This window comes from Phocoena sinus, chromosome 8 (genome assembly GCF_008692025.1).
Source record: "Phocoena sinus isolate mPhoSin1 chromosome 8, mPhoSin1.pri, whole genome shotgun sequence".
NCBI classification, from domain to species: Eukaryota; Metazoa; Chordata; class Mammalia; order Artiodactyla; family Phocoenidae; genus Phocoena; species Phocoena sinus.
The window spans coordinates 88621285-88693373 of record NC_045770.1 but is presented as its reverse complement, the minus strand read 5'-3'; the positions used below and the strand labels follow the sequence as shown (position 1 = coordinate 88693373).

Genomic DNA, 72089 nt, shown 5'->3' with positions numbered 1-72089 from the left:
TAATACCTTTCCTGCTGCTCCATTTGTTTTATCTACTGTACCAACCTATTGGTCAAAATCCCATGTTTATTCTCCATAACCAAAAGGGTACTCTCAAAAGAATAGGCATATAGATCAATGGAATAGAATTGAGATTCCAGAAGTAACCCCATACATTTATAGTTAAATTATTTTTCACAAGGGCACCATGACAAATTAATGGGGAAAGAATAGTCTTTTCAACAAATGATGCTAGGACAACTGGATATCCATTTGCAAATGACTAAGTTGGACATCTTCCTCCCAACATAGTCAAAATGAATTTGAATTTAATCAAAAAGCTAAATGTAAGAGATAAAACTTTAAAACTCTTGAAAGAAAACAGACATAAATGTTCGCGACCAGGAATTAGGCAATGGTTTCTTAGAAATGGCACCTAAAGCACAAGCAACCAAGGAAAACTGTACATAAATTGGATTGCATCCAATTTAAAAACTTTTTTGTTTCAAAGGCCACTATCAACTATCAAAAGTGGAAGTACAGGGCTTTCCTGGTGGCGCAGTGGTTGAGAGTCCGCCTGCCGATGCAGGGGACACGGGTTCGTGCCCCGGTCCAGGAGGATCCCACATGCCGCGGAGTGGCTAGGCCTGTGAGCCATGGCCGCTGAGCCTGCGCGTCCGGAGCCTGTGCTCCGCAACGGGAGAGGCCACAACAGTGAGAGGCCCGCGTACCACAAAAAAAAAAAAAAAAAAAAAAAGTGGAAGTACAAAAGAATGGGAGAAAATACTTTCAAATCATATATCTGATTTGTATACAAAATATATAAAGAACTCCAAAATAAAAACTAATAATAACTCAATTAAAAATGGACAAAGGATTTGAATATACATTTTTGCAAAGAATACATAAATGGCCAATAAGCGCATGGAAAAATGCTTAACATCATTGGTCATTAGGGAAATGCAAGTAAAATCAACAAGATACCACTTCACATCCACTAAGATGGCTATAATCAAAAAGACAGACAATAACAAGTTTTGGCAAGGATGTGGAGAAATTGAAACTCTTATGCATCACTGATGGGAATGTGAAATGCTGCAGCCACCTGGAAAATAGCTTGGCAGCTCCTCAAAGGTTAAACACAGAGTTACCTTATGACCCAGCAATTCCACTCCTAGGTATACACCCAGGAAAACTGAAAACGTATTTTCACACAAAATGTTCATAGCAGCACTATTCATAAGAGCCCCAAAGTGAAAACAACCCTAGTGCCCATCAAGTGAAGAGTGGATAAACAAAATGTAATATATCCATACAGTGGGATTCAGCCATGAAAAAGAAAAACACTGATACATGCTACAAGGATGAAGCTTGAAAACATTATGCTAAGTGAAGGAAGCCACAGAGGACCCCATATTACATGATCCATTTACGTGAAATGTCCAGAATAAGCAAATTGATAGAAACAGAAAGCATATTGGTGGTTCCCGGGATTTGGGGGAAGAGGAAATGGGACTGACTGCTAACGGGTATGGGATTTCTTTTGGGGGAGATGAAATTGTTCTGGAATTAGACAGTTTCGTTGATCTTTTGAATATACTAAAAATCACTGAATTATATACTTTAAAGGGGTGAATTTTATAGTATGTGAATTATATTTCAGTAATAAAAAATGAACAATCTATTGATACATTAAACAATATTGAGGTATCTCAAAATAATTATGTTGAGTGAAAGAAGCTACACCAAAAAAAGAGTAATACTCTAAGAGTCTATTAATATATTCTAGGAAATGCAAACTAATCTGTACTGACAGAAAACAGATCAGTAGTTGCCCGATGGGAGATATGAGAGGAGGAAGAGGTTACAAAGGGGCAGCAGTAAACTTGAGGGATGATGAATATATTATCTTGACTGTGGTGATGGTTCTACAGTTGTATACATATGATAAAACTTATCAAATTGTACATTTTCTATATGTGCAATTTATTATATGTCAATTATTTCTTAAAAATTATTAAGGAAAAATACATACTGAACCTATTGGTGGTGAGTAAACCATCAACTGGGAGGAGACACTCAGACCTAGAAAACTGAGATTATGTGGACATATTAGCATGTCCCTGGCAGTGGGCAATTACAAGAATGTGTGGCCCAAAAAAGCAGTGACAGCAGAAAACAAGGTCACAGGCATTTGTAAAGCCACCTAAAAATTATGCCCTAGACAGAGCTCCATGAGAACTACGTCTTTTCTGTGTTCAACCTCAGTATGTAGAGTAGTACCTAACACAAAGCAGCCTTCAATAAATGACTGAATAAAGTATTCTGAGCTTCCAATGACAAAATGATCTGTTTTCGTTGAAGTCCATCATTATTTAAAACACACACAGGATGTGTGTGTTTTGTGTGTGTATATTACAAGTTGACAGAAGAGTCATACATTTAATTAGAGTCTCAGATGGATTTATGGCCTAAATATGGTGACAAATCAGTTCTTTTGACCTAGGAATTAGGATTTTAAAGCTTCTATTTGAAACTGAGGAAAGAGAGTACTTTTTGGCTCACAACTGATCCCAGTTTGGAGGAGTGATGTAAGAGTTGAGAGTTGACACTACCTGACATTGCTCCCCAGATTCAAAATTCTTTCTCTGCTTAAGAGTTTTTTACCTGGAACTCTCTTTCTCTGACCCCTTGCGTGGCAGGGTCTATCTTCCAACAGACAGGAATTCCTAATCTTGCTATATTAGTGCCTCTCATGACACAAATTACATTGTATTTGTCTCCATGCATTTTCCTCATAACACTAATGCATGCCACTAACATTTTTTTTATTTGCTTTTTTAATCTGACTCCTCCAACTAGAATTCTAAGCTCCATGAAGGAAGGAATCTTATTTATCTTTCTTCTGCTAAATATCCAGTACTCAAACACAAAGACTGGCACATTTTAAACATTTAATAAACATCTGTGAATGAATAAATGAATGAATGAATGTACGGGTGTAAGTATAATAACTTTAAAGTGAAAGCTAGTTGTATTCTTTGGATACTATAAAAGTCGGGTTGGTCTCGCCTGCAAAAATAAGTAAGGCTCACATCCAGTTTCCAGTTCAGGAATAGCAAAGATCCTTTCCTTCCATTCCATTCCATTCTAACAGTTCAATATTTTTTGAACATCCACTATGATCCAAATTTTTTATTAGGCCCTGAAGATATAAAGACGAAATAAGGCTTTCTGTTGTTTCCCCTGTTTGGAGGACAAGGAACATGGAAAGAGATAAAACCTGAATCAAAAGATATCATCTCCAGGTAGCACTTCTAGTGTGCTTCGTGCAAGGGGAGCAGGATGTAAGTGATTAAACTTAAGTTTGAAGACAGTCTGTGAATTTTAATTGTCTCTACTATCCCTGACTCCCATTGCCATGGATAATTGAAAGTTGGCCATATTGCTAGGTAACGCTTCATTCCCTGTATAACTTGGCACTTAGATAACGTTCTGCAAGAGAAGCAATTATAGCAATTGTCTCATCGGGGGCGGGTAGAGGATGGATATAAACTGACTCTTGATGACTTTTTGCTTTCAACATATTTATTAGATTTATCAACTTAGTTTTGAAAACCTCAAATACATATGCTCAGTTGTTGTACCTACCAACCTGGGGGGTGGGGATTGCAAGAAATGGGTATCATTCCAGGTGTAGTTACTTATGTAAGAGCACTGAGCAGTGACCACTATGGTCCCTCATTTCCCCCAACATATGTCTATCCAGGAAGTTATGTGAAAGCTATGATTAAAGATTGAAAACAAAAACAAACAAAGTAAAATGTAGCTTTGGGAACATGTTTGTGAAGGTGCTGGAGTAATTCTGTTTGCCCTGTAGATTTATTGGTGCTTTGGTGGAAAGGACTTCGAGGTTTTTCAAATTGTTGAAGCAGCTCTTTTGTTCATTTCACTACCTTTCCCCAACTGCTTCACTTCCTAAGTCAATGCTTTGTGACTTTGCAACAGTCAGTTTAGACTTTCTAAAGCATGGTGCTTGAAACAATCATCCCAAAGCTTGAATGCTGTGTTTGCTGTGTCCACCTTACAGCCATTCCCAGACAGTCTTCAAGGAAGGTAGCTGCACCACCTCTCAAATACTATTCTGACCCTCTGTAGAATATGCAGAGTGAAGATATTTTTTCCAGCAAGAAGAACCAGCAGGCATTTTAGCACTGGGCTGGGCAGGATCCATTTACTGTTATCGATACAACTGTCAGTATATCTCCTAATATGTCAGTTGTTGGGAAGCTGTCTGTAATATTTAAGGCATGGTTATGAAAATATATCAAACGTAGGTGTCTGAGTCAGAACAATTAAACTCACTGATAACTGAAAAGCCATCAGGATATGTATTTGAAAATGCCAATATCTTTAGCTGTGTGTGGTGGTGTTTGGTTGGTTTGGGATTTTTTTTTTTGATAATCCTTTTCCTTTGAGTAATGAACTCCACTTTTCAGGGTATATCTCAGTTTTCTTTCAACTTCCTTTACCTCTTGTTAAAATTTTTTTAAAAAAGGAGAAAAACACTTTTAAGCTTAAAGTTATCATAAGTTACAATATGGGTAAGATTCCTTGACCTCTCATTACCTAATGAGCTACTCTCAGGCAAGTGATTCCTACAGACTTACATGACATCTCCCCAATTTTTAAAAATAATAACAGAAAACCAATTTCTAATTATTTTTCCTCACCATCATCAGAATCTCACAGAGGTCTCCTACAACTCTAGATAATCTGTGGAAATGCTGGTGTGGATGGATGATTCACAGCATACTAGAAACATCGCTGACCCCCCGATAGTCTGGACCTTCTGCCATGTGCTCCCACATTGTCCAGTACATCTCCTTTACAGAACTCAGGACAGTGGCAACTGATTATTTGTGTGGCTTTTGCTGACTAAGCTCTACATGTGTGTCATTATGCCAAGTGCTTTGCAAATGTTTGTTTTCTTGTTTTTTTTTTTTGCGATACGCGGGCCTCTCACTGTTGTGGCCTCTCCGGTTGCGGAGCACAGGCTCCGGACGCGCAGGCTCAGCAGCCATGGCTCACGGGCCCAGCCACTCCGCGGCATGTGGGATCTTCCCAGACCGGGGCACTAACCCGTGTCCCCTGCATTGGCAGGCGGACTCTCAACCACTGTGCCACCAGGGAAGCCCTTTGCAAATGTTTTACAATGTAATCTTTACAATAACTCTCTGAGCTTCGTATGTTCATTAAGTCAGTATTTTAGAAATGAAAACTGTGTCTTGAGAGATGTTAGGTAGCTTGCTCAAGGTCACGTACTTTGTAATTGGCAGTGCCCTAATGGTTACGTGACCTCAATGGACACCATCTTAACCACTATGCAAAACTGACTTTCTAGTTGATAAGCCAATGCTAGATTTTTTTACAAAGGCATTTTCAATTGCTCTTTAGGGGTAGTTTATTAAAGAACACAGTGTAAGATAGCTGTCCACATCTTGGGATGAACTATACAAGACTGATGAAGGAATAACTGCAAAATGCAGCTACAACCAGCAGAGTTCAAGAGTATAGTCACACAAGATAGAAGCAGATTGCAACAAGTGTAGTGGGGTATGTGGGTGACGGATAGGATTTAGTTAGATATGTGTACATACAGAAGTTTATTTAATTTTAGTGTCATTTCTAGATTTATAAATAGATATGCTCTTAGTTTTAAAAAAATAATAAAGGGATAAAGAAGAAGGTATAAAATCACCCCAAATCCTGCCACTGAGAAATAACAATTATCAACATTCAGGGCACTTCATTCAGGATACTGAGACATTATACATATCTTGTGATCTTGTCAGTCGTTCTATCAGTATAGATAGATAGGATGAATCACAAGATTGTTATTTATAAAGACATTATTAAACATGGATTCATATTCCTTATATTTTAAAAATAAAATATTGAGATTATTCAATGAAAATTAATATATTTAACAAAAATGTTGGCTTATAGCTAAACTAAAATAGTTACTAAATTTAAAGAATTATTTCTTAACAGTAAAGGTATTGCTAAAATAATTCAATACAAAATTTAATTAAAAACCATGAGAAATACTGAGGTTGAAATAATTCATTTTTAACTACACTTTACAAGTTTAATTAAGCTGAAACTGTATCAAGTGACTATGCTATGAAAGATGAGAAAGAACGTCATTCCCCTTCCAATCAGCCTTGCTTCTAAGCAATTGTTTAGGCACTTTTTTAAAAAGCTGAAGTAATTTCAATATCTCTAATATTTCTGATGTCTTAAAATGGCATCCCGCTTTTAACTTTTTTCTAGATTTTCTCTACAAGATCCAAAGTGATCTGATCAAATCAATGGCACCATCAACTAAAAGATGCACCACCATCTTAAGTACAACTAAGAATGAAAATATGCTGTCACTTATGTTATTTATTGTTCTATGCGTTCCAATTTAAAAGAGGATAAAACTGGAAACAGAAAAATAGGTCTTAGAATTGATGAAATATGAAACTATTCTCATTTTCAGGTAAAGGAACCCAACCGGGTATAGTAAAAAGATTCGACTCAGCTACTTCACTGAACTTGACTAAGCTAGTCAACAGTCAATAAAAAAACCTCTGCTTCCGTATCTTCTAACTCCTATCATTTTCCATCCACCAAAACAGCTCCCTCCATTCTAAAGTATGAGGAGGTAGAGGACAGAGTTAGAAACCTAAACTCACAATAACAAAAATAATAAAATGGCTAAATTACTTCCAAATAAAAATGTCTGCTTTCATATGGATCCCTGATATTAGATCATTTTAAATGGGCCACATGCAACCTAAAGTCAACATCTTCTCTGCTTCCGAGGTTGACCGGAAGATTATGATCTCTTAACTTTCTTCCTTACTTTTGTGGATAAAACTGAACTAACAGTCTGTTGATTCTACTGCATGCAGAGCATTAGAATGACTTATTATACTGCAGCTACATCTTGTGTCTGGTATTTTATCTTACGATTGATGGAAATTCTATTACCATTTGAATAGTGAGCCCTCTTGGACCGTTTTCAGTTCATTATTATTACATTATCTGAACATGATTAGGTTTAAAATGAATATGAATAAACTCTCTCCACTGAGAATAGTTTTTATTTTGTTCCTAAAGATCAAAAAAGAAAAAATATGAATGTGAATAATATAACTGTTGTCTGTTAAGAATGAAATCCATAGTAGAAGGAAACTGTGGCTAATTTTGAGTTAACATATACCCAAAGTTTAGATTATTTTAGCATCGGAAGTTTTTATTAGAGTTGAATATATGGTTTCATGTCCCAGTTCCACAAGAAACTACTTTGTGACATTTGGCGTGTCAATTAACCTCTCTGAGGCTGAGTTTCATGACCACTCCTATATGCAACGTAGATAGGAAAATGTAGCCTATAATTGAGCAGGTATAAACCCAGGTAAAATGGAGGTAATACTATTATTAAAAGGAGGGTGATAAAAATTGATATTGGGGTATAAGTATCAGTTTCTGTCATAGAAAGCTACAAAAATTGACTTCTATTTAAATAAAAATGAAATATATAAATGCAAATACTTTAAGGGTATAGTTACTTACTGTAAATATTTTTTCTTTAGTTCTCTTATAAATTTTCAGACAGAAATAACTTGTTTTTTGTTACTGCTTCATAATCATAATACTCTAGTTGAAAGAGGAAGCCTTGCCAAGTTTAGTGAAATACTTGAGTCAACCAGAATTGTAGTAATTGTTTCTTTTAAGCAACTTATGGTGCAATTAGTGACATGGGTGAGGGCATTTAAAATGCATGTTCGTTTTATCCTGCCCCATTAAAATAAAGAGGCATTTTGTTGAAGCAAGATGATTATCTCTAAGATATTGTTCCTTCATCAAATTTCCCAATTTAGCACACTTCTGAGTTCTCACAGGGTTTGAGTAAAATAAAGAGCATGATAACTGAATTGCTTTAGCAAATGATATCCCCTGATGGGGCAGCAAGAAAGCACCGGAAAGTTTTAAACAGCTGAAAGTACGATGTGCCCTGGCATGAACCTCCTTTCTTGCAAGAGATGGAAAGGAAAACAAAACAAAACAGAAAACAGTAAATAACTTTTTGAACTAATATACTTCAAAGATAAATTTTAAAATCTCCTAAATGGCAAATTTTCTCACAATCTATTCCTCCACAGTCTGTGGCGCAAGCTTTGACTTTTTTGATATTTTTAAAAAGCTTTGCATCGTATTTGAACAAAGAATTGAGGGAGAAATCAGCTTTTCATCTCAAAGTATCCTAATTAATAGCCCCTCCACATCAGAAAGCAGTGTGTCATGCAGTTTGGTGGGAAATTGTTTCGATCTACAGGCCCAAACTCTAACCCAATTCATTCATCAGTCAAAACAAAGCTGTTGTTTAAGAGTGGCAGGAATTATGGCTATGGCTGATTGAAAAGAATGGCAAATCCTCTCCTCAAAAGCAACTGAAAAGCCAAACAAATAGACCAAAAACACAACAAAACAAAACCCAAGAAAACAATTTCACTTCTCAAAAATCACCCAAAGGCAGAATCAATCTGAAAAGTATTTATGGTTTCAAAACTGCTGGACGTTGAGTAAGAAAAGTGGAGATCTATGCATTCTGGCCTGGCCGCCCATCTTTTCCCCACCCCCACCCCAGCTCACCATGGCAGTTCTGCCAGGATGGGTCAAGTCACAAGGACTATAAGATTCTCTGCAGTGGGCAAAATGGGCTAACTTTATTTGGAGTGACAGGTATCACCCATGCCCAGCAACACAGCAGAGATGTGACTTCTCAGAGGCAGGTGAATGGGGGAGGTCAACATATGTCTACTAGCTTGATATAATGTGGTTAGAAGACAAGCATATTCCTGAGACTGATTATTGTTAACAGGAATAAAAAGAAGGAGCTGACAAAATATTTGATAAAATAATAACTAAAAACTTCCAAATTTGATGAAAACAAAAATCTACACAACCAAGAAACTCAACAAACCTAAGTAGGATAACAAAAAGTTCTATACATTGCAAAATAATTATACAAAAATAAATGTTAAATAAAAACTGAGAAAATTTATTGCTAGCAGAAGTGCCTTACCAGAGATAGTAATGGAATTTCTCCAGGCTGACAAAAAAATGACACTAGATTGCAACTGAAATTCACAGGATCATGGGAAGTTGCAAATATATGAGTTAATACAAACAATATAAATCCAAATCCATTTTCTATAGATTTATATAAATATATTTTCCCTTCTTTCTTAACTTTTATATAAAGCAAAAACCTATATAAAGTGATAATTATAACAATCTATTGTTTGGGTTCCTGATACATACCAATATAACATACATAACCATAATAGCAAAAGGAAAGGGAGAAGGAATAAAAGTATACTGGAACAAAATTTGATACTTTAACCAAAATTGAGTTAGTATTAATATGAAGTGCCTTGTGACAAATTAATAAGCATATTATAATTCTTAAAACAACCACTTGGAAAACAACCAAAAATGCAAAAATGCACTTAAAAATCAACAGAGGAGTGAAAATGGTACATTAAAAAATACTAATTCATCACCAAAAAGTGCAGTCAGGGAGAAACAGTGAGATACAATAAGTGATCAAACATCTAGAAAACAAATTACAAATGACAAAGATAAATCCAACCATACCCATAATTACTTTGAGTGCAAATGGTCTAAATACCCCAATCAATAGGCAAAGACTCTCAGGCTGTAAACAAATAAAAAACCAAAACCAACTACAAGCTGTTATATATATCTACCTTAGACTAAGACAAAATTAGACTGGATATGAAAAGATTTATCATGCAAACAGTAAGCATTAAGACAGCTGGAATGCTATATCAATATAAGACAAAATACACTTTAAGGCAAAAAATATTATTAGAGACAAACAACGAATTTGATAATGATAAAAGGGTCAATGCATCAGGAAGATGCAATAATTATAAACATATATGTAACTTACAGGCCCAAAATATATGAAACAAAAAAATGAACAAAACTGAACAGAGAAATGAGTGAGAAAGTTTGATACACTGCTCTCAATAATTGGTAGAACTAATCAAAAAAGTCCTGAGCTATATACAAGACTTGAACAGTATCAACCTAACAGAGAGCTATAGTAATTTCTACCCAACAACAGTGGAATCCACATTCTTTACATGCATCATTCTCCAGAATAGATCAGATCATATGCTAGGCAATAAAACAAGTCATAATACATTTAAAAGTAAGGAACTCATACATAGTATGTGATCTGACCACAATGGAAATACATTAGAAATCAACAACAACAAAAAATATGAAAAATCCCCTGATATTATTAATTTTAAAAACACCATTCCAAATAACTCATTGATCAAAAAAGACATCACAGCCAAAACAGAACATATTCTGAAATGAATGAAAAGGAAAATACAACATATGATTTATGCAATGTACCTGAAACAGTGCTTAGAGGGAAATTTATACCTATATGACCAATATCAGAAAAAGAGATCTCAAAATAATAACCTGAGCTTCCACCTTAAGAAACTAGATAACCATTAGCAAACTAAACAAATAAAACAACCAGAAGCAAGGAAATAAAATATATTAGTAGAGACATCAATGAAATAAAAAGCACATAAACAATTGAGAAAATCAATGGAACTCATTGCTTTTTGTTTGAAAAATTCAAGAAACGCAAATTACCAAAACAAGAAGGAAAAATTATATATGCATATATATATATCACAAAATTTTATATATATATATATATATATATATATATATATATATACCACGAAAAAGTATATTATATTCCACAACTGTCTTAGTTGGTTCAGGGTGCTCTAACAAGATATCATAGACTAGGTGGCTTAAACAACAGAAATTTATTACAGTTCTGTAGGCTGGGAAGTCCAAAATCAAGGTGCTGGTTGATTTGGTTCCTAGTAAGAGCCCTTTTCCAGGTTTGTAGATGGCATCCTTCTCATTGTATTCTGATATGATGGAAAACAGAAAGAAATAGCTTTCTTCTTATAGGGGCACTAATCTCATCATGAGGGCTACACCCTTATGAAATATCCACACCTAACATAACCCTTAATGGTGAAAATGAATACTTTCCTCCAAAGATGAGGAATGACTCAACTATGTGCATTCTTGCCACATCTGTTCAACCTTGTACTGGATATTCTTGCCATGGCTATGTAACAAGAAAAAGATATAGAAAAATTATCTTATTTGCAGATGACATGATTTTCTATATAGAAAATCCTATGGAAGTCACTAAAATACTGTTAGAATTAATTAAGGAGTTCATCAAGATTGCAAGACAAACATATTTAAACCAATTGTATTTCCATATACTAGCAGTGAACAATACAAAAATGAAATTAAGAAAACAATTTCATTTACAGTAAGATCAAAGAATAAAATACCTAGGAATACATTTGATATTCAAAGAAGTGCATCTTATACTTAAAACTACAAAGCATTGTTGAAAGAAATCTAGGAAGTTCTAAATAAATGGGAAAATAACCATGTTAATGGATCAAGTAATCTCATAGACCTAAATGTAAGAATTAAACTACAAAACTTATAGAAAATAACAGAATATCATTATGATCTTGAGTTTGGCAAAATATTCTTAGACTTTAAACGTGATCCATAAAATAATTAATTGATAAACTGAACCTCATCAAAATTATTTTTTGTGTTTCAAAAAATATCATTATGAAAAGTCAAGCCATAAACTAGGAGAAAAATATTTGAAAATCATATATCTAATAATAAAGACTTGTATGCACAATATATAATCCTTACAACTCAATAAGACAAACAACCCAACTTAAAAATCAGCGAAACATTTGAACATTTAACAAAAAAAGATATATGAATGGCTAATAAGCAGTTGAAATATGCTCACATTATTAGTCATTAGGAAAATGCTAAATTCATAAAGAGACACAACTACACACCCATTAGAATGGCTCTAATGAAAATGTCAGACAATACTGTCAGAGAAGATACTGAAAAATTAGAACCATCATGCACTGCTAGTGGGAAGATAAAAGTGGTACAGACACTTTGGAAAATGTTTCTTAAAAAATTAAACAGTTATTTACCATACAACTCAGCAATGTCACTTGTAGGAATCTACCCAAGAAAAATGAAAAAACAGGTCCACATAAAAACACATGTATGAATGTTCACGCATCATTAGTCCTAACTGTCCAAAATTAGGAACAACCCAATTGTCCATCAACTGACAAATGAGTAATGTGGTACACCCATATTATGGAATATTACTCAGCCATAAAAAGGAATGAACTACCAATTCACCCTACAACTTGGATAACCTCAAAAACAGTAGGCTAAGAGATAGGAGCTAAACGTAAAAAAACTACAATGCATGATTTTATTTATATGAATAATTTAGAAAAGGTAGATTTATAGGTAATGAAAGAAAACTAGTGGCTTCCTAGAGTTGAGTGTGGGAGTGTGGATTAACTCTGAGGAACAGTGGAATGCTCTAAGTCTGCATTATGGTGAAGGTTGTACAACTGTACATTTGTTTAAATTATAAAATATTTTAAAAGTTTGTTGACAGAAACCATTGTTAAATTTGGTTCATTTACCTTACAAATTGATCATTAATTGAGATAATTTGCTGAGAAAATTAATTCTTCAGCCTAAAAAAGAATAAATAAATAAAACATAATTTGTCCTTGTTCTCATGGTGGATTGTCGGGGGCAGGAAGGATGTGACATTCCTTTTCCTCCTCTATCTACAGGCCTACTATCTGCAATTCCTAGTATCTTTCCTTTTCCAGTTCTGGGATTAAAGGTTTTATTCAAAGGTGGTGCAGGGAATCCATCTTTGACAGCAACAAAGTAAACAATACAACAAATGAGTTCCATTTCACTGCAACTATGCCTGACATTTGAGGCCATTTTTCTATTGTTGTCCTGTCATGGTCTACTTTATGGATTAGGTTTAAAAAAAAAAGGCAATGTAATGTTATGGGCAAAATCTCAAGTAATGGAGATGGCCAAATCCAGGTTTAATCATGTTTAATTCTATCATTTACCAATGCAAGGACACTGAGAAAGTTACTTGATATCTTTCACCCACAGACTCCTCCTCTAGAAACGGAGGTGATGACAATATCTGTTTTCCTCATACAGTTATTTTGAAGATTAAATTAGATGTTATATATAAGAACTTATCAAAAGTTTTTGACATTTCAGAATATATCTGAAATACGACCACTTTTCACCTCTTCCCAGGCAATCTCCCTAGCCCACGGGAACAACATTCTCTCCCGTACAACTAAAATAGCTATTGAATTGGTCTCTCCACTTCTGCTTTTTTCCTCCTATTAACGATTGTTCACACAGAAAATACTTCTAAAATGTAAATCAGATTATGTCACTCTCCTGCTCTAAAATCCTTCAGTAGTCTCCTACAAATCCCTATATCATCTGGCTCCCCTCTACCTCTCTGGCCTCATTCCTACCAATATTCTCCTTGATTACTGATCAACCTGATCTTACAATTTCTCAGACTCAGAGAATATATTGCAACTTAAAGTATGTGCCCCTCCTGTCTTCCTTTTTGAAATATTCTTCACATAGACAGTCAAATAACTTATTCCCTCACTTCACACAAGACAAATGACACACCCTCAAGGATGCCTTTCCTAAGCCCTCTAACATAGCAAACTCTGTCACTCTATGTCCCTTTAACTAACTTTATTCTTTTTTTTTTTTTTTTTGCATTACGCGGGCCTCTCACTGCTGCAGCCTCTCCCGCTGTGGAGCACAGGCTCCAGACGCGCAGGCCCAGCGGCCACGGCCCACGGGCCCAGCAGCTCCGCGGCACGAACCCGTGTCCCCTGCATTGTCAGGCGGACTCCCAACCACTGCACCACCAGGGAAGCCCCACTAACTTTATTCTTACTACTGAATAATATACATTAATTTTCTAGCTGCTTGTAGTTTTTGTCCCTTCTAGAATATAAGCATCATGAAGGGAGGTCCTCTGAATATTTATTGTATGGCTGTATTTTTAGGACCTACAACACTGCCAAGCACATAGTAGACTCTCAATAAATATTTGTCTAATAAATGGGTGAATGAATGATAAACAGTAACTCCTTTTAGTATTTAAACACTATAATTGAACAAGACTTTAGGTGATTTGACTCAACATCAGCTAAAACACAGAGCATCACAATCAATTTCCTAATTGTAATTGACTACATCAAAATCCTCACATCTCTTAATGCTCATTAAAAAAAATCAAAACAAAACAAAAAAAAGGCACTTTCCATTTCAAATGGATAACATGTTTACAGATCACACAAGTACGTGCATGAAAATTAAATGGAAAATAAATTCAATACCTTTCTATCTAAATTCTTTACTGATTTACTACTATTTTTCTATTTCTGTTTCACCATTAAACTTAATATAATCTCTCTCCCTTAGGGAGCCTCACAGATATTTTAAGACCTCTACACACAATACTACTCTCTTAAGAGAAAAGGAATTTATCCCTACTAACAATCATGGCGTCCTAGAAATGTTTTACAGACCCAGTCTTCCCATAGCTATTTATCTCCTTCCCTATAAATTCCCTTATTACACAGTTTAACTGTCTGCAACCTGAGTTTTCTATTATATTTCATATTTACTTTGTAACAACAATAAAACCCTTCCATAAAACACTACATATGATCCAAAAACTCAATGCCATGAAATGCTATGGGAATGAGAAACAAGCTGCTGTTTGACATAGATCCTCGTTTTGGCTACAGGATTTAAAACTTTTTCAATCCAGTTGCCTTCAGGAGCCATTTAGTGAGGGTTGATAACTTAAATACCCATAGTGTTATTCCATGGTTAGAATCTCCTAGGAAGTTGCCTTTTTTATTTGTCCCAGGAGAATTTACTGGGAAAAGAGTGGGCCATTAGGACCCAGGACTGACCTCTGTATGCCCCCAAATGGGTTATATTTGTGTTTCCACCTGGCCATGGCATCCTTTCCACCTTTCTCTTCCCACTGTCCTCCACCCATCCTTAAGAACCTTGTTTAAAGAGGCGAATGGGAGACAACAGCCAACCGAACAACGTCTAAGTTTATAATAAGGTTCTGCTGAAATGATTTTGAATCTAATCAAACTTTTGGAGCCGTGGGATTAGAGTTTGTAGAAAAGTTAACTTTGCCTATATATCTGTCATTTTACCTCCCACTGGAAAGTACATCACCACCAAACTGAGACAAAAAGACACCAATTTAAAAAACTCACAGAAGTGTAAAAATGCTCTTAGTAGTGGTCTTTGGAAGTCTCCAGTCACCATATAGGCCCCTGCCTCAGTTTGCCCTCCTTCATGGTTACTTACAGCCTGAGGGCCTGGAGGGCTGTCTGTGCACCTTCGGGACTGGTGTCAGGCTCCTTGCCCACCACCTGACGGGAATACTGGGTTTCACCTTGCCCCCCCTCCTGCTGGCTGGCTCCCTCTGCTTCTAGGGGTTCCCCCGGGGTCCTCAGCATTACAGTCTCCACTAGCCTCTGCCCGTGCCCTCTTCATGTCCCCAGGATTTTCTTCTAACGGGTCTCTCACTGCTCCTACTTGTTCTGGAAGTTCTGGGCCTGCCTGTCCTCCCTCTGGGCCTTGAGCTGCAGCTTCTCCTTCTTGGCTACGAGGGTGGCCTGCAGTTCCCCGAAAGTCTTGTGCAGGAAACTGTACGCAACATGTTCCCCTCCCCAACACCCTCCTGGGTCCTGATGAGCTGCAGGTTATGCGAGGCCCAGTACTGGTAGCGCCGGGCAGCCGCCTGGGGCAGCTCGGTAACACTGTGCGCGCAATCCAGCTCTGCCTCAAAGGCGCAAGCCTATGGCCAGAACTCACCCATGTCCTGCAGGGAGCTCATCTCCTGAGAAGCTTCATCATTCCGCAACATGTTCCCACAACTTTCATGCTATGATAGCGGGATTCCAGCTCCTGGGAGTAGGGACCGTAGTTGATGAGAATCTGGCGCTTGACGGCCTTCACATTCGCCTTGCGCACACAGATGGAAAAACAGGTTCTGGTACACGGTGGCCATGAGCTTCACGTGCACATCATGGGGGCCAAGGCTGCTCAGTACCAGAAGGGAAGGATGGGCAAACTGCCACTCAAGCACACGGGTACAGCGAGGAAACCACAGCATCCACCAGCTTGTACGTGTTCGTCTGGAAGATCAAGGTGGGGCCTCCAGGGAGGTGCATCAGCTTAATGTAAATACTGGTCTCCATTTTGCTCAAGACCAGTAAATATGTGACTCGGCAGGACCCAGCCAGTACCACAGAATCCTGCAAAGAGTTTGTCTTTCGTCCCCGCAGGCAGGCGGTGGCTGTGAGCAGCTCCACGAGACCGTGCAAACAGCCGGAGCAGCTGCAGGTTGCCGCCTCTCCGCAGCTCGGCTAAACACGGAAGAGTGCGGCTGCGCAGCGTGAGCCTCGCGATAGCTGAGCTGCGTGCCCCCAGGCGCATGCGCGTGCTCTTAGGCTCCAGCGACCGCCTTGAGTGCCGTCTCCCGCAGTCTCTTCCACGAAGTTGCCAGTGTCTGCCTCTTCCAGCACGCTCTGCTCACCTCCTGCACCACTGTGAAGAGTAACCGGTAATCCACTGTGCTATATACACATAGGGCTTTCAAAATACGAGAAAACTGAGGTTTCTGGTTTCCGACAGAGGTACAAGATGGGCTATGTTGGGGAGAACAGATAAGAGTAAAATATAGTTCTTGTTAAATTAGACATTGCTGTGGGGAGGCTTGAAATCCGTTCACCTTGACAAATGCTCAGAGCACATGTTTTCATCTCTGATCACCTTTGTGGTTTATTCAGGATCCACCCATCCCCATTCTGCTCTACACAGCTGGGGGCAGGGGGTGGGTTCCATCACCCCTCCAGGTGTTTTTTGTTTTTTGTTTTTTTAAGTGTTCTTTTGATCAGTGTTTAAAATGGCTTTGTTACTGAACTAAACTCGGTTCTGCTCACCTGCCCAGAGTAAAGCCAATGTACTGACACCAGGTTGTGAGGAAAGAAAGTTGCAGTGTTTATTGCAGGGCATCAAGCAAAGAGTCCAGGCAGCTAGTGCTTAAAAGGCCCAAATTCCCTGATGGCCTTCAGGGAAAGGTTCTTAAAGATGGGGTGAGGGAGGGGTTGGGGGTTGTGGGGTGTGTGATCAGCTCCTGGACATTCTTTTGATTGGTTGGTGATGAGGTAACTGGGAGTCAACATTGTCAACCTGCTGGTTCCAACCGGTCTGAGATCTACCTGCTTGTGGGCAGCGTACAGGTAACTTCTTTCACCTGGTGGGGATTTCAGTATCAGCAAAGCGGCTCAAAGCATGTGGCTCAGAATATTATCTATAGTCTTTGAGAAGGAACTAAAGGTCCTTGATTTTGTTTTATGACTAAACTTATTATTTTGCCTTCCTTGACTGTTTTCCTTTGTTTCTGCATTTTATCACTTCTCTTATTAAATTCATTCTTTGGAACTTCGGGAAGGCCTAGGAGGCTAAAGTTTTTCTACAAAGAAGAGGCGGGCAGAGGCCATGGGGGTGGGGAGTCTGTTCGGGGAAGGCCCCGCAGGGTCCTGCTTGTTTACAACTTCAGACTGGCTCTTTGTTCAAATCACAGACACCTGGTACTGGTGAACCATTTCCACCTCCTTGTTCTGGCATCACTAAGTGTTTCTGTGGCTCAACGTACAAGTGGCTATCTCTCCCCACCCCCACTTTCTCCTTTTGCCCCCTCTCTCCTTCCTGTCCCCACCTTGTTGGCTCAAGCTGATATGAGAGCTATACCCTTTATATTCCTGAAAAGAGTTCACTGTGTTACGCCCCTACAATTATAGAAAACACCGGGCTCTACACGGGATCCCATGGAAGCCCTTCTCATTAGAACTGAGGTTGGCCACAGGCACCCTCGTCCCTCTGCTTTGGGGTGGGAGTCACAGCACACGTATAACTCTCTCCAAAGATGGAACCCTCACATATCCTCTCTCAGGCCTTTCTTTCAATGTTTTTATGTCCTTGGGGGGCTTTCTAGAATCATGCACTTGTTTTCAAATATTTCCTTTGCAAACTTCATATTGCTCTGGCCTGTCACTTGGAATTTTATGTTTGGTTTGATCTTGCTATTATATTCATATCACTGAAAAGTAATGGGTCCAGGATTTAAACCTAGGTCAACCTGACTCGAAAGCGCCTACTCCATAAGATGTCCCCAGACACAAGTCCACTGTCTCTCACCCCTCCCCATCTCTATCAATATCATCTTGCCTCTTTGACCTCTTTAAATGCCCTAAGAAAGTGGCGTTCTTGCCACACTCTCTTGGAAAACTTTAGTTTGATTTCTGAAGGAGAATGTATTCCAGCTCTTATATACTAACTTTAAAGAACCCACTAACATAATATCTCTTCTCTTTCCTTTCATATTCTTTATCCAGGAAGTTTCTTTGTGGGAACGCCTATATGACAACTGATCTTCCCACCCAGCATCTTAGAATATGACAAGAGTTATTTTCCTTCTCAGATAGACCTTGTATAATCAGCAACAGTGTTAATATCAGAAATGTTCACCTGAGCATTCTGTATAACCCATTTTTTCAATAAATAGATTTGGCTGCCAAGTGACATAGTTTGTTCAGTTTTCCCTTTGAAATATATTTAATCACAAACTAGAGGTTCACATGGGCCTATATTTACAGACTGTTTGATAACTCCAATAATTGCAAATTTATTTGGTTATATTTTCAAAAAGCAAAAGAATGGCAGTGTAATGTATGCAAGCAGTTTTAACTGGAGTCAGAAGAGTAATAATACCTGCCCAGACACCCACATAAGATTATTGGTAAATGTATATAATAGAACTTTGTAAAACGTAAAGGGATTTTAATACTATTACCCACCCCAACTCTTCGCTTCATAATGCACAGAAAAGTATTGGTTACATTCATCAAGAAAATGCACATAATCCAAAGATATATAGTGGAAACAACACTTTATTATTAAAAGTTTTATATTTATTAACACTGAAATTTTCCCTTATGAAGTCAGCAAGAGTACTTTGGAGGGGAACATTGCTTTAATTCTGACTCACTAAATTATTTGTAAACTACTGAATACTTTGAACACATGCTTGAATACATTTGTAATGTATCAGGACCATGATGCAAAGGCAAAATATGCAGACAGCATCTTTGTATTTTACCTTTAAGTTTGCCAATTATTTATCTTGCACTTCCCCATATTTCACTTGATGCATTCTATTCAAATAATACACAGTGAGATCAAACCACAAGAACTCCAAATGCTCAGTCTATGATTGCCAGCCAGTAAATAGGTTCTCTTTCAACTTCATTTAAATAACAGCTCCTGGAACTTAATATAATGAAAGGAGCCTGAAATAAAAAGATTGCTCTGCTTTACATGAAACATTCCTCCACACACATTTCAGTAAAGCCAGCATCTCTGAATCATCCCTTTGATAATTATTGAATAAAACAATTTCCAATTACACAAGAGAAATTATATAACACAAGTGCAAGTTGAGTCAATAATAGATTTAATTAAAACGGGCACAGGTGGAAATAGCCTTGGGGGAGGGGCAGAGTGGTCATTTCTTAAAATGAAATTAAAGGGAAAAAGGTAAGCTCAGTAATAAAAAGAAAACCTAAGTAACCTATAAATAAATACCTAAGTCAATTTAAAGGTTAAATTTTTTTTCCTGAAATCTCATTACCTTAGCCAAATTTTCCAAAGAATAATTCTGTATCCTTTGAATGCATGCACACCATAGTCCTTGTTAGAATTTATACTGATAAAATGATAGGGGAACACTTAGCACTAACCTTAAGCTATACAAGTTAGGTACTCGATGTGAACTATGTAAGCTCCATATTTATGTTAATTTCTACCATAACATCATGGCAGAAGTTTGTCTTATGATCTGTAGCTCTTTTACAAAGTACTTAAAACTTCCTTTTGGTTGTGATCCCTAGTACCTACGAATATGAACCTATTGCTATCCTCATATATACTGTATATGATAGATATACACACATACATTAATTTTGCTTTGGTTTTTTACTCCCATTTCCCCTTATTTGACTGTAGACTTTGAGGACCAAGAGAGTGAGTTATCAAGTTATCAACTCGTATATACTGAGTGATATGTGTGTGTGTATATATATATATATGTATATATATATATATATATATATAGAAAGAGAGAGAGAGAGAGAGGTGTCTTTTTTTAATTCAAAAAATGTTGTTTTAGGATCTATCCATGTTGTGAATTATAAATCTAATTGATTGCTTCTTGCTACTATAAGGAATCCATAATATGTGTCCAATATATGCATCTATTACTTATAGGCATATTTATGTATACTATGTGCATATATATAATTTAGAGAGATCAGCGTGTATAGAGAGATATCAATATATATGCCACTTGAGATGGTTGTTCTCTTACTCTCTGTACATTCCCTGCTCAACCAGTGTCTGCTTCACTCACATGACTCCTCTTAATTATGGGGCTTAATTAGTAACCACCTACCTGCTTGGCCCAGCTGCTTGTTTCCCTGGTAACTGATGAGCCAACCTGAAATCAATTCCCCCTATAAATGATAGCCTCCTTCTCCCCCAAGTAGCAAAGATTGCTACTGTGTCCTGTCTGTCCTCTGCTGCCCACGGTGAGCTGTCGCTCCAGGACCTTGGGTTTGGATGTGTAATATCGCGTGTCCAATAAGCTGTTGATGTCTCTGTCGCTGTCTCTCTGCTCTTTTTTCTGTCTCGAGGCTGGGCAGCTACAGGGCTTGCAGGCCTGCAGGGTGTAGCCCAGCACAGATAGTCAAGGGGATGAGGAATATAGAAAAACTAACAAAATAAAACAAAAGATACTTTGAAGTTTAAGGGAGTGCAAAGTTTTTTTTAAATAGAGGATTAATTAAAATATAATCTTCATCTTAGATAATTGGGTACTTATGGCTTGTCATAAAAAGTGTTGCATCTTAAAACAACTTCAAGGAAAACAAAATTACCGTGCCCTAAAAACTGTTGGAGGGAACAAAAAGGGGCTTCTGTGTTGCCAATGACCTGATGTTGTAGAGAGTTAGAATAAAATTGTTTCATAAATTACGAGGCTGGAGGTCATAGAGGTTTTCCTACATTTTTCTATTGTCAGGGAGTTGTAACTTTCGCACTTAGGCCTTTAAATAAAACTGGATTCTATTTTTGTAAGTACTATAAGATGGTAAGGCAGTTTTTCCAACATCACTTTAAAGGAGCCATTTTTATAACACCATATGTGTGATACACTTTATATAGATATTATATACCATATATGCTTATATGTACTATGTGTATAAAAAGAAAAAAGCAAATTCTAAAATTAAATACAATTGTTTAATATGTTTACTTGGTTAAATTAATTCAAGGTTAGATTGTTTCACTTGAATCTGAAGCAGGCTTGAACAACAGAGGTATTATGAAATATTTCTGAGATGATACCATATTAAAATATATTTTGTCTGCCATTGCTTCACCACACCTATTAGGAAGAAGAAACTGAGAAAATAATTAAAAGTCTATGGTAATAGTCTCAGGCTTGAGATGAAATAAGCCTTATAGAAGGAAGTGACTTCTGATTTACAGATAAGAAAACAAAGGCTCATTAGTGCTAAGTAACTTTCTCTGAGATTTCATTTAGTGAAAAGATTATCTAAGATTTATATGTAGCTCTGTCCGTCCACTCTTAAACTAAGGCTTCATGCATTAAACCAGGAGTCTGCTTACTTTTTCTCAAAAGGGCCAGATGTAAATAAGCTTTGCAACCCATATTGTGTCTGTTGCAACTACTGTCATTATAGGACAGAAGGAGCTATAGACAACATATAGACAAATAAGCATGGCTGTATTCCAATAAAGTGCTGTTTATAGACAATTTTAATTTCATAAAATTTTTACATCATGAAATATTATTCTCCCCTCAGTTTTTTCAACTGTTTGAAGTCTAACAAATTGTTTGCTTACGTGCTGTATACAAACAGGTGGCAGCCTGGATTTGACCCATGGTCTTTAATTTTTCAACATCTGCACAAAACTGTGTTAAACTTAGGCAGTCAGAAAAGGGCTGAAGTTTGTGTTATGCTGTGAGATGCTGCAGTGAGATCATTTTGCCTTAAGGATGTAGGTGAAGTGATTTTTATGGCATCAAAAATAGATAGCCAGCAACCAGACAAAAGTGCAAGGCAAAGTTTAAAAGTTAGTAATGGTAAGTATTTAGAAGTCATTCCCATGAGGTTATAACTCAAGCTGAAATAGTATTGAAAATGTGACTTTGGATATAGCCAGAACTATGCAGTGGGAGGGGAGAAAGTAACAAGAGAATGTGATGTGTATGCAGGTATCGGTGAAAAGGGTAGAATGAAGATGAACAAATTCATGGGAAATAGGGAAGGAGATAGTTTCATGAAAGAGGAGCAGGGCTAATAACATCCAAGTGGACAAGGAAAAATTCATGGCTTCATTTAACATCTGAGTAGGTTGACAATGATCTCTGATTGAAGAGCCACTGTAGACAGGTTAGTGTAGGAGCAGGTTACAGATGCTTAAGTAGGTGGCAGAAGGAGACCCGGCTTTCCATTAGAAATGAACTTTTTGAAAGGAGACTAACCTGTATTAGTTTTATGCTGAGGACTGAAGGGGCGAGTGGACAGAATAGTTTCCAGAATTCAGTGAGACCTGAGGCTAAGAAGGAGGGTCAGGGTCCCCAAGCTGCAAATGTGGAGGGCACAGCTACTGCTAGAGGTCTGGCCTTCCAGAAAAAGTCTTCTAATTGGAGAAGACCTAACAGTTCTTAGGCATTTAACAAAATGGCTATAGACAGATCTTTGCCTGTAAAATATTGGCTAGCATTGCATTTCAGATATCTGAAAATATTTTAACTGAGCGATTTACTTCATTTGATTAGAGTACATCTGAACATATTGTGATAAATACACATTGTATGCTGTTTTGGTAATTGAAATACATACTGGATTTGTTATTACATAAAATACGAATTTCTCCTTCTGCAGTCTTTAGTAACCAAAATTCTCTGCCACCTGTTTCACAAATTTATAATCAACTTTAATACCTTAATTCAATTTAAAAATATTAACCCCAAATATTTTTGACATATTGTTTGGATAGAAAAAAACTGTACTCTAATAAACCAATTTACATTTCTTTTTCTTTTTTTTATATATTATCTCTGTTTACCTACCTTGGATAAGATTAATTCATTGAGTCACTAAATGTCTCATGTATGGTATTTTCCTAGACACTGTGGAGGATACTAATTAGAAAACAACATTCCTAGCATATGATGGCTGCAATCAGTTTGTAGGGAATAAAGTCATCTACAAATAAATATATTGGAATTCAGAAGAGAAAAGGACTGGAGGAAAAGAGATAAAGTGGCAGCTTCATGAAGGATATGATATCTGAGAATTTAAGAATGGGATATGCCAAGTGACAGGTTATTTTCCAGTTACAGGGAGCAGAGAAGATGTCTCCCTCCAACAGCAATAATTGAAAATAAGCAGGCCCTGGGTGCAACCAACACCATCTTAAATGGAAATAAATCAGCAGTGATGCAGTCCTTGGGATAGATCGCTCTCTGGGGAATTACCATTCTATCTACCAGATTCTATAACAATGGGCAAAGTGACAATATCAAACTTTTAATAATGCTCAGTAAGCACTTTACCCTAATATGTTGTGACCACAGAATTTGTAGCAAGTCATAAAACACACTATGTGATCACCTCCTCAATAAATTCCTTCTAAACCTTTGAACTTGACACATTGTAATCCAGTTTGGAACAGTAACAATATGTTTTATTCTCTTGGAATTTGAGAAAATAAAATGACCTAAGTTTTTTACATTGAAAATCAAGATGCAAGTTCTTATAAACAGCTGCAAGCTTAATTTTTCTAGTCAATTCTTAAATTACTAAAAGGAGAATTGATGTCTGAAAAAAAAAAAACAGAAGAAATAGAGGCTTGAGAAAGATATGCTTCACAAACCTGGTTAAATAATGCTTATTCCTTCACAGCTAGCTTATTGTCTTACCAATGTGAAAGCTAGGATTTTAAAAATATTTGTAGTTACAAATATCTGCTCAGTATTACCTTTAATTTGTTTTATATTTTCTTTTGTATTTATTTTTTCTGACGACTTCATCAGTGTCTGTTTGGCAACAATGGGGACTTAGTATGATGTGGTGACTATCACAAGCAAATTCTGAATATATGGTCCCATTCCAGAGCTCAAAGCAATTGACTGTGGCCTCTGTAGGAGATGTATCATGGGTCAACCTATTCTGTTGCCCAGACCTGCATCTCTGCCCCTGAAGAATTGTTCTCAAGAGGACTCACCAATAAATCTCATAGGTGTAAATATCAGTGTGTCAGAACCCATATCACACAGAACCCAAGCTAAGTTGGATGTCCGTTTTCTCCAAGTTCATCCATAGATTCAGTGCAATTCTAGTAAAATCCAAATAGATTTCTCATGAAAATGACAAGTTGATTCTAAAAATGTGCATAAAAATGCATAGGATCTAGAATAGCCTTTTTTTCTTTGGGAAGAAAAAGTTACAACTTACACTACTTGATTTCAAGTTTTACTCTATAAGCCACAGTTATCAGGATATAATGGTATTGGTGGAAGGATAAACACATGGTCAACTGATTGGAGTTGAGAGACTAGAAATAGAACCATACATAGAGTGAATTGATTTTTTGACCAGAGCAATTCAGAGGAAAAAGTCATTGTAACAAAGAGAGTCTGGACCCATAGAGGCTAAATTCATGGAAACATGAAGTACAGATTCCCCGAACAGGTCACTGAGAATGATGACAAGTAGGGCTACTACTACTATACTTTGACTACTGAACCCAGGTATTCTACTTGTTTGGGAAACAGCATCATATAAGGCCATTGCATCCTGGTTGGATGGAGCATCATTCTTGTAGCATAACATCTCAAAGTGGGAACCTCATCTTTGCCTTCAGAAGACCATTCCATCACTCTATCAGTGTGAATCTGTACTTCTGTGGAGTATTGTAAGTGATGACCAGTGAATCCCTTGACCACATGCTTTAATTTATGCAATAGCTTTTCTTTTTTTTAGTTTTAGAAAAGGAAGCACCTACATTATTACTGTAAAATTTTCCTAATCCAAACATGGAATTTCACTAGTCCACCTCACATTTTATGATTCTAAATTGTCTTAGAATCATAAAATTGTCTTAAGTTTGTATCTACAGTATGGTCTTGTCCTTTCATTTAATTTGGAAAATGTATTAAAATTCTCCGCCCTCCCCCCCCAAAGAAAAGTAGAGTCATGTACCCACTGCCTCACCATTACTGGTTCTTATGAAGGCCAACCTCCAAGATGGTACCTGTTGAGTTTTACTTCCATGTATTCATCCTCTTCTATAGTCTTCTCTCACACTGAATGGAGTTAACCAATATAACCAATAGGATATTGTGGAAATGATACTATGTGACTTCCAGAGCTATTCCACTAACATGCTCCTTCCACCTTGCTCCCTAATAGATCATTTGCTCAGGCAGAAGCACTTATCAGCATCCAAAGAAGTCCAGACAACGTTATACAGGTTCCATGTCACAAGGAATTGAGATCCCTACAAAAACCAGTGCTTACTGACCAGGTACGTGAGTGAGACATCATGGAAATAGATCTCCACATGCAATTAATCTTTCAGATGACTAAAGCCTCAGATGACATGTTGAGTACAACCTTAGCTACTATAACCATCTAGCTAAGCAACTCCCAGACTCCTGACCCAAAAAAAACTGTGTAATAAATACGTGTTTATTTTTTTAAGCCACTAAATTTGGGTGCATTTTTATGCCACCATAGATAACTAAAGTAGCTATAAAATGTATCCCTTAGTATAATGCAGTTTTACGTGTAATCCCATATGTGAACCAAACAGTAAATCCTTGGGAATGGTACTGGCTAAAACCCTGTAAGGAGGAAAGAAAAACTCAATCCCAGATTGTTGATTCCATTCAAGGTGAATTGCTGTCCTTTCTGAAGCAATTAAATGACCATCCCTTAAAAGTTGGTGCTGTATTGGGAACCCAGTGTAGGTTTTGGTCGACGGCAGTTGGACATATGGCAGCAGCAGTAGCCACCTCAGCCTTGGAACCCATGTTACTGAGCCTATGTATAGCATCCATTCTTGCCATCATGGCTCCTCCTCCCGTGTGCCCACTATCCCAGCACCGAGGTGACCAATGAAGAAACTAGTTAATGTCAACTGGCCACGTCATTTTGCTTACTTGTGAATTTAGACCCTACTTTGTAGGCAGGTAAAAGGTGCCCCTTTGGAGAGATATCCTAGCATGCACCATACCACTGGGCATTTAGAAAAATTCACTGATGTGGTAAGCTCTTGAATCTTCATAGAGTTTATCTTCTTTCCTAAAGATTGTACATGCCTTACCAAGACATCCAGCACACTTGCCACTTTTTGCTTATTCAGTCTGATCAACCTGATATCTTTATATAGTGGACTAATGTGGTGTGCATGGAATTATCCAGGCAGACCAGATACCTCTGCACTATATTTTAATTCATGTTATGGCCCAGTATATGGTCCATCTTGGTATACACTGCATGTACACTTGAAAAGAGCATGCATTTTACGATTATTAGGTTTAATGTTTTATAAATTAAATGTAATCAAGTTATGTAATTGCATGTTCAGTTCTTGTATGTTACTATATATCCCATCACTACTTCTGTATCTATATATCGCTATTGATACTTTTGTCTCAGTTGTCTACCCATTACTGAAAATAGGGTGTTAACTATGCAACTATGAATGTGCATTTGTCTATTTTTCTATCTAGTTTTGTTTTCTTAATGTGTCTTATAGTTCTGTTATTAGATTCGTAGACATTTAGGATTTATATATCTTCTTGATGAATTAGTTATTTTATGATTCTGAGTGGTTCCTATTTATCTTTTTTATTTTAAGTCAACTTTGTCTGTTATTAATATAACCATGCCATATTTCTTATGCTTAGTGTTTTCCTAGTGTGTAGTTCCATCCTTTTACATTCAGCCTACTTCTATCTTTGTATGTAAAGTGCTTGCTCTTGATACCACAAAATAGTTGGGTCTTTTAAATCAGTCTGACCATCTCTGCTTTTTAATTACAATGTTTAGTACATTTATATTTAATATCATTAATTGTATAGGTTGGTTTAATTCAGTTATTTGCAATGTGTCCTTTAGTGATACTATCTGCTTTTGGCTTTCTTCTTCTCCTTTCCTGACAGCTTTGGAGTTGATCAAATACGTTTTATTATTCTATCCTCTTTATAGACTTTTTAGCTGTATTTCTTTAAATTATAATTTTATTAGTTTTCCTAGGGGTAATGATATGCATCTTACCCAAGTTTACCTAGGTTCAGTATTATAAAATTACAAGTAAAATGTCAAAACAGTAGTGAAATTCCCATCCTTAGTGTTATTGTTTTCATATATTTTACATCTGCTTATGAAATCTGGCAATATAATGTTATACGTTTTGTTTTAATCATCTTTAGAAAAATTAAAAGAAAAAATGTATTTTATATTTATCTACATATTTGCCATTTCCTCTGTTTTTCATTCCTTATGGAAGATCTAAGTTTCCATCTGCTGTAATTTCTCTTCAATCTCAAAAGTTCCTCATTTCCTGAAATTCAGGTGTGCTGCTGACAGTTTTTCTCAGCTGTCATTATCTGAAATACCTTTTTTTCTGTCTTTTTGAGGGATATTGTCATTACTTTCAGAATTTTAGATTGACCATTCAGCACTGTTTTACATCCAGAACTTTAAATATGTTGATCCATTTTCCTTTGCCTGCCTTGTTTCCAATGAGAAGTCATCAATCCTTCATAATTTTGTTGTTCTATATCTAATGTTTCTTTTTCTCTGCCTGATTTTAAGATATTCTCTTTATTTTCAGTTTTCAGCATACTTAGGTATGGTGTACCATGTCATGTGTTTTTTTTTTATATTTAACCTTCTTGAGATTGGAAATCAACAATTCTTGGTATATAAATTGATGTTTCTTATGAATTTAGGAAAGTTTTGGCAATTACGTTTCAAATATTCTCATTGAACATCCCCTCTCTCATCTCCTACTGGGACTTAAATTACATTAGGTTACATTGTTTGAGATTAACTACAAGTCACTGAGTTAATGTTTTGTTAGTTCATTTTTCCAACATTTTCCCCTGTATTCTTCAGACTGAATAATTTCCATTGAATGTCTCAAGTCTAATGTCCCTTTCATTTCCTGACTCTGGTTCTAATAAGTTTATTCTGTAATTTATTTTCAGATATTGTATTTTGCAATTCTAGAATTTCTATTTGGTTCTTTATATAGCTTCTGTGACTATTCTGAGATTTGCCATTTGTTTACTCTTTATCACCAATTTTTTCCTTTGTTTTAAAACGTATTAATAATAACTGCTTTTAAACTTTGTATGCTAATACCAACATTTGTGTTTATCACCTTTTTTAAAAAAAATTGGAAGTGGATCATGTTTTCATAATTTTGGGCTATCCATGAATTTTTAAAAAACGTAATCTTCACATTGTGTCATATATTGAAGGGAGCCTAACTTATGCCACCTTTTAAAAAGTATTTTGACTTTTAGCAGGCAGTTAAATTGCTGACAGGTCTTTTTGGTCCTTCCAGGCTTAGTTATATCCTTTGTTAGGGTAGATTTATTGCCATTCAGAACTTGGCCTTAGAGAAGTTCCTCACTGTAGTAAGGCATCCTCACCACTGTGGTGTGACCTTTCTAGGACTTAACATTGTATACACAAGGTGCTCAGCACGGTCTTTCCATTATGGTTGGACTGGAAGGCCAGTGTCTCTCAGAACTACACAACCTACAGTCCCAGCACTGCACAACTTCTGGTATCATTCAGCTTTCAGCCTCACAGCAGGGAATCTCTGCTGGGCCTCAGGGAATCTCACCTTGCACATGTGCAGCCCAGCTCTTGGCCAAGGATCCACAATGAATGACCACACAGACTTCTGAAGCGTTCCCTCTGTACAGCTCTCTCTTTTACAATGTATGCCCTGCAAATTCCAGCTACGTAAGCACTCCATGGCTCTCATTTTTTATCCTCAATTTGGAAAACAGGGTTGCTCAGCCTCCACCTACTATTCTATGGCAGGAAAATGTTAGTAGTTGATCCTCCACTTTTAAGGAATTAAAATATCCTTCAAGGCTTATTTTATTTTATTTTTTTATTATTTTTGTTTTTATTATTTGCAGTACACGGGCCTCTCACTGTCGTGGCCTCTCCAGTTGCGGAGCGCAGGCTCCGGACGCGCAGGCCCAGCGGCCATGGCTCACAGGCCCAGTCACTCTGCGGCATGTGGGATCCTCCCAGACGGGGCACGAACCCGTGTCCCCTGCATCGGCAGGCGGACTCTCGACCACTGCGCCACCAGGGAAGCCCAAGGCTTATTTTAAATGCTACTAAGCTTTTCCTCATCCCTACTACCAGGAATCACCAGTAGTTACCCAGATATTCTCTTTGTACAGATCTCAGTAACCTTTAGTTAGTAGCTGGCCTTGAGGATAAATGTGTTCTTGCTTAATGTCCCTTGTTTAGACCAAGTTCCTTAAGGGCAGGTATATTTGTGATGGTGAAAGGGAGTGAGCGTGGGATTCAGTTTTAGGAGCTCATGAGATTTAGAATTAGAAATGGCTCTACTGTTTTCTGGTTCTAACTTACATGGTCTTAGAAATTTATCTAACCTCTCTGAATGTCAAATCTCAAGTTTATGGTATCTATGACCAACTAGTTATAGATCAAATTGTCATGAGGATAAAGTGAGATAATATACACAAGTGAAATTTTAACCAATAAAGGGCTCATAAAAGTATCAGTTAAAGCACTGTGAGCAGGTCAACATCATCTTTATATTCATAATCATCCTAATACCTCATAAGTTAAAATTTTATGTTAATTTTTTTAATGGTAGTGATAAAAATCTCACCTTGGAATATTTAAGTGCACACAGAATTCATGGCCCTGAAGGGTAATGTTTACTACTGAAATAAATTCTATGTAACTTTTTACATTTAAAAAATTAAACCTAGGGCTTCCCTGGTGGCACAGTGGTTGGGAGTCCGCCTGCCAATGCAGGGGACGCGGGTTCATGCCCCGGTCCGGGAGGATCCCGCATGCCGCGGAGCGTCTGGGCCCGTGGGCCATGGCCACTGAGCCTGCGCATCTGGAGCCCGTGCTCCGCAACTGGAGAGGCCACGGCAGTGAGAGGCCCGCGTACCACAAAAAAAATAAATAAATAAAATAAATAAAATTAAAACTTGAAGAATATAGAACACCACAGTGTTAAATAACTGGGTTTCCTTGAATCAGTGAAGAGTCAGATATATCAGCTAACAAATGGCTATATTTCTTTAGCACTGCTCATATACAAGAGCAGTAAACAGTAGTAAATGACATTTTTTGGATCTTTGTCATGAAACAGTCTTTGTTAACATAACCCCTTTCTACACAAGCTTTTATGCGTAATAAAACTACCCAAAGGTATGCTTGTAACATCTGGTGGTGCACAGCAGTATAATTCCAGTGAAATGACAAACTTTGCACCAGCCAGGGTGAGGGAATGGATTAAAACTTGGTGTCATCAGCAAATTTAATTATTTCTTAATGTAATTCTTCAGTGCTTTTGTGGAGGGCTTTTTAGAGGATTTGTTTCACCTAATGAATAAAACACTCTAAAAGTTCATGTATTTTCCTTCAAATAATAGCTCTTATATGGCTGTATTAAAATAATGAATTTTCAGCATAGCAGGCTAACAATAGAACATAGCTCCAGTGGAGAAGAAAATTGGACACAATTGAATGCTATGTGGCAAAACATTTAATAAAAGTAAATAAGGATGTCTAACAGGTTTAATAAACACCCTAAACTTGGTAGGATACAGTCAGAAAATAATTTTGTTTTCCTACCACCAGGGCCTTCAGATATCCTCTGTGAGATCTCCATCCCCTCTCCCTGGATATTTTTAACAGATAGATTGCTTTTCTGATAACTTCTAGGTTTTAGAAGAGTGTCATTTTCAGGATAAAAATATCTAGTATAATCTAAATCAAAACCCACCTCTCACACAATTCAAGCATTTTCTCCCTACCCCTGTTCAAAATTGACCAAATGTTTGGGAACCAGCAAGGGGAAAGAAGGATTTTGGCATGGTTCCTCTCCACTCCACAGACTTTGTGAGGTAAGGGAGAGGAGAGAAAGGATGAGAAAGAAATTAGCAAAGTCCTTTTTCTTGGTTAATGCTGGCTATAGTCCTCTGGTGATTGCTGAGTCAGAGATCCAAATGTTGGGTCTTTTATCGGATGTACATTGAAGGATTTTAGGAGACTAGTCACAGGAGCCTTCACTCTAAACTATTCTGACATGGTAATGCACTATATGGCTGACGTCATTCAAACTTCTTGGTCTCTTCTCCCATGTTACTCTCACCTCGATGCCCAGAGTCCTATCCATATGACAGTCTCAGCTACTGAGCCTACAGGAGAATCTCTCTTTCACTCTCTCACTCTCGTCTTATCTCTATGAATGTTTTCCATTTGCCCCAATCACTTAGCTTGAGACAAGGTAAAACACAGCTCTTCACTTATTGGAAGGGGAGGGAAGTGCACAAAAAACTCTGTCTTTCACATATTCTCTTCAAGGAAGTCTCTGTGGAATACTCTTCTGTTTTACTCATGTATATGTAGAAGATGGATATTTTCTGTAAAGTGAATTTGGTCTCCTCTTCAATTAGCCCAACAGAGATGTCTGTAGCCACACTTGTTAAAATGTAGGAACACTCTCCATAATTTACTCAAACTTGGGGGCAGTCGTCAAATCCCCAGGATGACTATAAAGGTCCCACCTCTCTATTACACATTTGTGCAAATTACTATTTTTGTTTCTAGTTTACTAGAATCTATCTGTTTTTGTTTCTGGTTTACCAGATCAACCATGAAGTTAATGATGCTTAAGTTTCAGGTCTCTTTACTTGCATGTGCCCCTTCTAAAGCTCTATACCTAACTGTGAATTTGTAATTTTTCTTTTTTCTTGGAGATGTCCCCCAAATTATGTAAGATTGAAGCTCCCAAAGTCTTGTTTTGCCTTTTTCTAGAGGGATATATTTGCAAAGTGTTCAAAGGCAAAAATGATTTCACTTGCTCAACTATTGACACCAGTCTTCGTCTTTCTCTTACCAACTCCCGCCTCCAAACTTCTACCCATATGTGCATGTTTAACTTTTCCTAGACTCTAGAGAATGACTTAATGTAATAATCAATTGTGAGAGTTGATTTAAACACACGGTAATTTACTCTGGTACAAATTTCCATAGATGTACCAACAAGTTAAGATCTCAGCATCTTGAGAAGTTTAGTATGGCATCCCAAACAGGAAACTACTGCCATGAATAATTTAATGCAGAAATAAACTTAATTTGTAGGTTTTGAAGGGGAGGTTGGCAGAGCAGGTGTTTGACTGACATACCTAATATTATGGGCACTCTATAAAGTTGTTAACTAAATTAGGTGACACAGGAGAACCACTGGGAAATTGATCACAATATGACAGGATAAGGAGATATGGATAATATCTCACTGGATTTTAAAAGTCTGTATACTGTTTTGACACTGAAGAAATTTCAAGTGCGGTCAGACTGTTGCTGTCTGACCTCAGCCAGAGCTTCATGCTCCTGCACTCCTCCACAGCCTCCAAATTTGTGGGTCAGTTGTAGCAAAGAAGTTTTACTTTGCCAACAACGTTTGGTAGGGACTGCCTGGGCACTGTGTTAAGATGGCATTTTTCTGCCTCTGGATTCAGTCAAAAGCATTTCATGGTCAGTTAGTGACGCTGCCATAGGTACTGCAATGAAAAGTGATGACGTTTATGCTACATGTCTTCCATTCATGTATGAGGATGAGCAGATGTGCTGCCTCATAACTATTCTCATCATTATATCCATGTGTCAAGAGGTACCCTACAGTCTCGCTTGGCATTTTTGTGATTACATTTTGTACAATAATCTGAAATAAATACAAAATTCTTACATTTTGTATGTTCATTTTAAAACGTGTGACACTCAGCAGCACATCATAGCAAGGAATGATTGGAATAACTGAACAGAGCTTTTTCTTTCCCTATTTCTAATTCCTCTTCCTCAATGTATAAAATGTAATACCATGTGTTATTCATCAACAGCAATGCAGTGCTGCCGAGCAAATGTCATTCAGTGAGATTACCATATATATATGGCTGTACATCAAAATGTTTTTATGTGGTTTGCGATTATCCAGCATTATGGTAATGTGAATAACGAGTTAAGGCAAATAAGAAACATTCAGTCAAGTGGTGGAAAGGGAGAATTTTTCTCCATAGCAAATGTGTTGAAACAACTCAGGTGAGAAGAAAAAGCTTCTTTTAGCTGCCACGCCAGAGCTGACAGAGACCTTGGCAATCCAAGTTGGCAGACATATATCACAGCCAAGCACCACAGACACCACTGTCTCTTATTCTGACATGAGCAGACTTGCAGGGCTGCTTCATGGTATCGAGTCAGGGACATGAAGATAGACTCCTGAGACCAGAGAGAGATTGGTATTTTCCCTCTTTCAGTTAATGAGATTTTTCTTTGCCTTCATTTAATATTTCAGTGTCTAATGCCTTTGAGAGGGATGAAAGAAGCTAGTGTATTTAAAACCTCCTGTGTTTCAGGCAATAGGCTCAGTACTTTATACATATTAATTCATTTAACCATATATCTACTCTCTGATATACTTAAATCCACAATTTATATGTACTTAAATCCACAGTTTGCAGGTGAAGAAACTGTAGATCAGAAAGCTGAAGTAATTTGAGTTAGGTTACCCAAAATTTGAACCTGAGCTGTCTCTCTTCAATTTGTTTTTTCTACTACATCACTCCACTTCATGATGAAAAATTACATTTTCCCCAGTTATTTGTTGTTCTCTGTTTTATCTGCCTGAATCTCCTCGATTATCTATTTCCCACTACCTCGTAGAAGCTGAGATAATTTTCTCACCATGTTTTGGAAATATGACCAACTTTGAAAAGAAATGTAAACTAAGTAATCTTCTTTTTTTTTTTTTTTGCGGTATGCGGGCCTCTCACTGTCGTGGCCTCTCCCGTTGCGGAGCACAGGCTCCGGACGCGCAGGCTCAGCGGCCATGGCTCACGGGCCTAGCCACTCTGCAGCATGTGGGATCCTCCCGGACCGGGGCACAAACCCGTGTCCCCTGCATCAGCAGGCGGAATCTCAACCATTGCGCCACCAGGGAAGCCCCCAGTAATTTTCTATACTTTGGCTGTATTTCACATTCAATATTTTCCAAGTAGTTTCCTCTTTTTGCTTTTAAGGTAAGTAGAGGTAATGATATTTAGAGATAAGTTGATCTGTCTGCTCACCTAAAACTTTATTCTTTATGTTCTACAAGGGCAGCAGAGCATCAGGGCAGGGGTCATTCTTGTGATAATCTGAGGAATACCATCGCTAGAGATTCTACATACCCTTGCAGAAGTTAACATCAACAATAGCTTTTAATATACTTGGCATCTCCTTCTACTCAAAGATTGTCTTCCTCTGCTTGTTGCTTCCCATTTGCAAGGGCTGACCTACATGTTCTCTTAGTTCTACCACAGTCTTTATCCTTTAAAATCTTTCCCCTCTCTTCACTCCCCTACTCCTGCTAAGTGAATCATTATGTCACATAGAAGTCATCATATCTGTAGGCTCCAGTATGGCACCAGATATGTATCTAAGTTCATTTGCAATAAAGATTGCAAATACACTGTTCTAATAAAAATAGCCTTTATCTATTGAGTACTTACTATGTGCTAGGCATTATTTTAAATGCCCTTCATGGATGTAATCAGTTAATCTTCAAAACAACATTGAATGTTGGTTTTAAGATTACCTGCATTTTAGGAAGTCAAGGTTATATAGCTTGCTCAAGGTCTCACATTTTAGTAAGTAGCAGAGCTAGGATTTGAATCCAGTTATTCTGGCTGCAAGCCCTGGATACTTAGCCATTACATCATCTAGCAGGCATTGCATAGCAGCTACTTTATCTGAATAATCTATTAGGCGATTAATACATCCAGTGATGTAAGAACAATTCCTAGTTGTATTTCTTCTGTATTGTACAGATAAAAACTGAACCTCAGGTTCTTTGTCTAAATTCAGTTATTGAGTAGTAGAATGAAGATTGAGACTAGACTCTGTTTTATTTTTGATCTTGTGTTCTCTCCTGATCATGCTAACACCCTAGCAGTGTGTGTTATGCATTATATTTAAACCTCTCTTCTAGAGGATGAGCAATATGTTCTCACAGGAAAATGTTCATTACTATTACATGGCAGTAAATATTTTGAATCAACCTACAATTCCAGAGTGCAAAACAGCTTGTTTTAAAGAAATATCTTCTAACTTAAACATACACACACACACACACACACACCCACACACCCCAAAACAAAAACAAAAACTAGATAGTGTTGTGTAATTATTTATCTTTTAAAAAGAAAAGAAGGGCCTCTCTGTTGCGCAGTGGTTGAGAATCCACCTGCCAGTGCAGGGGACATGGGTTCGATCCCTGGTCCAGGAAGATCCCACGTGCCGCGGAACAACTAAGCCCGTGTGCCACAACTACTGAGCCTGTGCTCTAGAGCCTGTGAGCCACAACTACTGAGCCCACGTGCTGCGACTACTGAAGCCTGCGTGCCTAGTGCCCATGCTCCACAACGAGAGAAGCCACTTCAATGAGAAGCCCACGCACTGCAACGAAGAGTAGCCCCCTCTTGCCGCAACTAGAGAAAGCCTGCACACAGAAATGAAGACCCAACACAGCCAAAAATAAATAAATAAAATAAATAAATTTAAAAAGAAAATGTAAAGGACTTTTTTTTTTTTTTTTTTTTTTGGTGGTATGTGGGCCTCTCACTGTTGTGGCCTCTCCTGTTGCAGAGCACAGGCTCCGGATGCGCAGGTTCAGCGGCCATGGCTCATGGGCCCAGCCGCTCCGCGGCATGTGGGATCTTCCCAGACCGGGGCACGAACCTGTGTCCCCTGCATCGGCAGGCGGACTCTCAACCACTGCGCCACCAGGGAAGGCCCTAAAGGACTTTTAAGTTGCCAAAATATATAGTTAAATCTTCAAGTTTTAATATTCCTCACAGGAAAAGTAAGCAAAGCAAAATTTGCTGGGGACAACGTGGAGACCAGGAACTTTTCATTCTAAATTTCTAGACTATCTTCATATACTTGTTAAGTGAGTTTATTTGTATTTTTAGAATTTTTCTTTAATTAGAAACCTCATATTATAAAATATTCTTTATTGTATACTAATATCTCTATTAGACCATTTCTACATATAATGAGCTTTGCCCCCTCTCAGTTCCCCCAGATGACCTTGAATTATTCATTTTAGCACATCATTATGTGGTATAAGGATATTTTCTGTATAGTAAGGTGGTGATGAAAATGGAATATGGTGTCAAAAGATTTATGTTTCTATCATATATAAAAATTTGACCATAAGCAAGTTCTATGTTCTCAATCTCAGTTTCTTTGCCACTAAAATATGGATAATAATGCCTATATTTCATGGCTGTTTTAGGATTAAAAGAAGTGTTTAACAGGTATTAGTTTCTTCCTCTTTTTCCTACCTCAGTATCTTAGTCAAGGTTATTTTGTGTCAAAGTATAGAAACTCATTTAAACTAGTTTAGGTATAAAATGAAAGTTGTTGAAAAGACATTCTGCAAACTCAGACAATCCAAGTAAAAGATAATCAACTAGGTCTCAAGACAGGTGGGAAGAGCAAACAGTAAGCTGTCAGGAACCTAAACAGTTATTTTAAAATTGTCTCTCTCTACTGACAAATGGCTTCTCAACCTGCTTCTTTCTGTCTGTCTACCTCATTTTTTAAATTCAAATGTAGTTGATTTACAATGTTATGTTAGTTTCAGGCGTGCAACAAAGTGATTCAATTATATTTTTCAGATTATTTTCCAGTATAGGTTATTAAAAGATACTGAATATTGTTCCCTGCATTATACAATAAATCCTTTTTGCTTATCTATTTTATATGTAGTAGTGTGTATCTGTTAATCCATATTCCTAATTTATTCCCCCCTCCCTTTCCCCTTTGGTAACCATAATTTTATTTTCTATGTGTGTGAGTCTATTTCTGTTTTGTAAATAGATTCATTTGTATTATATTTTACAGTCCACATATAAGTGATATATAATATTTGTCTCTCTGAGTTATTTCACTTAGTATAATATTCTCTAGGTCCATCCATGTTGCTGCAAATGACAATATTTCACTCTTTTTTATGGCAGAGTAATATTCCATCGTGTATATGTACCACATCTTCTTTATCCAGTCATCTGTCAACAGACACTTAGGTTGTTCTATTTCTTGGCTATTGTAAATAGTGATGCTATGAACATTGGAGTACATGTATCATTTTGAATTAGAGTTTTCATATTTTCCAGATTTATGCCCAGGAGTGGGATTGCTGGATCATATGGTAACTCTATTTTTAGATTTTTAAGGAAACTCCATACTGTTTTCCATAGTGGTTGCACCAATTTACATTCCCACCAGCAATGTAGGAGGGTTCCTTTTTCTCCACAACTTCTCCAGCATATATTATTTGTACTTTTTGATGACAGCCATTTTGACCAGTGTGAGGTAATACCTCATCATAGTTTTAATATGTATTTCTCTAACAATTAGCAGTGTTAAGTATCTTTTCTTTTGCCTGTTGGCCATCTCTATATTTTCTATGGAGAAATGTCTATTTAGGTCTTCTTGTTTTTTTAAATGTTTTGGCTGCATTGGGTCTTAGTTGTGGCATGCTGGATCTTTCATTGCGGCACATGGGCTTCTCTCTAGTTGTGGCATGCAGGCTCTCTAGTTGTGACCCATGGGCTCCAGAGCACGTGGGCTCTGTAGTTGTGGCACACAGGCTCTCTAGTTGTGGCATGTGGGCTCAGTAGTTGCGGTGCACAGGCTTAGTTGCCCCATGGTATGTGGGATCTAAGTTCTCTGACCAGGGATTGAACTGGCATCCTCTGCATTGCAAGATGGATTCTTAACCACTGGACCACCAGGGAAGTCCTCTTCTGCCCATTTTTGATTGGGTTTTTTGTTTTTCGATATTGAGTTGTATGAGCTGTTTGTATATTTTGAAAATTAATCCATTGTCAGTCACATCATTGGCAAATATTTTCTCCAGTCTTTAGGTTATCTTTCAATTTTGTTGACAGTCTCCTTTGCTGTGCTAAATCTTTTAAATTTGAGTAGATACCATTTGTTTATTTTTGCTTTTATTTCTTTTGCCTTTTGGAGACTGATCTAAGAAAATATTGCTACAATTTATGTCAGAGATCATTTTGCCTATGTTCTTTCTAGGAGTTTTATGGTATCACGTCTTATATTTAAGTCTTTGAACCATTTTGAGTTTATGTTTGTGTATGGTGTGAGAAAATGTTCTAACTTCATCCATTTGTATGTGGCTCTCCAGCTTTCCCAGCACCACTTCCTGAAGAGACTGTCTTTTCTCCATTCTGTGTTCTTGCATCCTTTATCAAAGATTAATTGACCATAGATGTGTGGATTTCTTTCTGGGATCTCTGTTCTATTCCATTGATCCATATGTCTGTTTTTGTACCAATACCACACTGTTTTGATGACTCTAGCTTTGTAGTATTGTCTGAATCTCGGAGGATTATGCTTCCTGCTTTGTTCTTTTTCTTCAGAATTACTTTGGCAATTCTGGGTATTTTATGGTTCCATATGAATTTTAGGATTATTTGTTCTGGTTCTGTGAAAAATGTCATTAGTAATTTGACAGGGATCCCATTAAATCTGTAGATTGCTTTGGGTAGTATGGCCATTTTAACAGTAGTAATTCTTTTAATTGAAGAGTATGACATATCTTTCTATTTCTTTGAATCTTCTTCAGTTTCCTCTATAAATGTTTTATACTTCTCATTGTATAGGTCTTTCACCTCCTTGGCTATTTTTTTAATGTGATTTTAAATGGGACTTTTTTTACTTTCTGATATTTCATTGTTTGTATAAAGAAATGCAACAGATTTCTGTATGTTAATCTTGTATCCTACTGCCTTGCTGAGTTCATTTATTAGTTTGGATAGTTTTTATGTGGAGTCTTAAGGGTTTTCTATATAGTGTATCATATCATCTGCATATAATGACAATGTTACATGTTCCCTTCCACTTTGGATACCTTTTATTTTTTTCTTCTTGTCTCATTGCTGTCACTAGGACTTCCAATACTATGTCAAATAGAAGTGGTGAGAGTGGGCATACTTGTCTTGTTCCACAACTTGTTAGGAAGGCTTTTAACCTTTTTACCATTGAGTATTATGTTGGCTGTGGGTTTGTCATAAATGCCTTTTATTATGTTGAGATATGTTCCCTCTTTACCCACTTTGGTGAGAGTTTTTACTTGAATGGATGTTGAATTTTATCAAATGCTTTTTCTGCATCTGTTGAGATGATCCCGTGGGTTTTGGTCTTTTCTTTCATTAATGTGATGCATCCCATTGATTTTGCGTATGTTCAACCATCCTTGAGACCTAGGAATAAATCCAACTTGATCATGGTGTGTGATCCTTTTTATGTATTGTTGGATTCGGTTGGTTAAATTTTTGTTGAGAATTTTTCTTTATATTCACTAAAGATATTGGCCTGTAATTTTCTTTTTTGTAGTACCTTTGTCTGGTTTTGGTATCAAGGTGATGGTGGCTTCTTGTAAAGATTCTGGGAGTGTGCCTGCCTCTTCAATCTTATGGAACAGTTTGGGAAAGATAGGTATAAGTTCTTTGTATGATTGGTAGAATTCCCCAGTGAAGACTTCCAGTCCTGGACTTTTGTTCGCAGGGTGTTTTTCGTTTGTTTTGTTTCTTTTTTTTTTTTTTTAAACATCTTTATTGGGGTATAATTGCTTTACAATGATGTGTTAGTTTCTGCTTTATAACAAAGTGAATCAGCTATACATATACATATGTTCCCATATGTCTTCCCTCTTGCGTCTCCCTCCCTCCCACTCTCCCCATCCCACCCCTCCAGGCTGTCACAAAGCACCGAGCTAATATCCCTGTGCCTTGCGGCTGCTTCCCCCTAGCTATCTACCTTACTATGTTTGTTAGTGTGTATATGTCCATGACCCTCTCTCGCCCTGTCAAAACTCACCCTTCCCCCTCCCCATATCCTCAAGTCCGTTCTCTAGTAGGTCTGCGTCTTTATTCCTGTCTTACCCCTAGGTTCTTCATGACATTTTTTTCCCTTAAATTCCATATATATGTGTTAGCATATAGTATTTGTCTTTTTCTTTCTGACTTACTTCACTCTGAATGACAGACTCTAGGTCTATCCAGCTCATTACAAATAGCTCAATTTCATTTCTTTTTAAGGCTGAGTAATATTCCATTGTGTATATGTGCCACATCTTCTTTATCCATTCATCCGATGATGGGCGCTTAGGTTGTTTCCATCTCCGGGCTATTGTAAATAGAGCTGCAATGAACATTTTGGTACATGACTCTTTTTGAATTATGGTTTTCTCAGGGTATATGCCCAGTAGTGGGATTGCTGGGTCATATGGTAATTCTATTTGTAGTTTTTTAAGGAACCTCCATACTGTTCTCCATAGTGGCTGAACCAATTCATATTCCCACCAGCAGTGCAAGAGTGTCCCCTTTTCTCCACACCCTCTCCAGCATTTATTGTTTCTAGATTTTTTGATGATGGCCATTCTGACTGGTGTGAGATGATATCTCATTGTAGTTTTGATTTGCATTTCTCTAATGATTAATGATGTTGAGCATTCTTTCATGTGTTTGTTAGCATTCTCTATATCTTCTTTGGAGAAACGTCTATTTAGGTCTTCTGTCCATTTTTGGATTGGGTTGTTTGTTTTTTTGTTATTGAGCTGCAGGAGCTGCTTGTAAATTTTGGAGATTAATCCTTTGTCAGTTGCTTCATTTGCAAATGTTTTCTCCCATTCTGAGGGTTGTCTTTTGGTCTTGTTTATGGTTTCCTTTGCTGTGCAAAAGCTTTGAAGTTTCATTAGGTCCCATTTGTTTATTTTTGTTTTTATTTCCATTACTCTAGGAGGTGGGTCAGAAAGGATCTTGCTGTGATTTATGTCATAGAGTGTTCTTCCTATGTTTTCCTCTAAGAGTTTGATAGTGTCTGGCCTTACATTTAGGTCTTTAATCCATTTTGAGCTTATTTTTGTGTATGGTGTTAGGGAGTGATCTAATCTCATACTTTTACATGTACCTGTCCAGTTTTCCCAGCACCATTTATTGAAGAGGCTGTCCTTTCTCCACTGTACATTCTTGCCTCCTTTATCAAAGATAAGGTGTCCATATGTGCGTGGGTTTATCTCTGGGCTTTCTATCCTGTTCCACTGATCTATCTTTCTGTTTTTGTGCCAGTACCATACTGTCTTGATTACTGTTGCTTTGTAGTATAGTCTGAAGTCAGGGAGCCTGATTCCTCCAGCTCCTTTTTTCGTTCTCAAGATTGCTTTGGCTATTCGGGGTCTTTTGTGTTTCCATACAAATTGCGAAATTTTTTGTTCTAGTTCTGTGAAAAATGCCAGTGGTAGTTGAATAGGGATTGCATTGAATCTGTAGTTTGCTTTGGGTACTAGAGTCATTTTCACAATGTTGATTCTTCCCATCCAAGAAAATGGTATATCTCTCCATCTATTTGTATCATCTTTAATTTCTTTCATCAGTGTCTTATAATTTTCTGCATACAGGTCATTTGTCTCCTTAGGTAGGCTTATTCCTAGATATTTTATTCTTTTTGTTGCAGTGGTAAATGGGAGTGTTTTCTTGATTTCACTTTCAGATTTTTCATCATTAGTATATAGGAATGCCAGAGATTTCTGTGCATTAATTTTGTATCCTGCTACTTTACCAAATTCATTGATTAGCTCTAGTAGTTTTCTGGTAGCATCTTTAGGATTCTCTATGTATAGTATCATGTCATCTGCAAACAGTGACAGCTTTACTTCTTCTTTTCCAATTTGGATTCCCTTTATTTCCTTTTCTTCTCTGATTCCTGTGGCTAAAACTTCCAAAACTATGTTGAATAAGAGTGGTGAGAGTGGGCAACCTTGTCTTGTTCCTGATCTTAGTGGAAATGCTTTCAGTTTTTCACCATTGAGCATGATGTTGGCTGTAGGCTTGTCATATATGGCCTTTATTATGTTGAATAAAGTTCCCTCTATGCCTACTTTCTGGAGGGTTTTTATCATAAATGGGTGTTGAATTTTGTCAAAAGCTTCCTCTGCATCTATTGATATGATCATATGGTTTTTCTCCTTCAATTTGTTAATATGGTTTATCACATTGATAGATTTGCGTATATTGAAGAATCCTTGCATTCCTGGAATAAACCCCACTTGATCATGGTGTATGATCCTTTTAATGTGCTGTTGGATTCTGTTTGCTAGTATTTTGTTGAGGATTTTTGCATCTATGTTCATCAGTGATATTGGCCTGTAGTTTTCTTTCTTTGTGACATCCTTGTCTGGTTTTGGTATCAAGGTGATGGTGGCCTCGTAGAAGGAATTTGGGAGTGTTTCTCCCTCTGCTATATTTTGGAAGAGTTCGAGAAGGATAGGTGTTAGCTCTTCTCTAAACATTTGATAGAATTCACCTGTGAAGCCATCTGGTCCTGGGCTTTTGTTTGTTGGAAGATTTTAAATCACAGTTTCAATTTCAGTGCTTGTGACTGGTCTGTTCATATTTTCTATTTCTTCCTGATTCAGTCTTGGCAGTTTGTGCATTTCTAAGAATTTGTCTATTTCTTCCAGATTGTCCATTTTATTGGCATAGAGTTGCTTGTAGTAATCTCTCATGATCTTTTGTATTTCTGCAGTGTCAGTTGTTACTTCTCCTTTTTCATTTCTAATTCTATTGATTTGAGTCTTCTCCCTTTTTTTCTTGATGAGTCTGGCCAGTGGTTTATCTATTTTGTTTATCTTCTCAAAGAACAAGCTTTTAGTTTTATTGATCTTTGCTATCGTTTCCTTCATTTCTTTTTCATTTATTTCTGATCTGATTTTTATGATTTCTTTCCTTCTGCTAGCTTTGGGGTTGTTTTATTCTTCTTTCTCTAATTGCTTGAGGTGCAAGGTTAGGTTGTTTATTCGAGATGTTTCCTGCTTCTTCAGGTGGGCTTGTATTGCTATAAACTTCCCCCTTAGAACTGCTTTTGCTGCATCCCATAGGTTTTGGGTCGTCGTGTCTCCATTGTAATTTGTTTCTAGGTATTTTTTGATTTCCTCTTTGATTTCTTCAGTGATCATTTCATTATTAAGTAGTGTATTGTTTAGCCTCCATGTGTTTGTATTTTTTACAGATCTTTTCCTGTAATTGATATCTAGTCTCATGGAGTTGTGGTCAGAAAAGATACTTGATACAATTTCAATTTTCTTAAATTTACCAAGGCTTCATTTGTGACCCAAGATATGATCTATCCTGGAGAATGTTCCATGAGCACTTGAGAAAAATGTGTATTCTGTTGTTTTTCGATGGAGTGTCCTATAAATATCAATTAAGTCCATCTTGTTTAATGTATCATTTAAAGCTTGTGTTTCCTTGTTTTCATTTTGGATGATCTGTCCATGGGTGAAAGTGGAGTGTTAAAGTCCCCTACTATGAATGTGTTACTGTCGATCTCCCCTTTTATGGCTGTTAGTATTTGCCTTATGTATTGAGGTGCTCCTATGTTGGGTGCATAAATATTTACAATTGTTATATCTTCTTCTTGGATCGATCCCTTGATCATTATGTAGTGTCCTTCTTTGTCCCTTTTAATAGTCCTTATTTTAAAGTCTATTTTGTCTGATATGAGAATTGCTACTCCAGCTTTCTTTTGGTTTCCATTTGCATGGAATATCTTTTTCCATCCCCTTACTTTCAGTCTGTATGTGTCTCTAGGTCTGAAGTGGGTCTCTTGTAGACAGCATATATAAGGGTCTTGTTTTTGTATCCATTCAGCCAATCTGTGTCTTTTGGTGGGAGCATTTAGTCCATTTACATTTAAGGTAATTATCGATATGTATGTTCCTATTCCCATTTTCTATACTGTTTTGGGTTCATTATTATAGGTCTTTTCCTTCTCTTGTGTTTCTTGTCTAGGGAAGTTCCTTTAGCATTTGTTGTAAGGCTGGTTTTGTGGTACTGAACTCTCTCAGCTTTTGCTTGTCTGTAAAGGTTTTAATTTCTCCATCAAATCTGAATGAGATCCTTGCTGGGTAGAGTAGTCTCGGTTGCAGGTTTTTCTCCTTCATCACTTTCAGTATGTCCTGCCACTCCCTTCTGGCTTGTAGGGTGTCTGCTGAGAGATCAGCTGTTAACCTTATGGGGATTCCCTTGTGTGTTATTTGTTGTTTTTCCCTTGCTGCTTTTAATATGCTTTGTTTGTATTTAATTATTGACAGTTTGATTAATATGTGTCTTGGCATATTTCTCCTTGTATTTATCCTGTATGGGACTCTCTGTGCTTCCTGGACTTGATTAACTATTTCCTTTCCCATATTAGGGAAGTTTTCAACTATAATCTCTTCAAATATTTTCTCAGTCCCTTTCTTTTTTTCTTCTTCTTCTGGAACCCCTATAATTCGAATGTTGGTGCATTTAATGTTGTCGCAGAGGTCTCTGAGACTGTCCTCAGTTCTTTTCATTCTTTTTTCTTTATTCTGCTCTGCAGTAGTTATTTCCACTACTTTATCTTCCAGGTCACTTATCCGTTCTTCTGCCTCAGTTATTCTGGTATTGATCCTATCTAGAGTACTTTTAATTTCATTTATTGCGTTGTTCATCGTTGCTTGTTTCATCTTTAGTTCTTGTAGGTCCTTGTTAACTCTTTCTTGCATTTTGTCCATTCTACTTCCAAGATTTCGGATCATCCTTACTATCATTATTCTGAATTCTTTTTCAGGTAGATTGCCTATTTCCTCTTCATTTGTTAGGTCTGGTGGGTTTTTATCTTGCTCCTTCATCTGCTGTGTGTTTTTCTGTCTTCTCATTTTGCTTATCTCACTGTGTTTGGGGTCTCCTTTTTGCAGGCTGCACGTTCGTAGTTCTTGTTGTTTTTGATGTCTGTCTCCAGTGGCTAAGGTTGTTTCAGTGGGTTGTGTAGGCTTCCTGGTGGAGGGGACTAGTGCCTGTATTGTGGTGGATGAGGCTGGATCTTGTCTCTCTAGTGGGCAGGTTCACGTCTGGTGGTGTGTTTTGGGGTGTCTGTGGCCTTATTATGATTTTAGGCAGCCTCTCTGCTAATGGGTGGGGTTGTGTTCCTGTTTTGCTAGTTGTTTGGCATAGGTTGTCCAGTACTGTGGCTTGCTGGTCATTGAGTGAAGCTGGGTGCTGGTGTTAAGATGGAGGTCTCTGGGAGATTTCCACCGTTTAATATTATGTGGAGCTGGGAGGTCTCTTGTTGACCAGTGTCCTGAAGTTGGCTCTCCTACCTCAGAGGCAGAGCCCTGACTCCTGGGCTGGAGCACCAAGAGCCTTTCATCCACACAGCTCAGAATAAAAGGGAGGAAAAGTAGAGAGAATTAGTAGAAGTATGAGGAAAGAAAGAAGGAAAGGAGGAAAGGAAGGAAGGAAGAAAGAAGCAAAGAAGGAAACAAAGGAGGGAGGGAGGGAGGGAGGAAAGAAGCAAGGAGGGAGGGAAAGAAGGAAAAAAGACAGAAAGAAAGACGATACAGTAAAAATAAAATAAAGTATAATATAGTTATTGAATTAAAAAATATTTAGAAAAAAAAAGGACGGATAGAACCTTAGGACAAATGTTGGAAGCAAAGCTATACAGAGAAAATCTTACACAGAAGCATACACATACACGTTCACAAAAAGAGGTAAAGGGGGAAAAATCATAAATCTTGCACTCAGAGACCACCTCCTCAATTTGGGGTGATTCGTTGTCTAAAGGAGGGAAGGAAGGAAGGAAAGAAAGAAAGAAAGAACGAAGGTAAAGTATAATAAAGTTATTACAATTAAAATTACTTATTAAGAAAAAAATTTTTTTAAAAACCCATGGACGGTTAGAGCCCTTGGACAAATGGTGGAAGCAAGAGTATACAGACAAGATCTCACACAGAAGCATACACGTACACATTCACAAAAAGAGGAAAAGGGGGAAAAAATCATAGATCTCGCTCCTAAATTCCACCTCTTCAGTTTGGGATCATTCCTTGTCTATTCAGGTATTCCACAGATGCAGGGTACATCAAGTTGATTGCGGAGCTTTAATCCGCTCCTTCTGTGGCTGCTGGGAGAGATTTCCCTTTCTCTTCTTTGTTCTCACAGCTCACAGGAGCTCAGCTTTGGATTTGGCCCTGCCTCTGCGTGTAGGTCGCTGGAGGGCGTCTGTTTTTTGCTCAGACAGGACGGGGTTAAAGGCGCCGCTGATTCGGGGGCTCCGGCTCACTCAGGCCGGAGGTGGTGGGGGGGAAGGAGGGGCACTGCGTGCGGGGCGGGCCTGTGGCGGCAGAGGCGGCGTGACATTGCGGGAGAGGCCGGCGTGACGTTGCACCAGCCTGAGGCCCGCCGTGCGTACTCTCGGGGAAGTTGTCCCTGGATCCCGGGAACCTGGCAGTGGCGGGCTGCACAGGCTCCGCGGAAGAGGGGTGTGGAAAGTGACCTGTGCTCACACACAGGCCCCTTGGTGGCGGCAGCAGCAGCCTTAGCGTCTCCCGCCTGTCTCTGGGGTCCGCGGTTGTAGCCGCGGCTCGCGCCCGTCTCTGCGGTTTGCGCTTTTAGCCGCGGCTCGCGCCCGTCTCTGGGGTTCGCGCTTTTAGCTGCGGCTCGCGCCGCTCTCTGTGGTTCGCACTTTGAGCCGCGGCTCGCGCCCGTCTCTGGAGATCCTTTAAGCAGCGCTCTTAAACCCCTCTCCTCGCGCACAGGGAAACAAAGAGGGAAGAAAAAGTCTCTTGCCTCTTCGGCAGGTGCAGGCTTTTCCCCCGAACTCCCTCCTGGCTAGTCGTGGTGCACTAACCCCTTCAGGCTATGTTCAAGTCGCCAACCCCAGTCCTCTCCCTGCGCTCTGTCCGAAACTGAAACCCGAGCCTCAGCTCGCAGCCCCGCCCGCCCTGGCGGGCGAGCAGACAAGCCTCTCGGGTTGGTGAGTGCCGGTCAGCACCGATCGTCTGTGCAGGAATCTCCCCGCTTTGCCCTCCTCACCCGTCGCTGTGCACTACTCCGTGGTGCCGAAGCTCCCCCCTCCGCCTCCCGCAGTCTCCGCCCGCGGAGGGGCTTCCTAGTGTGTGGAAACTTTTCCTCCTTCACAGCTCCCTCCCACTGGTGCAGGTGCCGTCCTTATTCTTTTGTCTCTGTTTTTTCTTTTTTTCTTTTGCCCTACCCAGGTACGTGGGGAGTTTCTTGCCTTTTGGGAGGTCTGAGGTCTTCTGCCAGCCTTCAGTAGGTGTTCTGTAGGAGTTGTCCACGTGTAGATGTATTTCTGGTGTATCTGTGTGGAGGAAGGCGATCTCCGCGTCTTACTCTTCCGCCATTTTCAAGGTTCCCCCTGTTTTGTTTCTTAAATTACAGATTCTATTTCACTTCTAGTGATTAGTGTGTTCAAATTATCTGCTTCCTCTTGACTCAATTTTGGCAGGTTATATGTTTCTGGAAACTTGTCCATTTCCTCTACGTTGCCCAGTTTGTTAGCATGGAAACTGTTCATTGTATTTCTGATTTTTTTGTATTTCCGCAGTATCAGTTGTTATTTCTCCTCTTTCATTTCTTATTTTGTCATTGGGTCCTCTCTCTTTTGTTGGTGAACCTGCTTAGGGGTTTGTCAATTTTGTTTATCCTTTCAAAAAACTACCTCTTGGTTTTATTGATCTTTTATGTTGTTATTTTGATCTGTATTTTACTTATTTCCTCTCTGATCTTTATTATTTCCTTTCTTCTTCTGACTTTAGGTTTTGTTTGTTCTTCTTTTTCTAATTCTTTTAGGTGGTAGGTTACGTTGTTTATTTGAGATTTTTCTTATTACTTGAGGAAAGCCTGTATCGCTGTGGACTTCCCTCTTAGAACTGCTTTTGCTGCATCCCATAGATAATTTTTAAGGTTGTGCTTTTTTTTTAAACATCTTTATTGGAGTATAATTGCTTTACAATGGTGTGTTAGTTTCTGCTTTACAACAAAATGAATCAGTAATATATATACATATGTTCCCATATCTCTTCCCGCTTGCGTCTCCCTCCCTCCCAACCTCCCTATCCCACCCCTCCAGGCAGTCACAAAGCACAGACCTGATCTCCCTGTGCTATGCGGCTGCTTCCCACTAGCTATCTACCTTCCGTTTGGTAGTATGTATATGTCCATGCCTCTCTCTCGCTTTGGCACAGCTTACCCATCCCGCTCCACATATCTTTAAGTCCATTCTCTAGTGGGTCTGTGTCTTTATTCTTGTTTTACCCCTAGGTTCTTCATGACATTTTTTTTTCTTAAATTCCATATATATGTGTTAGAATACAGTGTCTTTCTCTTTCTGACTTACTTCACTCTGTATGACAGACTGTAGTTCTATCCACCTCATTACAAATAGCTCAATTTCGTTTCTTTTTATGGCTGAGTAATATTCCATTGTATATATGTGCCACATCTTCTCTATCCATTCATCCGGTGATGGACACTTAGGTTGTTTCCATCTCCGGGCTATTGTAAATAGAGCTGCAATGAACATTTTGGCACATGCCTCTTTTTGAATTATGGTTTTCTCGGGGTACATGCCCTGTAGTGGGATTGCTGGGTCATGTGGTAGTTGTATTTGTAGTTTTTTGAGGAACCTCCATACTGTTCTCCACAGTGGCTGTATCAATTTACATTCCCACCAACAGTGCAAGAGGGATCCCTTTTCTCCACACCCTCTCCAGCATTTATTGCTTCTAGATTTTTTGATGGTGGCCATTCTGACTGGTGTGAGGTGATACCTCATTGTAGTTTTGATTTGCATTTCTCTAATGATTAGTGATGTTCAGCATCGGTTCCTGGGTTTGTTGGCAGTCTGTATATCTTCTTTGGAGAAATGTCTGTTTAGGTCTTCTGCCCATTTTTGGATTGAGTTGTTTGTTTTTTTTTGTTACTAAGCAGCATGAACCGCTTATAAATTTTGGAGATTAATCCTTTGTCAGTTGCTTCATTTGCAAATATTTTCTCCCATTCTGAGGGTTGTCTTTTGGTCTTGTTTATGGTTTCCTTTGCTGTGCAAAAGCTTTGAACTTTCGTTAGGTCCCATTTCTTTATTTTTGTTTTTATTTCCATTTCTCTAGGAGGTGGGTCAAAAAGGATCTTGCTGTGATTTGTATCATAGAGTGTCCTGCCTATGTTTTCCTCTAAGAGTTTGATAGTTTCTGGCCTTACATTTAGGCCTTTAATCCATTTTGAGCTTATTTTTGTGTATGGTGTTAGGGAGAGATCTAATCATACTTTTACATGTATCTGTCCAGTTTTCCCAGCACCACTTATTGAAGAGGCTGTCCTTTCTCCACTGTACATTCCTGCCTCCTTTATCAAAGATAAGGTGTCCATATGTGCGTGGGTTTACCTCTGGGCTTTCTATCCTGTTCCATTGATCTATATTTCTGGTTTTGTGCCAGTACCATACCCTCTTGATAACTGCAGCTTTGTAGTATAGTCTGAAGTCAGGAGCCTGATTCCTTCAGCTCTGTATTTCGTTCTCAAGATTGCTCTGGCTATTTGGAGTCTTTTGTGTTTCCATACAAATTGTGAAATTTTTTGTTCCAGTTCTGTGAAAAATGCCAATGGTAGTTTGATAGGGATTGCATTGAATCTGTAGATTGCTTTGGGTAGTAGAGTCATTTTCACAATGTTAATTCTACCAATTCAAGAACATGGTATTTCTCTCCATCTATTTGTATCATCTTTAATTTCTTTCATCAGTGTCTTATAATTTTCTGCATACAGGTCTTTTGTCTCCTTAGGTAGGTTTATTCCTATTTTATTTTTTTTGTTGCAGTGGTAAATGGGAGTGTTTTCTTGATTTCACTTTCAGATTTTTCAACATTAGTGTATAGGAATGTCAGAGATTTCTGTGCATTAACTTTGTATCCTGCTACTTTACCAAATTCATTGATTAGCTCTAGTAGTTTTCTGGTAGCATCTTTAGGATTCTCTATGTATAGTATCATGTCATCTGCAAACAGTGACAGCTTTACTTCTTTTCTGATTTGGATTCCTTTTATTTCCTTTTCTTCTCTGATTGCTGTGGCTAACACTTCCAGAACTATGTTGAATAAGAGTGATGAGAGTGGGCAACCTTGTCTTGTTCCTGATCTTAGTGGAAATGCTTTCAGTTTTTCACCATTGAGGATGATGTTGGCTGTGGGCTTGTCATATATGGCCTTTATTATGCTGAGGAAAGTTCCCTCTATGTGTACTTTCTGGAGGGTTTTTATCATAAATGGGTGTTGAATTTTGTCAAAAGCTTCCTCTGCATCTATTGAGATGATCATATGGTTTTTCTCCTTCAATTTGTTAATATGGTGTATCACGTTGATTGATTTGCAAATATTGAAGAATCCTTGCATTCCTGGAATAAACCCCACTTGATCATGGTGTATGATCCATTTAATGCGCTGTTGGATTCTGTTTGCTAGTATTTTGTTGAGGATTTTTGCATCTATGTTTATCAGTGATATTGGCCTGTAGTTTTCTTTCTTTGTGACATCCTTGTCTGATTTTGGTATCAAGGTGATGGTGGCTTCGTAGAAGGAATATGGGAGTGGTCCTCCCTCTGCTATATTTTGGAAGAGTTTGAGAAGGATAGGTGTTAGCTCTTCTCTAAATGTTTGATAGAATTCGCCTGTGAAGCCATCTGGTCTTGGGCTTTTGTTTGTTGGAAGATTTTTAATCACAGTTTCAGTTTCAGTGCTTGTGATTGGTCTGTTCATATTTTCTATTTCTTCCTGATTCAGTCTTGGCAGGTTGTGCATTTCTAAGAATTTGTCCATTTCTTCCAGATTGTCCATTTTTTTGACATAGAGTTGCTTGTACTAATCTCTCATGATCTTTTGTATTTCTGCAGTGTCAGTTGTTACTTCTCCTTTTTCATTTCTAATTCTATTGATTTGAGTCTTCTCCCTTTTTTTCTTCATGAGTCTGGCTAATGGTTTATCTATTTTGTTTATCTTCTCAAAGAACCAGCTTTTAGTTTTATTGATCTTTGCTATAGTTTCCTTCATTTCTTTTTCATTTATTTCTGATGTGATTTTTATGATTTCTTTCCTTCTGCTAACTTTGGGATTTTTTTGTTCTTCTTTCTCTAACGGCTTTAGGTGCAAGGTTAGGTTGTTTATTCGAGATGATTCCTGTTGCTTAAGTTAGGATTGTATTGCTATAAACTTCCCTCTTAGAACTCCTTTTGCTGCATCCCATACATTTTGCATCGTCGTGTCTCCATTGTCATTTGTTTCTAGGTATTTTTTTATTTCCTCTTTGATTTCTTCAGTGATCACTTCGTTATTACGTAGTGTATTGTTTAGCCTCCATGTGTTTGTATTTTTTACAGATCTTTTCCTGTAATTGATGTCTAGTCTCATAGCGTTGTGGTTAGAAAAGATACTTGATACAATTTCAGTTTTCTTAAATTTACCCAGGCTTGATTTGTGACTCAAGATATGATCTATCCTTGAGAATTTTATACTTGATACAATTTCAATTTTCTTAAATTTACCCAGGCTTGATTTGTGACTCAAGATATGATCTATCCTTGAGAATTTTCCATGAGCACTAGAGAAAAATGTGTATTCTGTTGTTTTTGGATGGAATTTCCTATAAATATCACTTAAGTCCATCTTGTTTGATGTATCATTTAAAGCTTGTGTTTCCTTATTTATTTTCATTTTGTATGATCTGTCCATGGGTGAAAGTGGGGTGTTAAAGTCCCCTACTATGAATGTGTTACTGTCGATTTCCCCTTTTATGGCTGTTAGAATTTGCCTTATGTGTTGACGTGCTCCTATGTTGGGTGCATAAATATTTACAATTGTTATATCTTCTTCTTGGATCGATCCCTTGATCATAATGTAGTGTCCTTCTTTGTCTCTTCTAATAGTCTTTATTTTAAAGTCTATTTTTTCTGATATGAGAATTGCTACTCCAGCTTTGTTTTGGTTTCCATTTGCATGAAATATCATTTTCCATCCCCTTACTTTCAGTCTGTATGTGTCTCTAGTTCTGAAGTGGGTCTCTTTTAGACAGCAAATATATGGGTCTTGTTTTTGTATCCATTCAGCCAGTCTGTGTCTTTTGGTGGGAGCATTTAGTCCATTTACATTTAAGGTAATTATCGATATGTATGTTCCTATTCCCATTTTCTTAATTGTTTTGGATTCCTTATTGTGTCTTTCTTTCTCTTGTGTTTCTTGCCTAGAGAAGTTCCTTTAGCAGTTGTTGTAGAGCTGGTTTGGTAGTGCTGAACTCTCTCAGCTTTTGCTTGTATGTAAAGGTTTTAATTTCTCCATCAAATCTGAATGAGATCCTTGCTGGGTAGAGTAGTCTCGGTTGCAGGTTTTTCTCCTTCATCACTTTAAATATGTCCTGCTACACCCTTCTGCCTAGCAGAGTTTCTGCTGAAAGATCAGCTGTTAACCTTATGGGGATTCCCTTGTGTGTTATTTGTTGTTTTTCCCTTGCTGCTTTTAATATGTTTTCTTTGTATTTAATTTTTCACAGTTTGATTAATATGTGTCTTGGCGTATTTCTTCTTGGATTTATCCTGTATGGGACAGTCTGTGCTTCCTGGACTTGATTAACTATTTCCTTTCCCATATTAGGGAAGTTTTCAACTATAATCTCTTCAAATATTTTCTCAGTCCCTTTCTTTTTCTCTTCTTCTTCTGGAACCCCTATAATTCGAATGTTGGTGTGTTTAATGTTGTCCCAGAGGTCTCTGAGACTGTCCTCAGTTCTTTTCATTCTTTTTTCTTTATTCTGCTCTGCAGCAGTTATTTCCACTATTTTATCTTCCAGGTCACTTATCCGTTCTTCTGCCTCAGTTATTCTGCTATTGATCCCATCTAGAGTACTTTTAATTTCATTTATTGTGTTGTTCATCGTTGCTTGTTTCATCTTTAGTTCTTCTAGGTCCTTGTTAAATGTTTCTTGCATTTTGTCCATTCTGTTTCCAAGATTTTGGATCATCTTTACTATCATTTTTCTGAATTCTTTTTCAGGTAGACTGCCTATTTCCTCTTCATTTGTTAGGTCTGGTGCATTTTTATCTTGCTCCTTCATCTGCTGTGTGTTTTTCTGTCTTCTCATTTTGCTTATCTTACTGTGTTTGGGGTCTCCTTTTTGCAGGCTGCATGTTCGTAGTTCCCTTTGTTTTTGGTGTCTGTCCACAGTAGCTAAGGTTGTTTCAGTGGGTTGTGTAGGCTTCCTGGTGGAGGGGACTAGTGCCTGTGTTCTGGTGGATGAGGCTGGATCTTGTCTTTCTGGTGGGCAGGTCCACATCTGGTGGTGTGTTTTGGGGTGTCTGTGGACTTATTATGATGTTGGGCAGCCTCTCTGCTAATGTATGGGGCCCTGTTCCTGTCTTGCTAGTTGTTTGGCATAGGATGTCCAGCACTGTAGCTTGCTGGTCGTTGAGTGAAGCTGGGTGCTGGTGTTGAGATGGAGATATCTGGGAGATTTTCGCCATTTGATATTATGTGGAGCTGGGAGGTCTCTTGTGGACCAGTGTCCTGAAGTTGGCTCTCCCACCTCAGAAGCACAGCACTAACTCTTGGCTGCAGCACCAAGAGCCTTTCATCCACAGGGCTCCTTAATTTGGGATGATTAGTTGTCTATTCATGTATTCCACAGATGCAGGGTACATCAAGTTGATTGTGGAGCTTTAATCCGCTGCTTCTGAGGCTGCTGGGAGAGATTTCCCTTTCTCTTCTTTGTTCTCACAGGTGTCAAGGGCTCAGCTTTGGATTTGGCCTCACCTTTGCGTGTAGATCGCTGGAGGGCGTCTGTTTTTTGCTCATACGGGACGGGGTTAAAGGATCCGCTGATTCGGGGGCTCTGGCTTACTCAGGCAGGGGGTAGGGATTGGCACGGAGTGCGGGGCGAGCCTGCGGCGGCAGAGGCCGGCATGACATTGCACCAGCCTGAGGCATGCCATGCATTCTCCCGGGGGAGTTGTCCCTGGATCCCGGGACCCTGGCGGTGGTGGGCTGCACAGGCTCCCCGGAAGCGGGGTGTGGATAGTGACCTGTGCTCACACACAGGCTTCTTGGTGGCGGCAGCAGCAGCTTTAGCGTCTCATGCCTGTCTCTGTGGTCCGCGCGTTTAACTGTGGCTCGCGCCCGTCTCTAGAACTCCTTTAATCTTCGGCAGCTCCAGACTTTTCCCCGGACTCCCTCCCAGCCAGCCGTGGCAAACTAACCCCCTGCAGGCTGTGTTCACACCGCCAACCCCAATCCTCTCCCTGCGCTGCGACCGAAGCCCGAGCCTCAGCTCCCAGCCCCGCCCACCCCAGCGAGGGAGCCGACAAGCCTCTCGGGCTGGTGAGTGCTGGTCAGCACCAATCCTCTGTGCAGCAATCTCTCCGCTTTGCTCTCCGCACCCCTGTTGCTGTTCTCTCCTCCGTGGCTCTGAAGCTTTCCCCCTCCGCCACCCACAGCAAGGGGCTTTCTAGCGTGTGGAAACCTTTCCTCCTTCACAGCTCCCTCCCACTGGTGCAGGTTCCGTCCCTATCCTTTTGTCTCTGTTTATTCTTTTTTCTTTTTCCCTACCCAGGTACATGGGGGGTTGGTACGTGGGGGGTTTCTTGCCTTTTGGGAGGTCTGAGGTCTTCTGCCAGCATTCAGTAGGTGTTCTGTAGTAGTTGTTCCACGTGTAGATCTAATGTTGTGCTTTTCATTGTCATTAGTCTTGAGGTAGTTTCTGTATTTCTCTTTGATTTCATCACTGACCCATTGTTTTTTCAGTAGCATGTTGTTTAGTCTCTGTGTAATCGCTTTTTTACCCCATTTTTCTTTCTGTGATTGATTTCTAGTTTCATAATAGGGTGGTCAGAAAGGATGCTTGAAATAATTCTGTCCTTTTAAATTTGCTGAGGCTTGTTTTGTGTCCTAGTATGTGGCCTATCCTAAAGAATGTTCCATGCATGCTTGAAAAGACTGTGTATTCTAGGGGTTTTTTGGATGTTTTGTCCTGCAGGTATCAATTAAGTTCAAGTATTCCATTGTGCCATTTAGGATCTGTTGACTTATTAATTTTCTGTCTGGAAGATCTGTCCACTGATGTTAGTGGGGTGTTAAAGTCTCCTACTATTAATATATTACTGTTAATTTTTTCCTTTATGTATGTTTGTTTGTTTTTATATATTTAGGTGCTCCTATATTGGGTGCATATATGTTAATGAGTATAATGTCCTCTTCTTGTATTGATCCCTTTATTATATGGTTTCCTTCTTTATCTTTCTTTATGAACTTTGTTTTAGCACCTCTTTTGTCTGATATGAGTATTGCTACCCCTGCTCTCTTGTCATTTCCATTTGCCTGAAATATCTTTTTCCCTTCCCTCACTTTCAATCTGTGTGTGTCTTTTGCACTACAGCGAGTCTCTTGTAGGCAGCATATTATAGGTTCTTGCTTTTTTATCCAACCTGTCACTCTGTTTCTTTTGATCAGAACATTTAGTCCATTAACTTTTAAAGTAATTATTAATAAGTATGTATTTATTGCCATTTTAAGCCTTGTTTTCCAGTTGATTTTCTAGTTCTTCTTTGTTCCTACTTCTTTTTGTTTTTCCTTTTGTAGTTTGATAGTTTTCTTCTGTATTATGCTTGAGTTCCTTTATTTTTGGTTTTCGTGAATCTATTGTGTTTTTGATTTGTGGTTACCCTGGTTTTCAAGTATGTTTACCCATAACTATACCTATTTGCTTTAGACGAATAGTTGTATAAGTTCAAACACACTCTAAACGATCTACATTTTTTACTTTGCTCCCCCACATTTTGTGGTTTTGATGTCCTATTTTGCATCTTTATGTTTATCCTTTTGTTGTTAATTGTAGTTATAATTGCTTGTACAAAAAATTTGTTTTTAATCTATATACTAGCTTATTTAAGTGATCTTCAATACTTTTATATATTTGCCTCTCCTATTGTGTTTTCCCCTTTCCTATAGATTCTTCTTTCTATTTAGAGAAGATCTTTCAAGATTTCTTTTAGGTTAGCTTTAGTATCACTGTATTCTTTTAGTTTTTGCTTGTCTGAGAAAGTATTATTTTCTCCTATTCTAAATTATAATCTTGCTGGATAGAGTATTCTAGGTTGTAGGTTTTTCCCTTTCAGGATTTTAAATATATGCCACTCCCTTCTGGCCTGCAAAGTTTCTGTAGAAAAATCAGCTGATAGCCTTTTGGGGGTTCCCTTGTAACTGACTTTGTTTTATCTTCTCACCTTTAGAATCCTCTCTTTATCTTTACCTTTTGTCATTTTAATTATTATATGTCTTAGTGTGAGTCTGTTTGGGTTCATCTTGTTTGAGACCCTCTGTGCTTCCTGTACCTGGATATATGTTTCCTTCTTTAGGTTTGGGAAGTTTTCAGCCATAATTTCCTTGAATACATTTTCGACTCCCTTTTTTCTTTCTTCTCCTTCTGGAACTTCTATTATGCATAGGCTAATTTATATTATCCTGTACATCTCATATGTTGCTTTCATTTTTTTCTTTTGTCTTTCTGTCTGCTGTTTTGATTGAGTGACTTCCATTATTCTATCTTGCAGATTACTTATTCATTCTTCTGCATTGTTTTGTCTGCTATTCACTGCTTTTAGCTCAGTTTTTATCTCAGCAATTGAGTTATCTAATTTTGATTGGTTCCTCTTTACAGTTTCTAGATCTTTGTTAAAATGATATATCCATAAACTTTCATAATGCTTTTAACATTGTTATTACCTCTTTTTTGAACTTGGCATCTAGTAGACTGAAGAGGTCTATTTCATTGTTTGTTCTTTCAGGGGATTTCCCTTTTTCTTTTAATTGGGAGTAGTTCCTCTACTTTTTTCATTTTAAATTTCTCTGTCTCTTTGAACTTAGGTGAATCAGTTATCTACTGTGGTCTTGAAGGGCTGTTTTTATGTGGGAACGTCACTGTGAGAGCCCAGTATTTTTGGTGAGAGGGTTGATTTTGGTATGGATGCCTGCCATGTCTTTCCTCAGAGTGTACTGGCCATTATCCCCTTGATGAGGAGGTGTGGTTTATGTTGTGGTGACCAGAGCCTGCACTGGATGTTGGGTGGGGTCTCCTCTTTGTTCTGTGGCTGTCCCAGCTCTGTCAGGGGCAGGGTCTGCTCCTCAGTTCTTGAAGTAAAAACTCTGAGGTTCCAGTTCAGTAAGGCTCTGTTGCCCTTAAGTGTGTTCTCTATCCCCAAGGAAGTGAGTGCTGAAGCAAGCGAGGCCCATGCGGTCACAGTGAACCTATGTGCCATCCATGCAGGCATCCTCCATTTTGTTCAGAAGTAGCCCAAGTTTGCATCCCGTTCTTTGTTGTGTTCCTCCCAGACCTAGTGTTAGCTTGGCACTGTGGGTGGTGATGTTATTGATTCAGGAATTGAGGAGGTTGTGCCGCCATCTAAAACTTGGGCTGCCTCTGTGGTAGGACTCTCCCAGGGCCTGTCCACCCCGTGTCTGGCTTTAGGCTCTGGTGTGAAGTATGTGGGACTGGAGCACTCCCACTGGGAGATAAACCCACTGTGTACTCCTCCCCAGAGGCAGTCTGCTGGGAATGTGCCATTGTGTAATGCCACCTGCCACCGGTGTGTGCACCGGTGGGTCCACTGCTGCTGGACCCACCCCCACTCTGAGAGCATTGATAATGGGCTTCAGTGATGTCAGCCCTGCCCTCTGCCACGTGCTTGCTCACAGAGTCGCCCACCAGCAGAGCCACACACTGTCATGTGCAGCTGTCAATGTGGCTCCTACTGTGGACCCACACCCCACCCTGCCTGCACTGATACTGGGGATCCTATGGAAGACCTATGCCTTTCCCTGCATATGCTAACAGTGGTGGCCTGGACCGCACTCTAAGCCCTTCGTGCTATCCCTGCACAGCTAGACTGAGTCCTTTTCCAGGATCTGTCCGCTGAAGTCCAAGTTTCAGTGTCTAGCCTCTACATGTACCAGCAGCCCCTCCCAGCATGTTTTGGGCTGTGAAATGCAGCAGCCTGGCAGCCATCAGCACTGGTATCTCTCCATTCTGATTGCCACCAAACCATCACATTCACACAAGGGAGACCAGGCCTCTTCAGCTACTTATCTGCACCACAGGTCTCCCAACTGGCAAAGGGAGGTCCCAGGGCACAGGTGGGAACATTTCCTCTTTCTCAGCTTCCTCCCAGGGGCACTAGTCCTGTTCCAGTGACTTTTTTTTATTGTTGTTGTTCTTACCCAGTTACATGGAGATCTTTCTTACAGCTTTGGTTGTATAAGAAACCTTCTAACAGTTTTCAGTTGGTTTTCAGTGAGAATTGTTCCACATGTAGATATATTTTTGATGTGTTTGTCAGGGAGATGAGCTCCTTGTCCTTCTACTCCACCATCTTGATCTCTTCTACCTCATTTTGCTTTTATCGGTCGATCTGATTTGTAAGCTTTTCTGTGTATGTGGCTAGCCCAAATTTTATAATTAATATAGTCTCAAAATCCATACCTTTAATCTGACTCCAAATTCTAGGGTAGAGAATCTGATTGTCTCCAGTTGTGTCAGTAGCCTGGCACTGATCCACTTGTCCATTTTGGGGACATAGTTTCACATGAAGTATTAGAGGTACCAGGAGTCTACCCATATGCTTATCAGTGCAAAATGATGAGCTTAAAGCAGGAACTGTGTTTGATATTATATTTTATAAGTGTGTTCATCATCTTTTATTTTTATATTATCTACTTCACCTAGTGTAGAACTATGTACATAATGAACGATTTTTTTCTAATCCTGCCAGTCAGAATCAGAAGTCAATGAATATTTACTGAGTACCTACTAGGAAATTCACACATTGCCATTTATTCCACAGAAAATACTCATAGAGCAAATATTAGTATCCTGATAATGTTGGTTATTTAAATACTGAGTCACAAAAATACTAAGTGACTTGCCCACAATCACACTACAAGTAGATACTAGAGGAGCCTCCTTGGTCTTACCCCAAAACCACATGCAGTCACCTTCTACTGTCAACCATTGCCCACACTGCCACTAACGCATCGAAGGACCTTGAGAAAAATGTGGGGTAGATTTAAGAAACCCTGTAATTCTCTTCAGCTCTACATTAGTGTAGTAGCTAAGTGTATAGAACTCATATTGTGATTTTGGATTGGTGATCTCTGTGTTTCAGTTTCCTCATCTGTGAAAGGGAGATGAGGAAATGAGATGAGGAAATTGAAATGTACTTTCTGCATTGTTTTTCTTTTTTTATTAAAGTATAGTTGATGTACAATATCACTGTATTGTACATCAACTATACTTTAATAAAAAAAGAAAAACACATTTACAAAGTACATTTACAATTTTTAAAGGTTATATTTACAATTATAGTGATTATGAAACATTGGCTATATTTCCTGTGTTGTGCAGTATAGCTTTGTAGCTTATTTTATGCATAATAGTTTGTACCTCCCACTCCCCCACCCCTATATTGCCCCCTCACTGGTAACCACTAGTTTGTTCTCTATATCTGTGAGTCTGCTTCTTTTTTTGTTATATTCACTAGTTTGTTGTATTATTTAGATTCTACATGTAAGTGATATCATACAGTATTTGTCTTTGTCTGACTTATTTCACTTAGCACAATACCCTCCAAGTCCATCCATGTTGTTGCAAATGGCAAAATTTCATTCTTTCTTATGGCTGTGTAGTATACCATTGTACATATATACCACATCTTTGTCCATTCATCTGTTGATAGACACGTAGGGGGCTTCCACGTCTTGGCAATTGTAAATAATGCTTCCATGAATATTGGGGTGCCTGTATCTTTTTTAATTAGTGGGGATTTTTCAGGTGTACATCCAGGAGTGAAATTGCTGAGTCATATGATATTTCTATTTTTAGTTTTTTGAGAAACTGCCATACTGTTTTCCACAGTGGCTGCACCGATTTACCTTCCCACCCACAGTGTATGAGACTTCCTTTTTCTCCACATCCTTGCCAACATTTGTTATTTGTGTTCATTTTGATGACAGACATTCTGACAGGTGTGAGGTGATATTTCATTGTGGTCTTGATTTCCATTTCCCTGATGATATCGATTTTGAGCATCTTTTCATGTGCATGTTGGCCAGCTGCATGTCATCTTTGAAAAAATGTCTATTCAAGTGTCTGCCCATTTTCAATTGGGTTGTTTGTTTTTTTGATGTTGAGTTGTGTGAGCTGTTTATATACTTTGGATATTAACCCCTTATCATTTATGTCATTTGCAAGTATTTTCTCCTATTCAGTAGGTTGCCTTTTCATTTAGTCAGTGGTTGCCTTTGCTGTGCAAAAGATTTTAAGTTTAATTATGTCCCATTTGTTTATTTTAGCTTTTATTTCCTTTGCTTTAGGAGACAGATCCAATGAGAGATTGCTACAATTTATGTCAGAGTGTTCTGCCTATGGTTTCCTCTAGGAGTTTTATGGTTTCCAGTCTTACTTTTAGGTCTTTAATCCATTTTGAGTTTATTTTTGTATACGGTGTTGGAGACTGTTTTCCTTTCATTCTTTTACATGTAGCTGTCCAGTTTTCCCATCATCACTTACTGAAGAGACTGTCTTTTCTCCATTGTATATTCTTACCTCTTTCACTATAGATTGATTGACCATAAGTGTGTGGGTTTATTTCTGGGCTCCCTATTCTGCTCAGTTTATCTATGTGTCTGCTTTGGGCCCAGTACCATACTGTTTTTATTACTGTAGCTCTTCAGTATAGTCTGAAGTCAGGGAGTCTGATTCCTTCATCTCTGTTCTTCTTTCTTAAGAGTGTTTTGGCTATTCGTGGTCATTTGCATTTCCATACAAATTTTCAAATTATTTGTTCCAGTTCTGTGAAAAATGCTATTGGTATTTTGATAGGGATTGCATTGAATTTGTAGTTTGCCTTGGGTAGTATGGTCATTTTAACAATATTAATTCCTCTGATCCAAGAATATGGTATATCTTTCTACCTGTGTCATCTTCAGTTTCTTTCATCAGTGTCTTATTATTTTCTGAGTACAGATATTTTTCCTCCTTAGTTAGGTTTATTCCTAGGTCTTTCACTCTTTTTGATGCGATGGTAAATGGGATTGTTTCCTTAATTTCTCTTCATGATACTTCATATTTAGTGTTGAGAAATGCAAAAGATTTCTGTATATTAATTTTATATCCTACAACTATGCCAAATTCATTGAGCTCCAGTAGTTTTCTGGTGGCGTCCTTAGGATTTTCTATGTATAGCATCATGTCATCTGCTGACAGTGACAGTTTTACTTCTTCCTTCCCAATTTGGATTCCTTTTAATTCTTTTTCTTCTCTGAAGGCTTTGGCTAGGGCTTCAAATACTGTCAAACAAAAGTGGTGAGAGTGGGCATCCTTGTATTTTTCCTGATCTTAGAGGAAATGCTTTCAGCTTCTGACCATTGAATAGGCTGTAAGCTGTGGGTTTGTCACATATGGCCTTTATTGTGTTAAGGTGTGTTCCCTCTGTGCTCACTCCTGGAGAGTTTTTATCATGAATGGATGCTGAATTTTATCAAAAACTTTTTCTGCATCTACTGAGATAATCATATGGTTTTTTTTAACATCTTTATTGGAGTATAATTGCCTTACAATGGTGTGTTAGTTTCTGCTTTATAACAAAGTGAATCAGCTATACATACACATATATCCCCATATCTCCTCCCTCTTGTGTCTCCCTCCCACCCTCCCTAACCCACCCCTCTACATCTTCATTGGAGTATAACTGCTTTACAATATTGTGTTAGTTTCTGCTGTATAAAAAAGTGAATCAGCTATATGCATACATATATCCCCATATCCCCTCCCTCTTGCATCTCCCTCCCACCTTCCCTATCCCACCCCTCTAGGTAGTCACAAAGCACTGAGTTGATCTCCCTGTGCTATGCAGCTGCTTCCCACTAGCTATTTTACATTTGGTATTGTATATATGTCAATGCTACTCTCTCACTTCGTCCCAGCTTACCCTTCCCCCTCCGCATATCCTCAAGTCCATTCTCTATGTCTGCATCTTTATTCCTGTCCTGACCCTAGGTTCATCAGAACAATTTTTTTTTTAGATTCCATATATATGTGTTAGCATACGGTATTTGTTTTTCTCTTTCTGACTTACTTCACTCTGTGTGACAGACTCTAGGTCCATCCACCTCACTACAGATAACTCGATTTTGTTTCTTTTTATGGCTGAGTCATATTTCTTTGCATATAAATTGATACAGCCACTATGGAGAACAGTATGGAGATTCCTTAAAAAATTAAAAATAGAGCTACCATATGATCCAGCAATCCCACTCCTGGGCATATACCCTGAGAAAACCATAATTCAAAAAGAGACATGTACCACAATCTTCATTGCAGCACTATTTGCAATAGTCAGGACATGGAAGCAGCCTAAGTGTCCATTGACAAATGAATCAGATGGTTTTTACTCTTCAGTTTGTTAAGGTGGTCTATCACATTGATTGCTTAGCAGATATTGAAAAATCCTTACACTTCTGGTTGGTAAATCCCACTTGATTGTGGTGTATGATCATTTTAAATGTATTGCTGGATTTGTTTGCTAATCTTTTGTTGAGGATTTTTGCATCTATGTTCATCAGTGATACTGGCCTATAATTTTCTTCTTTTGTGATAACCTTGACTGGTTTTGGTATCAGGGTGATGCTGGCCTCATAGAAAGAGTTCAGAAGTGTTCCTTCCTCAGCAGTTTTTTCAGATAGTTTGAGAAGGATATGTTTTTTATTCTTGTCTAAATGTTTGGTAGAATTCACCTGTGAAGCCATCTGCTCCTGGACCTTTGTTTGTTGGAAGTTATTTAATTGTTTCAATTTCATTACTGGTAATTGATCTGTTCATATTATTTCTTCCTAATTTTGTCTTGGGAGATTGTACATTACTAAGAATTTGTCCATTGTTTCTAGGTTGTCCATTTTATTGGTGTATAGTTGTTCATAGTAGTCTGTTATGATCTTTTGTGTTTCTTTGGTGTGGGTTGTAATTTCTCCTTTTTCATTTCTGATTTTATAGATATGAACTCTCTTCCATATTTTCTTGATTAGTCTGGCTAAAGGTTTATAAGTTTTGTTTATCTTTTCACTTTCATTGATTTCTTTCTATTTTTTAGTCTCTATTTCTGCTATGATATTTATGATCTCTTTCCTTCTAACTTTGTGTTTTGTTTCTTATTTCTCTAGTTCCTTTAGGTGTAAGGTTAGGTTGTTTGAGATTTTTCTTGTTTCCTGAGGTTAGCGTGCATCTCTATAAACTCCCCTCTTAGAACTTCTTTTGCTGCATCCCATAGATTTTGTATTGTCATGTTTTTGTTTTCATTTGTCTCTTGGTATTTTCTTATTTTCTATTTGATTTCTTAGGGACCCCTTGTTTGTTTAGTAGAATATTTTTAGCGTCCATGTGTTTGTGTTTTTTTCAGTTTTTTCATGTAGTTGATTTCTAGTCTTATAGCATTGTGTTTGGAAAAGGTGCTTGATATGATTTCAATTTTCATAAATTTACTGAGGCTTCCTTTGTGGCCTAGCATGTGGTCTATCCTGGAGAATGTTCCATGTACACTTGAAAAGAATGTGTATTCTGCTGTTTTCAGGTAGAATGCTCTATATATGTCAATTAAGTCATTTTGATTTAATGTGTCATGTAAGACCTGTGTTTCCTAATTGATTTTCTGTCTGAATTATCTGTCCATTGATGTAAATGGGGTGTTAAGGGTCTGCAACTGTTATTCTGTTACTGTCAGTTTCTCCTTTTATGGCTGTTAGTATTTGCCTTATATATTGAGGTGCTTCTGTGTTAGGTGCATATTTACAATTATTATACCTTCTTCGAATGATCCCTTTATCATTTAATAGGGTCCTTCTTTGTCTCTTATAACAGTATTTATTTTTAAGTCTATTTTGTGTGATATAAGTATTGCTACTCCAGCTTTCTTTTGATTTCCATTTGTGTAGAATACCTTTTTCCTTTCTCTCACTTCCAGTCTTTTTGTGTCTTTAGATCTGAAGTGAATCTCTTGTAGACAGCATATATATGGGTCTTGTTTTTGTATCTATTCAGCCACTCTGTCTTTTGATTGTAGCACTTAGTTCATCTCCGTTTAAGGTAATTATAGATATATATGTTCCTGTTGCCATTTTGCTAATTGTTTTGGGGTTGTTTTTGTAGGTCTTTTCCATTCTTATTTTATTATTTAGTTTTATGTTTGGATTCCTTTTTCTTTTTTGTGGGTATATCATAGATTTTTGGTTTGTCATTACCATGAGATTTTACATAGCACTCTGTATATAAATGTGGTAGTTTTAAGTTGCTGATCCCTTAATTCCAAATGCATTTTAAAAACCCTCCATTCATACTCTCCTCTCCTCATGATTACTGCTTTTGCTCTCATATTTTACATTGAATTGCTTTTTGTATCCCTTAGCTGCTGATTGTGGATATAGATGATTTCACTACTTTTACTTTAACCCTCCTACTAGCTTTGTGTGTGGATGTTTTCCTATGTTTACTATATGTTTGCTTTTACTGGTGAGCTTTTTCATTTCATAATTTTCTTATTTCTAGTTGTGGCCTTTTCTTTTTCACTTAGAGAAGTTCCTTTAACACTTGCTATAAAACTAGTTTGTGGTGCTGAGCTCTTTTATCTTTTGCTTATCTGTAAAGCTTTTGATTTCTCTATAAAATCTGAATGAAAGCATTGATGGGTAGAGTATTCTTGGTTGTAGGTTTTTCCCTGTTATGACTTTAAACATATCGTGCTACTCCCTTCTGGCCTGCAGAGTTTCTGTTAAAAAATCAGCTAATAGCCTTATGGGAGTTCCCTTGTATGTTACTTGTTGCTTTTCACTTGCTGCATTTAATACTCTCACTTTATCTTTAATTTTCATCATTTTAATTTCAGTGTATCTTGTTGTACTCCTCCTTGGGTTAATCCTGTATGGGACTCTGTGCTTCTTGGACTTGGGTGAAAGTTTCCTTTCCCATGTTAGGGAAGTTTTCAGCTATTATCTCTTCTAATATGTTCTCAGTCCCTTTCTCTCTATTCTCCTTCTGAGACCATGTAATGCAAATATTAGTGCACTTGATCAATTTAAGACGTCTCTTAAATTGTCCTCATTTCTTTTTATTCTTTTTTCTTTTATTTTCAGTGTCAGTGATTTCCACTACTCTGTCTTCCAGCTCACTGATCCATTTCTCTGTATCTTTTCGTACACTGTTGATTCCTTCTAGTATATTTTTTATTTCAGTTACTGTATTCTTCATCTCTGTTTGGCTGTTCTTTATATTTTCTAACTCTCTGTTAAAAAATTCTGACTTCTCGATCTGTGCATCTATTCTTCTGAGTTCTTTTTTTTTTTTTAACTTTTTAAAGTGGTCACTTCTTAAGAGTTTATTTTTAGACTTTAATAAATATGTCTTCTCTATTTTTTCAAAGCAGTGATGCATTTCCCAGGGTTAATACTGCCAAAGTGGACCAGTATTAGGCTTGATGGTGTGATTCTGCTATCTGTTTAGCTATCCTTTCTTTCATTTAAACAAAAAAAATTTTTAACATCTTTATTGGAGTATAATTGCTTTACAGTGGTGTGTTATTTTCTGCTTTATAACAAAGTGAATCAGCTATACATATACATACATCCCCATATCCCCCCCCTCTTGCTTCTCTCCCCCCCCCCCCCCCCGCGCCAGGTGGTCACGAGTTCTTTGATCATCTTTATGATCATTACCCCAAGCTCTTTCTTGGGTAGATTGTCTGTCTCCATTTCACTTAGTTGTTCTTCTGGGGTTTTATTTCATTCCTCGTCTGAAACATGTTCCTCTTTCACCTCATTTTGCCTAAGTTGCTATTTTTATTTTTATATATGTGATAGGTTAGTTATGTTTCTCCACTTGAAGAAGTGCTTTTTGTAAGAGATGTCTTATGTGTCCCAGCAGTGTACTGCCCTCTCCTAATCCAAGCTATATGCTCTAGGTGTTACCTCTGTGAGGGCTGAGTGCATCCTTCTGTTGTGGTAGGCTGACTACGTGTACAGTCTGGTAGACTTGGTTGGACCCTGGTCCGGTTGGTTGCCAGACCCTGCCTTGTGCAGAGGCTGCCGGCTGTTGGTTGGTAAGGCCTAGCCAGGGGGCAAATTACTGCAGAACCCCTGGAGGCTCTGGGACTAGCACTGGCTCATTGTTTGGGCAGAGTTGGGTCCAGAAGACTCTGGGGCTGTTGCCCACCCACTGTTGGGTGAATCCAGGTCCTGGGGTGGTTGGTGCCAGACTACTGCAGGCAGAGCTGGCACCTGGAGTCTGGCTGCAGGACCCGGGCATCCCAGAGCTGTCAGATTGCTGGGGGTGGCGGGAGGTTCTTGACACAGGTGGTACAGAGGTCCAGGGTGTCCTGAAGCTTGTGTTGGCCTGCAACTGGGCAAGGCTGTGAGCCAGTTGGTCCCAGGGCAGTGTCTGGCCTGCTGTGCACAGGCTGGGTCCTCAAGCTGTGGGAGTGTGGTTTTTTTGCATCTGGCATCTGCCCCCTTGTGGGTGAAGCTGGTCCAGAGGCTAGAGGAGGTTTTGTGGAGGGCAGAGCCAGTTCCTCTCCACTGGTGGATGGAGCTGGGTCCTGGCCCTCTGGTGGGCAGGGCTGTGTCTAGACGAAGCTGTGGGCTCAGGAAGTCTTAGCAGCCTGTCTGCTGATGGTGGGGCTACATCCCTGCCCAGTTAGTTGCTTGGCTTGAAGCGTCCCCAAACTGGTGCCTACAGGTTGTTGGGTAGGACCAGGTCTAGGCGCTGATGAGCTAGAAGGAGAATTCCACTGGCAGCCTCCAGCACCATTGTCCATGTGGTTGAATAAGCTCCCCAAAATGGCTGCTGCCAGTGTCTGTGTTCCCAGAGTGAGCCACAGCGCGCCCCCCACACACACCTCTCTAGGAGACTCTCCAAGATGTAGGTTTGGCCCAGTCTCCTATCAAGTTATTTCTTTTGTCCTGGGTCCTGGAGAGTGGGAGATTTTTTGTGTGCCCTTTAAGAGTGCAGTCTCTATTTCCCCCAGAAATTAAGCCCCACTGGCCTTGAAAGCCAAATACTCTGGGTGCTTGTCTTCCTGGTGCAGGACCACCAAGCCAGGGAGCCCAATGAAGGGCTCAGAACTCTCATTCCTGTGTGAGAACCTCTGCAATATAATTATTCTGCAGTTTGCGGGTGGCCGCCCTGAAACCTGATTATATCGTGAGTCCACCCCCCTACCCATCTCTTTGTGGTCCCATTTTTGTCTTTATTTGTAGAAGATCTTTTCTGGTAGGTTCTGGTCTTTTTCATCAATGGTTGTTTTGCAAATCATTGTGATTTTGGTGTGCTCATGGGAGGAGGTGGGCTCAGGGTCTTTCTACTCCACCATCTTGACTGATCTCCAGTTTCTACATTATTAAATTGTTAAGAATTCAATGACACAATCAAGTGTCTGTCACATAGTAGTATCAACAGCTAAGAATTATTGAACATCTGCTCTGTGATAGGTGTGTTCTAATTATTTTTCTTGGTTGACACTCTTAATACAATGACCCTATGTTATCCACTTTATACATAAGGAAAATAAAGCAGAAGTTTCCTGCTCAGTTTCACATATCTAGAAAATAATTGGGCCAGCATTCAAACCCAGGCAATCTGTTTCCCTAAAACTAGGGCTCTTAATTATGACACTACACTGAAAACCAAGAAAGAGTTAAATAGCAGAGCTTCAGTAATACTACCTGGTCTTCTGATTTGTTCTATGATGATTCATGTCACGTAACCCATGATCTTTCATGAATTATATAACTTGGTTCTATAATATGGATTGTTAATGTATAACCATCCCTTATAAAGTATGCATCAGACCATCTTTGCATTTGTTTTAAACACAAATGCCTATGGCCACTGAGTCTTGTGACCTTCTAAGAGTGGAGCAAAACCAAGAGTAATTTTAGTTAGCTTCACAGTTGATTTCCTGCTGAAGAACCAATAAATCTGATTGGGGGGCCTTGTTCACCACAGAAGAGCTCACTTACTTTCTACATGAGACTCAACTTTAGTGCCAGTGAATTGGAATGTCCAAGGGTAGGGCCTAGGAAATTGAATAAATTCCCCAGACTAATGTTTTGCACAACAACATTTGAGAATCATTGTCCTAGGTTAAGACTTAAATGGTCTGAAAAGTTTCTTTCCCGGTGAGGCAATAGGAAAGTCACAGACAAAAGTGCTGGCGATGTCTCCCTGTTCACTAACCCACCGTGATGTGGAGCTGCCTGGCCTTCATCTTACCCACAGAGCAGAGCAGTTGCTTTGGTATCTTCCAGGTTAGGTGTGCTCCCCTAATACAACCAATTGTTATGCATTTGGATTTTCTTTGGACAAGCCAGCCCCTTCAGTGTTTCCTCAATCAACTAACAGTGAGAAAACTTAGGCTAGGGCATGTTAAAGAAGCTTCTAAGTCAGCCAGAAGGTTTGCAGTTTTAATTTGATGTAATTCATAAATTACTGCTGTTACTGATTCTGTTGTAGCTGGCGAACCCTGCTGCTATATAAGGCAGCTGCCTTCTGTAGTTGAGGTGTGCCTGAATCCATTAATGGATGTCTTGGTCACAGATACAATTTTATAACAGGTGTCATTTACTTAGACTGACACTGCATGTGGAAATCCCTGCTGTTTCCCTTTTGCACACCAGTGAGAGGAAGCTGTTTCTTTGCTGCACTCGAAGTTTCTTTGCTGCTGTCAGCTGATGATTCAGAACACAATAGCTACCTTTTAAAAAAAGTCCACTGGGAGACATTTCTCAGTATGGCAAAAATAACCATTTTTGCATCACATTTCTTGTGAAGCAGACAAAGAAACTTGGTATAATAACAAGAAGGGAAAGAATGATGGAATGCACATAGTTACACATCTGAAGTCCAAATCCTGCATGGGCTTATCATTTCATAAGGAGCGTTGTAGTGAAAGCTACTTCATTTCTTTTGACATTAACTCATTTTTTCAACTCTTTTTTTCTTAGTTCAAGAACACCAAAATTTTTAAGATATACCAATCATTTATTAGCAGGTTTTCAGGAATAAAAATTTTTAAATGGAAAAGGTGTATTGTATTTACATTCTATTGATTATAAAATACAACACAGACTAAGAAATATTAAAATGGTAAGAAGTAAAAAGTACCTTAAGCCTAGCAAATATGGTGCATTTATTATGATATTCTTTAGGCCTTTAAAAAGCTTTGTCCTCAGTGGCCAAGAGTCAATTTATAATTGTGTTAAAAGGCCTAGGGATAATACTTCCAATCACAAATTAAATTTGATTGGCCTGAGCGCCAGTTTGACATGCTGTGTATAATGTGTTCTATTTTTCCTCGTTAGGGGAAAAAAAAAACTTGTGAGAAAATAGGTCTGCTTATTACTGTCGTTAATAGCTAACACTTGGTACTTTCTAAGCATGATCTCATTAAATACACACAGAAACCCTAGGGCCTAGAAACTATCATTAACTCCTAGAGTAGTAATTAGTGCTGTTCACCAAATGTTTCTTGCCATCCACCTCCTGGGCAATTGATATGATTCCACTCCCCCAAATTCCCTGCCCCCTTTAATATTAGGCCTTTCTGTTGGCCTGAATCCTAAGTGACCATAATGAGTAGAACACCCTGTCCACCCACTTTGGACAGGAGAGAGAAATAAACTTTTATTAGGATACCGAGATATGGGGGTTGTTTGCTACTAGCATATAACCTATAATGTCCTGACTGGTATATCTTCATTTCCTATTAAGAACTTAGGGTCCTTTCTCCGCTCTCATTACAGTCTCTGTTCTTCATTTCCCCCTGAAAATACAGTTCCTTGCTGCTCCAGTTGTTTCAATTCCTGCTCACCTCTTTAATTTCATGGCATAATTTTCTCAGCTCTTCTGAATACCTACTTTGCAGTTCTCTCAAGTCTTTGATGTTCAATGGAAATCATCGCCCTAAAGTGGGGATGGGGTAGGAAGAGGTTTAAAGTTCCAAAGAAAATCTATACTGTCACCCATCTACTGAAAGGTAAATAGCAGTGACCAGTTTCTGGGCCTGTCTTCAAAGAAAAACATCTTCATTTTACTCCCTGGCTTGGGAAATAGGCTTGTGGCCCCTCAAATATAATGGTCAATTTTTATTGTATATTAAGTTTTTTAACTATGAGTCACTTCTTTAAATGTTATTACAGGACTCTTTAACAATTCTGTCACTATAGTCATTGAGGGTCAAAGTAGAATTAAGCAAGTGGACCCTAGTGTTTGTTTAGATTTAAAAATCTAAACTGTGCCATTTTCTTATGTCTCAAACTTAAGCAATTTAGATAATCACAGTGCCTCAATATAACATGGGGATTATACTGGAACGTACATTTTGAGGTCACTGGAAATATTAAGTTAATATATTAAAAATTTTGTACAATAAGTTAATTATTATCACTATTTCCCCCAATGTGGCAGACTGCAGAAGCTCCTAAGGTGAATAGAGCATGTTTGGTTTGTTTTTTTTTACATCTTTATTGGGGTATAATTGCTTTACAATGGTGTGTTAGTTTCTGCCTCATAACAAAGTGAATCAGCTATACATATACATATGTTCCCATATCTCTTCCCTCTTGCTTTCAGGATCCTCACAGGGGAGGAAGGGACACACACAGATTATTGCAGTGCAGTGTGTTGATTTTTATGATGGCTATAGGTAGAAAGGTATGCAAGCATGAAGGAAGGAGAATTTAATCTTGGCTGAGGGAACCAGAGGAAGCAAGATTTGAGCCGAAATCTAAAATTTAAGTCTTAGTAGGTGGACAAGGAAATTCCTGGCAAGAGGAATAGCAAAATCATGGAGTTCTAAGAGCGTAGGCTTAAAGTATAAGGAGAAGGGATCATGAACAGAATCTGGAAAAGTAATTAACCAATGGTAGTTTGACACGTACTTGTGTGTGTGTGTGTGTGTGTGTGTGTGTGTGTGTGTGTGTGTGTGGTCTTTAGCTGTTTCTGTCTTGTGTTTTCGGTTTTTATCTTAAGCTACTCTAAATCCTTTTTGCAAGAATGTGAGGTATAAAAACAGATGCTTTTAGATAGCAGTGCTTAACCCTTAGCACCTTTGTGGGAGTTGTTTGACAGCCAGCTGAGAGTCAGGGCAAGAGATGCCTAAAGGTAAGTGGTCCTGGTAATGAGGGAGAGACACACTGGAATGAGCATGGGACCAAAGGTTAAGTTAGGCCTTTTCTACTTTTTAGTCATTTCTTGTAACACCTACACTTACTTTGCAATGTCTCTGCACCGTTGGTACAAATATTACTTAAGCATTTTTCTTTGTTTACGTTTAATACTATGATGTCTCCTCTTTGGCAATAGTGTCAGTGAATTCAAAAGGTATGTATGTGCTGGTTGTAAGTTTCTAATACACATTAAGATAAATATGAAACTAACTTTAAAAATTACTCCATTGCCACTAAAATCATGTTCATTTATCCCACCTGGTACATTTATCACATTTTAGAGAGAAGTGTTCTTAACCAGTCATGAGAGA

At 38.3% G+C, this 72089-nt stretch overlaps 1 pseudogene; it reads right to left on the bottom strand.

Annotated features, from left to right (window-relative positions):
• Positions 1 to 15437: 15437 nt before the first annotated feature.
• On the bottom strand, positions 15438 to 67360 carry LOC116758370 (annotated as a pseudogene).
• Between the last annotated feature and the right edge of the window lie 4729 nt (positions 67361 to 72089).